Genomic DNA, 72,089 nt, shown 5'->3' with positions numbered 1-72,089 from the left:
TATCAAACTCCAGTTGGGTAGCTCGGTATCTTGCTTGTGCAGTTATATGAGCAAATTTCTGGAGTGATTAGAGGATTATTTATAAAGTGTGACTCAAAGAAGTGGGGTATCACCTAATGATAGTTTTATTATGGTTCATCTTGACACACACTTAATTAATAGGTTTAGTTTCCTCCAAATATACATTTTCTGGCTCAGCTTCAGAGCAAATTGAATGATTGTAAGTTAATATTTGGATCATATTGTAATTTTTGTTGCTTCATCTGGTATACAATTTTTTTTATAATGATCCAAATCATAGTATAATTTTTTGCTTCATTTGGCATAGAGTTTTTTTTATCATGATGAGACTATTTTCAATCATGATCACATTAAAATATATCATTTGATTATTGGAAAACATAAAAAATACAGTTTTTTCATATCAGGATCCAACATGAAAAAAGTTGGTAACAGAACAGCCCTGTATATGCAGATATTGATATCGATATGGCTACAATAGAACAGATTATTAATAATTGGTTGGCGTAAAGTGAGATAATAGAGACTTGTTTACCAAAATTGTAGCTTATTAATAAATTCTATCACGTCTTTATCTTAACTTCACCACTTTTACTTAGTTTTGGCAGTAATTCTGGATCTGCTATAGATTGTCAGGCCTAATTGTTGATATATTTGGAGATTTAGCTGTGGTTGCATCATCTGCAGCTTGGGTGGAGAAATACAAGCCAGAGATAAAAAATTGCATTAATAGACTGGAAGGCATTAATTACATAAGCTGGAGACCATCTGCTGAGATCTTAAAGGAAGAAGGTCTAGATCTTTCAGACTCGAGGGAAATGCATCCTCCTATTCCTTCAGGAATGGTAAAGGTTGTATTCCACTTGGCACCTTTTTTTATGAAAATGTTATCTTTTTAATTATTGTTTCTCTATAAATATGATACTTGTGCAGTATATGTTCCATCTATTTAATAATGTTGGTAAATGTTAATGGTTCTTAGAAAGATAAGTTTGGAGAAAGGAAAGGTAACTCAAGTGTTTTCATTCCCTCTGAATCTACGAATCTTTGGTTCTTGATGTGGCAAAAAGCCCAAACATGACTGAATCATAACACCTACTATTGAATCTCCAAGTTCAAGAGGATTTGAGTTCGCAAGGGAACCTGTATCCCTCTTGATGCAAGAACAACAACAAACAATAGCGGAAATGAAAGAAAGCAATAAAAGAACACAAACACATGATTTATAGTGGTTCGGCCAAAACATACATACATCCATTTTCAAAACACAAGAGACTCTTAATGTTACTATCAAGATTGTTATAGGAGACAATGATTCTCTCACAATTAAAGCTCACACACAATTCACAAGGATGCGATGCTCTAAAGACAATGACTTAGCTTTCTAAGGTGTCTAGTTGGACCTTTAAATAACCCTAACTTGGTCAACACCAATATTTTATTTAATATACTATTTTCTTGTACCGAGATTGTGTACCATGAACATACCATAATTGCAATATTGTAAATCCATTCTCAACAGATTTGAGATTCCGATAGCAGTTAGGCTAGAGAAGTTTAAGTTTTTTTGAGGTTTTATTTTTATGATTTCACTTTCTTGTGACTTGTGATGATTAATTATTAATGACAAATTATGTCATAACTTTTTACTATAGGTTCTCTGTGGCTTGAAAAATGAGGATTGCTTCGATAGCATACTAGAATATAAAAATATATTTTGTTAATAGAGAAAGTTATTATCATGATAACCTTATCAAAAAATTTCAACAGTTCTCACTCTTGAAGAATTAGTTCACCTTCATATTCACAGGTTATGGAGAACCAAATTTCATATTCTATCTCACTGGAGGGACAGAAGACTGGATTTTATGCTGATCAACGAGAGAACCGTCAATTCATATCCACAGTTTCAGACGGCCAAAGAGTCCTTGATATGTACTGCTACACTGGTGGCTTTGCTCTAAATGCAGTAGTTGGTGGAGCTACAGATGTCATAGGTAACAAATCATTACGCATTTCTTAGATTTTTCTAGCTTCTTTTGTTGCCAAAAAATGGTGCCAAGTAACAAAACTCTCATTCATGCAAATGTTGCAATTATCTGATGATGTTTACAAGATATTTTTAGCCTAATTTTTGTAACTTAATTTGAGTTGAATCTAAACAAATTGAGTGAATTTTAACAACCATTATCAAATAAACATAATTCAAATAAGCACTTAGTTAATTAGACTAAGTGATGAGCACTCACTTTTTCCTTCATTTTGCAGGTGTTGATTCCTCATCACCTGCTTTAGAGCTTGCCAATCAAAATATTGTCCTTAACAACTTGGATCCAAATAGAGTATCATTTAGGAGAAACGACGCAGCTGATTTTCTTAAGGATGCGGCTTCTAGAAATGAACTATGGGACATTGTTATCATGGATCCACCAAAGCTTGCTCCTCGAAGAAAAGTAATCCATTGATAATTTAACTATACAATTGAATAATTGACCTGCCTCTTTGAGTCTTGCTTTGTGAAACTTGCTGCTCCTTTTAATAGCATAAATTGAGCATATCTGAAAACACTAGTATTTTATCACGATCACATTCGTAAATCTCGCCAAAACTAATACTGAAACTGTTTTTGTTTTTTTGGTACAAGAAACATTTTGGATCATGATTAGACTTTTTTTTTTATTGATGATCCATTCTGTAGTGATCCAAATAATATTGTATTTTTTTAGCTTCATTTGGTGATTTTTTTTTTCTCGATCATTATCAAATTATTTTTTAGAAATTTTCAAATCACAATCAACATGAAAGATAGTTAAGGTAATGAAACAACCCATTATGTCCAATCTCGTGCAGGTGCTACAAAATGCTTCTGGCATGTATAGGAGCTTGAACTCATTGGCTATGCGAGTCGTAAAGAAAGGCGGTCTTCTTATGACCTGTTCTTGTTCTGGAGCCATGACTCAAAGTGGAACCTTCCTAACCACTCTACAGGTAACTAGTTTATTCTCATGTTCCTCTTTTCTGGTTTCCTAAAACGACAGACAGATAGCAGCATTTATGTAGTAATTAACCCCACTTGTCTTGTTTACTTGTGTATGTTTTGTTTGATCAGGCTGCTGCAACAATGGCGGGGAGGAAAATCACAGTTGTACGTCAAACAGGAGCAGCTTGCGACCATCCTATTGATCCGTCCTATCCTGAGGGGGCTTACCTTTCCAATGTTCTGCTTAGAGTGTTATGATCAGTGAAATTTTGACTGTCTTTTCTGTTGTGAAACCTGCTCTGTGGCGGTAACCGATGTGTCAAAGTTTAGAGTAGATGAGTTCATTTAGAAATACCCTTTTTGTCAGGTTTAGAGACGAGGTTTTTCTGTAACTTATGTGTTGTGACATAGATTCAAAAGACTATTTATAATAAATTGATCCAAATCCAAAACTCAAATATTCTTAAATGGGACCATTGACAAGGTTTTCCTAGATGTTCTCCAGTCATAATACTCACTTAAGTCTCATATTATGTGAATGATTACTCAATGTGGATAACCATTTAAACGGATTTCTAGTTCAGTTTAGATTCATATAACCCTATAAAAGGCACCCGCAATAGATTCTCTTTAAATTAAAGGCAGTATCTGATTAGGCTTGGTGTAGATTCTCTTTAATGTAAGATTTAGTAATTTAGATAAAGTAATTTTTTCATTAAATTTTTTATCAAAATTAATTTAGAAAAAACAATCTTTAATTTTTTTTCTCATTAAATGAGGATTCTCACTTCATTGAACAGTTCGGTTTAGTCAGTTCAAACTTTCACCCCATCTAATCCTTATACCAACCTATCTTAATCCAAAACTTCATTTATAGTTTCACAACTAGATCCAAATCAAGAACGAAAAGAAAGTGTTCCAAAATCAAGCCAATGTACCAGTAATAAGTAAGCATTCATTCTTTTACTCCACCTATTAAGGCAGTTGGCAAATGATATCCCTCCCTTTAATGGGGGATTTATAGCAATCCCATAACTGTTGGGTACAAATAAATGAAGGAATATACAGGTACCTTCCACATACTTTTACATAGGTTTTTCCTTTACACAGATTTTACCAGACCATTATATTTTTTTTTCTTTTTCTAAAAAAGGGAATTGAAAATCGTCCACACGCCAAATTAGAACAAGAACATAGTACTATTAGATATTCTTGTTCTTTAAGCTAGACTTCAATCTTTCAGAACCTTCTGCCAAAACAGATCCCACCAATTGCCTTAACGAGAATTGAAGTCGCAACATTTGGCTAGCGTAGTAAATATAAACTCGAGCAATGTTTTCACTTATCATGGGGAGGAGTATCCAATTCTTTCAATCTCTTGGCTTGAGGCTCTCCTAATTGCAAGGAAACATACATCTCTTCTTCGTCAGTTCCATTTCGCAAGGCTGCAAGTGTATTGGACTTTCCGTGGCTACTATTTTGTCGGACTGAAGATGTACTAGCAAAACTTGGAATGAACTGATGCTCAATATTGGCGGTTGCTTCTAAACCTGCGTCAGTTTGAAAACTAGCACCATGCACAAGTTCTGAGTTTTGCCCCTTTTGACATTCAATTTCAATAGGAACTTGCTCGAGGTTCAGTTCAATGGGCTCGAGGGTTTCTCTTGTTCTATCTCTAAGTTGCATTCGAACAGGTGGAGATGACTCTCCGACGGTTGAATCCATACCTATCGCGGATGCATTAATTTGTTCCTGCAGTGCAGCTGCAGAAGGAAAAAAATGGGATGATAGTAAGACACAGCTAGCAGATTTAACATTTGTTGTTTCGGGCTCTCAATGGCCTCAAATGGAGAATCTTGAAGGTGTGATTGAATGGGATCTTAGTATTTCATTTGTCAAACGAAAAATGAAATTCTGGCTGGATTATGATCCCAATTTTTTAGTCACAGGTACATTCTCGTTTGCTAAATCAAAGTGTTTTTAATGAGAATTGAACTTGAGACATCAAGGTTGTGAGACTAAGAAATTGAACTTAGACATCAGGATGGTAAGCCTCTTAGTCCAAGCCTTTAGTCATTTGAGCAGACTGAGCTACATGGGGTGGATAAGTTTAGGCATTGTTTGATGAAGGGTTATTTGAATTTAATCCAAATAACCCTTTATCCCATTATCATGAATCAAGTCATTAAATAAAATACCCTTACTTTATTTTTCTAACATTTTGAAATATTAAATACAAAGTAAATTTTAGTTATCTAACCCAAATAATCCATTTTTTCATCGAATACCACATTTTTCTTAAAAAAACGGATTATTTGAAAGTGGAAAAACTACATCCAAAACAAACTTAGTTGAATTATTAGGCTGGATGAGCAACGAAATACCAAAATAGGCTAATAATGGATCAAATCAATATTGATATTGTTCTAGAAGGTAAAATCAGCTGGAGACGAACCTTGGAACCCTTCATTACTTGTAACAAGATCAAGCTCGAGGAGATCAAGAAGGCGTCCTAGATCAACTCCACTAGTCCAATTCTCTGGAGGCTGGCCAACTTTTAATTTTAAACGACCCCTATTAGCTGTCCCACCCCAAATGATTCCAACAGGTCGTGGTTTCTCTCCATTCTGATTCGTGAGGATAATGAGGCTTCCACTATCACCTTCTAGGTCAAAGGTCTGTTGATTCTCACCAACTACCAGAAAATCAGTGAAGAAACAGATCCCTTTCTCATCGTTATACTCTAAGGCGTAAGCCATTATAGTTCCTGTAGTCAAGCCTGAGCTTCTTCCAACCTTCACCACTTGTCTCCCAATAAGACTACTGATTGGAGACTGCAAATCTATGACATGCACTTTACCAATCTCACCTATGCCTTTGACCATTGTGGTAACATTTGAAATGTTAAAATCTTCAGAAAAGGGAATAAACGCCCCGTCAGCTCGAACAAAAGTTTCTGTAGAACAAATCACCCTTCAGTATATTTGTGTGTATGTGTTTAAAATAAGGTAAATATTGAATCTAATGGTAAAACTAAATCAACCAATCCAGACTCATAGTAAAGAATTTCATATATAACTTTTACAAGGTAGTAGCCAACTTCAATCTAGAATGAAACCATTTATTAAGAACAAAAATAAAAGATAATATGATAATGTTATAAAGGATTAATTTGTCATCCTGGATATCTGACACCAAATGAGAAATACCGAGACAATTGATTGTAGTCCAGATTTTTCATACTAAGAGATAAGGACAAAAGAAATAAAAGAAGAGACAATAAGGCGAGATGATGAAGTATGTAAAGAAATCTACTCTTATGTGTTGATTCAGAGTAGAGTGTGAAAGGATTGTTCGAACAACTTCACCAATTGGACGATGTGCAAAAATTCCTGATATAATGTTAGTCATGACACATATAGTAAGCTAGCTGATTAGTCTATATTTGAACAGAACATGCTGAGCATCTCATTAAAATTCTGTAAATCTTTTTCATTATTACTACAATGATTTTCTTTTTCGCAAAAGAAAAAAAAAGGACACTAAGGCATTGAATTTTTGTAAGATAATCATGTTTGGTGAAGAAATGGATTAGCCTTATATTTTTTTTTTCTGTTTCATTGTTTGGAAGGTTTTTAAATAAAGAAGGGTATTTTGGTAATTTGATTTAACTTGGATTTAATTCAAATAATCGTCTATCAAACAAGGACTCAGAAATCTATGTTTGCCACTCTTTAACATCCTAATGCTTCCCAAAGAAAATGAGGGAAAGAAAGCCATTGGTGTTCCTTTGTACAAAATAATACTAAGATAAGTAAAATACCTGGATTTGTTCCAGCAAAGATGTCATACCAAAGGTCATCTCTTATGAATGATGTTGCTCTCTCAACAGCACCCAAGTAAACCCCTGGTCCGAGGCTTGGAGGCAAAGGATGGAACATTTTCTGGCTCGGGTAGTCCAGATCAACAGCCACATGCCGATTTGTGAGAAAACCGACCTGCTGGATTCCTGACCGACTCTTTACAATTGCACCCAATGTTCCATATGTCTCTTGACTGGCAACCTACATAATCAAGGACCAATATTTTGCTAAAAAAAAATGTGACAAGTACCAATATGTGGCATAAATGTATAATATACATTTTGTAAGGCCAGTGTTAAGGTACATTTGCAAGTATAGCAAATGAAATAGATGAAATTGGTCCCATTTCTCTCTCTCAAAAGAAAAAGAAATTGGCTCCATTTGGAAACACATAATATTTGTTTTTGTATGTAGAGGAGAAACAACCAATAAATTTCTCTGATTAGGTTTAGTTTCTACACATAATCTCACCCCGTACGTTTCTTGATCCAAGACTTTGGTATGCAGATGTTTTCAAATGGAGCCATTGTGTTAAGAATATGCAAGACTCGAGTATGATTAAGATAAACATCTCTTATTTTTTGCTTAGAAAATGCGGGTAATTAGAAATTGAAAGTGTATTACTAAGGAGAGGGGAAAGGGAGTAACTCATAGTCACATCAATCAAGTACCAAATTATAAGCTATAGAGGGAAAAATATTGAAGAACAAAAGAAAAAGATGACAACACTAACAAAAAAGTAAAAGACGACTTACTACTTTTGCACCCCAAGCATTTTAGTGATAAGAAATTCATTATATCTACAGATGACAAATCTGTTATATTAAGTAAACCGCATGTGGAGTAAAATAAACATGTACCCATAACTACATAAGATACAGAAACCACAAACCTGGGAGCCAGAGCCAATATATGGATCACTTCCACGCAACCCATCAACAAGCTCATTATATATTTCTTCCTTTGGAGTAGCTGCTGGTGCACCAAAGTAGGAAAACTCCACTACATCAACATCACACCATACACCACCAGGTCCCTGTTCACGAGAATGTGAGAAGTTATTTCGCTTTCTAACAAGAAAGGGAGTTAAAAAGTGCTAAGGAAAAGTTCAATAGACGTCTCTATATGTTGCAAATCATATGGAAACTTCATCACCTTTTCTAAATCCACTAACCCTGAATTACATAATTTTATAAAGGTGTTCCTGATCAATATACTTGGAAGAAATGAGGATGGTGCCCATTTGGAAACACTTTCTGAAGTTGCGAGTATCTCATCTGAATGTTGATTTAGATGAGATAATGTTCTGGAAGATAGCTAAAATAGACATATATACATAAACGTGTTGATGTTTCTCGTCCAAACTCAGTTGCATCTCTAGAAAGTGTTGCAAATGGGCCCAATGTTTCTAGTTTTACAACATAAGAGATTGTTTTGCTTCATATTGATGTATGCTTGCTTTTAACCGATACAAATAGACTTCACTTAAGTAAGAACAAGGGATTTATTTTTTATTTTTATGGTGTACATGGATCAGATATCATTTCATTCAACACAATAAAGATCCAACCTCCAGAGCAGCTGGTAGACACTGCACGTGGTTTAACCACTGTTTGTGAACCTTCCGGGCAACAAAGACTAGAATAGCTGGAATATCCGTCAACAAACCTCGACGAATCCGAAAACCAACAGCAGTTCCTAAACTGAAACGTCGCAAAATCTTGCTGTGGAACGCCCTAATGGTCATCAGTTCAAGTAATGTAGTTGCTTGTTGCCCAGAAGGTAATCTTCCTAGGGTTTCAGGTAAAACTCCCTTCTGAAGATTACCAAAATAGTTTGCCCTATCTTCAGCAGCATCTGTAAATCGATTACAAGTTGGCCAAGAGAAATAGGCTGCATTGCTCTCTGAGTGTTGCCCACTTGATGTAAAAGTTTGTGGTGCTGGACTACTAGAAGGCAGGTTATTGGGATGATTTTGGTAGGCCTTTTCTAAATCTAAAGCTGATTCTTCAGACGGTGTAGTACCCGAGTGAAGAAATCTTAAGCCCAATCCACTTCTCTCCATTGTTTCTTCCTGTATAAATGGATTAATAAGCCAGAAAGTGAAGAAATAATGTTTGATTGCAAATGGATTGACCAAACAAATGAAGTATTAATTAAAAGTGAAAAACAAACTACAGGGAAATCATCCTAAAATTGATTAGAATTTAGAACAAACAAAACCCATAAATGCAACAACAGTCATTGTTTAATTTCCCTAATAAATACAAGATGAAGATGAAGATGAACTGAGCGGAAAACAAGGAGTGAAGGGCATGCATTACTGTAGACGATTTGAAGATCAATCATGAAATTAAAGCTAAAGATTCAGTGAAAACAAGAAAGTGGGCAATGAGAGATGTATATAAAAGTGAAATTTCTTGTGTGAAATCAAAGTTCAGATGTGGGTGAGGAAGAGAAACAGCGATTAGCGAGAAAATAGTCGAGAAAAAGCAAAAACCTATTCGTTAGGAGTTGGAGGAGCGGCGGAATTGAGATTCAAACAAAATCCTCTTGAAGATTATCATACCCTAACGCCAAAATCCTTGAGACAGGGCCACAACCATCTCCCAAAATGGATAGAAAATGTCACTTCAAATGAGAGACTCGTTCGTTTAGCACAAAGACTCAAACTTTGATGGTCAGTCAATGCTTGAGAGAGAAAGAAAGAATTCAGTAATTTACTAATCAAGTTTATATGTTTATAAAAGACAACATTAAAATAATTTAACAAATGTAAAAAAATTTGGTAATCAACAAATTTGTGATTTAAATTTGCAAAATGTTAGTAGAGACTAAGATAACAACTTTTATAAAACCTTGTATAATTTTAATAATAAAAAACTTTAATAAGAAGATGTCTGTAATCTAAATTATTTTTGTAATTAAATAAATAAATGCAACTTGATAATATATTATGAGTATTAGGATTTTTTTACAATATATTTTTCTTGATATCTAAATCTAGTCCTCTCTATATCACTAAGCTTATAAAAAAATAGTTATATAATTAGATTAAGATAATTGATTTAAATATTATTAATTCAAGCTATAAAAATAAAATAGTAACAATTTTAATAATAACATTAAAAAATATTAGTTAATATTGTTTAATATTTTAATGGATAATAATTAATTAATAATTAAAATATTACTATTTTATACTACTAATTATAAGTATCATTTTTATAATAATAATAAAACTATGTTATATTTTAAATAAATATATTAAGTATATATGAAATTACTACACTAAAACTGGAAGAGAAAATGAAAAAAAAAAATAGTTGTGTTGGACTTGGACAACCCTTTTTAATTTATCAAATTTGGGTTTCTAAATATTTAAAATAAATAAGTTTAAATGAAGTTATATATTGTATTTAAAATTAGTAGTTTTATAACTTTTATAATATATATATATATAATAATAATAATAATTAATAAAAGTATTCGGATTGCGGGTCGAGAGCTCGGGTTAATTTAATATATATGTTAGAGTAAATTGATATTTTGGTCGGATTATGGGTTGACCCACCCATAAACTTAAAACAATTAAAATTAAAATTAAAAATTATATATGTATGTTTTGAATTTGCCACATAACAAAAACAAGTATACCAATTTAACCAACTATGTAAAATAAGATTTTATATTTTAAATTAAACACCAAATTTTATGAATATGAGACATTTTTAATATATATATATATATATATATATATATATATATAATGCTTAATTTTAAAGTGTATTTTAAATTTATTTATATAATTTATTATATATATATTATAATTATATGTATATATAATATAATTATAAATATATATAATTATATATATATAATATTATATATAATGGTTAGTCATATCTATATAATATATTAAATTATAAAAATAAATTCACAATTTTAAGTGGTGTAATAGTTAAGTGTTCATTATTAATAATAAAGATTGAGGTTCGAATCTAATCGTATGCAAATTTGTAATTAATTTGAAAGATTAAATAAAGAATATGTTGGTTGACGGAAGTGAGTGGTTTCATTTAAATTTTGAAGTGTGGATATAAAACTCACTATTATAATTATAATTTTTAACTTTTTTTTTCAAACTCAAAGTCTTTCCATTTTAACTTAATATTTTTTATTTTTAAAATTAGTTTACCATATTTATACAAAAAAAAAATATATTAATTCTAATTTTTTAAATTTTTTTCCTCTATTCACAAATTATGTTTTTTTTATTATGCTCAAATCGCATTATATATAATAATGTTTAATCTAAATTTTAGAGGTTTACTAATGCTTCATTCACAATCGACAATGGTCCATTCTCTCTCTTTCTTAATATAATAACTATTTTATCTTGAATTAATAATTCATTTTTTTCTCATAATTAACTTTTTATTGTTTTTTATTTTCTCTATCCTACAATATTTTTTATTGTTTTTTATTTTTTATTATTTTTTCCTCTATTTGATTGTACCTTAACCCTTACAGATGCATTATAATTCGCTAAAAAAATAACAAATTTTTTCTCTTTTCTCTCTCACCTCAACTTTTATCCTTTTTCCTTCCTTCATTATATTTTCCAAATTCCCTCTCATCTAATAATAATATATATATATATATATAATAATAATACTTAATATAAAATTGATATCTCCCATGCTTCATCCACAATCATCCCTTCTTAGTATAATATTATGTATCCTCAAACTATTAGTCTTTATGCTTTTCTAATCCTAAATTTTCTTTTACTCATTTTTGTCATGTCAATATTTTCTTTTTATTAGAATAAACGAAAACAAACACACAAACAACAATGCAAGTAAAATAAGATGAATACTCACCCTAAGGTCCTGAGTTTGAGTTTGTCATACGACAAATTCTTCGTCTGATTAAATGGTTAAGTATGTTTGTAGGATACATACTTAATTTATTGTCTCATTTTGTCTGTTGTCCCATTTAAAGTAAGGTAAGGTAATTACTGGCACTCTAAACAAATATACCATTATATATGTATGTAATCTAAATATTTAATGTATACTTTATCTAAAGAACAAAGGAAATCTAGCAATTTCAATCATAATAATACAATATTTAAAATTAGACATCAAAACTGAAATGTAATACAAAAAAAAATTATCACTTTTAATTAGAAACTAGCAAAATTGGATTTGTCAAATCCATTGATAGGGAGAACCTTAATACATATTTTTTTCCTGTAAAAGTAGCTAGATTAAAAAAAAAAACAATGTATATCATTGTGTTTCTTTAAAAGTAAATAAAACACTTCCAAAATATAATCCAAATATTAAAAATGATGGAAGTTGATTAGTTTGACTCTTAAATATTCATTCATAAGAAATATGCGGATGTCTTAAGTGACGCGATGTTGTCACTTTTCTTTTACCTATTTCTATTTCTCTTTCAGTACTTAGTTGCGAGTTTTCAGTTCCTTGGTTATTGCTGATATTTCCTTCTAGTATTGGTTGGGTCGCCGTCACGACTAGTCATAATATTCTCGTGGCGTGTTCTCTTCCCTCTATTACTTTCTCCTTCGTTATTTTCCCCTTCTTGGAGGTTGTCATTCTCCTCTGCGGGTTCATCTTTTGGAATTATTATGTTGGACTCCGGAATAATTTGAGCATAGTATAAATATTCGTCGTCATCACTATCATCCTCTTTATCTCTCTCGCATCGTATCTTCCCATAAGTAGTACGATTTTCCATAGGGACAACCATGTTTACATCAAAATTCTCCCTTTCATCGAGACATCCTACATAAGATGAATGAACCATTACAAAATAATAAATTATGCAGTTTAAAACCTTTTCCATTAATAATTTCATGTTTTTTTATGTAACATTAATCATCATAACTACAATAAACTCCAAAGTCACGTTAATTTTAGAAATAGTTATACCTTGTATAGTATAATTTAAACAATAAAATATATAAAATAAACAATTATGATCCCATGAATAAATAAAATAAAGTAAAATGTGAATCACAATATAAATAAAATAGAGAATTCTATAAAAGAATTTGCTAAATTTGCAAGAATAGGCTGATAGCTTATAAACATACCGAAGTGTAAATAAAAAGATATGTACTGTATTGTATTAATTAAGACTAAAAAAAGAATCTAAATAATTTTGAATCTCATCCATACCCTATCCAAATAATCTAAAATAAAATAATTTATCAAGTAACATATAAATAGCAGTTAATTGACAATATTTAAGAACTACATCTCCAAAAATAATATCAAATGCCTATATATATTGCCTGATTATTTTTTCCATCTTACTACACATATTAACAATTAATTTATACATTGAAAATTTAAAATAGTGGTCTCCTTACATGTTGATACTCGTTGCCGACAACAGTTGGATCAGAGTCTTATCCTAAAAACATGAACATATAAAACAATAATAAAAATCAAAATTTTGAACCATAATATTTAATATTTTCTTAATTCATTGATTAAACATTAATTAAAAAAAATAAATAACAATGGTATACCTTTTATCCTTTGATTTAGTCTTGAATGAATATCCCATGTCCTAGATTGAGCACTAAAACCATGATGTCCTAGATTGAGCACTAAAACCATGATACATATTATAGTATCCATGTGAAACCTCATGTCTCAAATATATATTGATATTTGAGAATCTAGCTAACACCACACGCATAGATTGTGTTTTAGACTTCTTCACTAATAATAATAAGTACTCTTAGAGAGAAATATGAAGCAACACTTAGAGGAATACAATCAAAGATGTGGGCGGTTGTGCTTAGCAAGAACGAAGCACCTATTTATACACAAAATTAGGGTTTTCTTTATCGACCCAGGCGCATGAGCCTAATTTGGTCCAACCTCAGGCGCATGGGCCATTTCGGCCCAACATTTGGGTGCCTGGTTCCCTTAAGTGTTTTACAATTACATTTTGTTAAATCATATATTAAGTGTTTTACGTACATAAACTCAATTAATTCAAATCAGAAGAAATTGCTTATCAATACTCTAAAAAATGTAGTAGCAATAAGAGATACATGTTTAAAATGTGAAAACTATGATTTATGCGTACATTTAAATTGAGTCTATTAATTAATAAAGTTATTCTCTAAATTCTTTAAATACAAAACAAGAATATAGGAATAAAGTATGAAATTCCTTAATACATTCCTTAGATGAACACCTTCACTCATATCAAAATAATTTAAGATATCTATCTAAAGATTTTAAGACTAAATTTCCAAAAATTATTTATAATTATATCTTTAATAATTTATGATATCTGGGTTTATAAAATTTTCAAGCAGAACCTATAAGCAATGTTAAATTCTTACTTAAATACGCAAAATTATTAATTATGTTATGCATATAAAATTAGTATTTTGTAGTAAAAAAGATTCATATAATTTTTTTTTTATTTTTACTTTTTTCACGGTCACATATTTAATGTTTGACCTTAATTTTTTTTTATTAGTGAGTTATTAGTTGTAAGATTTATAATATTATGTTTAAAATTTGATTATAAACTATAATAGAACCTTGATAAATGAATACTTTTGGGATAAAAAAATATTAATTTGGCGAGATTATTTTTTTTTATAATTAATGAATATAATATTTTTTTATCGATTAATGAATAATAATTCATTTAAATAATATTTTTAGATTATTTTTTTTAATTATATCATTTTGTATATATTAAGTTTAAATGTAGCAAATTTTAATTGCATTCATAAACTGCATAGTACTATGTATTGAGACTATAGTATTGGAGGAAAGAAACAAGATCATATGCATTTTGGGGAGGAAAGAAACAATCAATTTTGGAGGCATTTTTCAAAAAATATGACTTATTAATTTGTTTAAAAATTTGTCAATGGATTTAATGTATTCATGATATACTATGGGAAATGATATAGGGAATGAATTAGAGGAGCGTATTAGAGAACGAATCCACATAACATACCACGGAGGAAAGAAAAAAAAATTACATCTTCTCTCTCTAGCAAACCCTCATCTCATTTTCCGCTTATTATCAAACAAAACCCTCCTTCTTCTTCTTCTTCCATTTTCTTCACCCTCGGCGTGCCGTTTAACTTCTTCTCCTTCCGTTCTTTATATTCATCTTCATCCTTGTCGTTTAGCTTCTTACTGTTCTTTTGTTCGTTTGAAGAGATCACTACTTCTGGAGATCTGCGTTTTGTTTAGATTCGTTTTCGTCACTGTCCGTTTAGCTTCTTCTTCTAATGGTATATCTTCTCTACCATCCTACTTTTCTTTGTTTTTTCTTTGTTTATTTCATTTTTCTTCTGTTTGTTTCAAGAGATTCACGTTTTTCTGTTGTTTTGTGATTGTTATGTGTAGGAACCAACAATCGGGGACATAAATATGTATATCTTTTTGTTGTTTATTTAGCTAGACCTTTAATATTCTTTTGTTTTCAAGAACCTGTGTAAAATTGTTAATATTTTGTTAGCTTGTGTTGTCCTCTATTTTGTTCTATGTCGTCCCGTGTCTTAAACTATGATATCTCGTATCTTAAACTATATTGTCCTGTATTTTTATATATTGTTGTCATGTGCTGTAAATATTTAAGTTGCTCGAAATGTTAATATCCTGTTGTCATTTATACAATTGTAATATTTTGTTCCGTGTTTTAAACTATATTTTCATGCGTTTTCATGCATTTTATCCAATATGTTTTCATGCGTTTTATTCAATATGTTGTCTTGTATTACTGTAATATGTTGTTCATATGTTGTCATGTATTCTTTGTGCTGATTTCTATTTTTTGTATTCTTATGTAGCCATATGGATGAACCATCATCACCATGTACCGAAGACAAAATTCCCAAGGTTGGGATGGCGTTTGTTTCTGAAAATGACATTCGGGAATTTTATAGATTGTATGCCCAATCAATGAGTTTTGGAGTGAGAAAGTTGGGAACGAAGAATGAACCTTTGATCTTGACAAGGACTCGCGGATGATGAATGTTTTCTAGGCTGATGCAAGATGCAGGGCTTCCTGCGATTACTTTTATGATGTAATGACCTTCGACACAATGTACCTGACGAACCACTATGACATGCCTTTTGCTCTGTTTGTTGGTGTTAACCATCATGGATAATCCATTTTACTAGGATGCGGTTTATTATCTAGTGAGGATATGGCGTCATTCACTTGGCTTTTTAAGGCATGGTTGACATGTATGCATGGACGTACTTCAAAAACAATAATCATTGATCAATGTCGATCGATGGCTGCTGCCATTAAAACGGTTTTTCCAAACACCCAACATCGTTATTGTCTTTGGCATACAATGAAGAAGCTCCCTACTGAATTTGGTGCTCACGCTGAATATAAAAGCATTAAGAAGGCGTTGAATAACATTGTCTATAACTCGATAACAATTAAAGAGTGTGAAGAGAATTGGAAGAAAATGATACATGAGTTTCATTTGGAAAACAATGATTGGTTAAACTCTCTACACATCGAAAGACATAAGTGGATTCCAGTGTACGTGAAATTCCATTTCTGGGCAGGCATGTCAACATCCCAGAGAAGTGAAAGCATCAATGCGTTTTTCGATGATTATGCATGGGCTCATGAAATGAATATTTGCGTCAAACACACCACAAATCCAGGAGCACCTCGAAGCCGAGTGTTTTTCTCAACCACTCATAGTGTGAGTACTACACATGAAACATCAAGTCTTTATATAATAGTTTTTTTCTCGTCTAACACAAAAGTTCTTCAATAGGGTGCAACAAACTTGTCACAAAAGGACTATAATACTGTATAATTAAAGGAAATGACGGAGTTTGAATTAATGCTTGGAGACCTTGAAAGGGCTGAACTTGTAAGTCTATTGTCTTGTGTTTAATACGTTATTGTACTGTGTCTTGTACTGTGTTGTCCAATGTCTTACACAGTGTTGTCCTTTGTCTTACACTAAACTATGTTGTCCTATGTTGTTAACTCTGTTATTATACTACGTGTTGTCACTATACTATGTTAACTCTATTGTGCTGTGATATTTGGATGCAGATTTTTCTACCCATAGGTTATGATTCTCATTTTTATTTAATCGTTTACAATACGAAGTCAAAGACAATGAATATCATTGACAATAGGCCACTCCTGAAGGGTATAGATATATGTTCAAAGTACGTAGTATTAAAGACTATTGGATGCAAGTTTTTGAACTTTATTGCAGATATAAAGTTGAGCATTTTTTACGAACTCTTTAAATGCATTGCGAGTCTATTGAAAATGACCTGGCAAGACGTATGGAACTATAAGGATTGTGGAGTATTCTGTATGGTGAACATGGAGACATACAAGGGAGATCCGAAGTGGACTTGTGGCATAACCTGAGCAGATGCGAGCAAGAATATTCATTGTCTACGAATACAATACCTATCGAGGATTCTACAATCCGATTCTAACATTTATCGGATGAACTGAAAATACAAGACCAGAATATTGTACGAAACCAAATCATCCGTTAATGTAATAGTTTTATGTTAGTAGAATTAAAACATTTACTTGTTGTGAAGCAGTAACTTGTACTTAACGCTTTAATGTGAAGCAACAAGTTGTACCTAACATTTACTTATTGTAGAAATATAACATTTATGTACTTTGGACAACATAATAATAAACACAGGACAACATAGTACAAAATACATGACAACATGGTTTAAGAGTACACTGGACATCACCGTTATAAATACAGGACAACATAGTATTGGACACAGGCCGACATAATTTTCGACACTAACACTAGAATCTAGTTTCTTCTTTGCTTTCTAAATGTAAAGTAATGATTTATTAAATTTTATTCATAAAGTAATGAATATAACATTTATGTAATCGCTTTATTTTTTAATTAAATTGAAGTTAAAAAACAATTAAAACGAGAAATATATTATCCAAAACAAAGTTATCTTTGGGAAACATATTATTAAGCAAAGTTATCTTCTAATGTTATCCCCACATGAGTTATCTTTGGGAAACATATTATCAGATACATGTAATTGACTCGACAACAAAGATGTAATTGATAGTTGAGTCGAGACTAGATGAGTGATGAAGTGTTGATTCCATTGCTCTTGCGTTGATATTGGAGAAGGATTACTTGTTGCGGTAGTATCCTAAAACAAAATGACAACGGAGTCTTAAAACATAGTGTAATTTACATGACAACATGGTGTAATACATATGACAACGTAGTGTAATACATGGGACAACATGGTGTAATACATGTGACAACATGGTGTAATACACGGGACAACATGGTATTGGACATATGACGACATAATTTTTGACACTAACCTTATTTCTAGGACCTGGTTTCTTCATTGTTTTCTCAATGACAGTCTGTTTCCGTTTTATGGGTGGTCGCCCTCGAGCTCTTACCTTGATGGGCGAGTGGATAACTTTTTTGGTTGGTTTGAAATCCGTCGTACAATAACCAGATTCTATTTACAACCACAAAAAATGGTTAATATTTCATTTTTTTTGGAAAAAAATAGGACAACAGATTAAGCATATAGCCCGCAAACACACTTAACCATTTAACTATGAGCAAAATTTGTTGTCTGACGGGCTCAAACCCAGGATTTTAGGGTTAATATCCACCTAAATGGGACAACGGATTAAGTATATAACCCGTAAACACACTTAACCATTTAACTAGGCGTAGAACTTGCCGCTTGACGGGCTCGAACCAAAGAACTTAGGGTTAATATCCACCTCTTATTACCGTGAGGTTAAAAAAGGGAATGAAAATGAGACAACGGATTAAATATGTAGTCCGCAAACACACTTAACCATGTAACAATGTGTCAAACTTATCGTCTGACGGACTCAAACTCAGGAACATAGGGTTAATATCCACCTCTTAATGCGCTAGGCTAAAAAAAGAGATAATGTTTGAGCAATACTTAGGAAGACTCTACCAACCAACGGATGTCAAGCGTTTTTGAACGGTTGTATTACTCAATACTAACCATTTTTTTATTTAATATAATAAGAAAAATTGTTGATATTGACATTTTTTACTAGTGTTAACATGTTTAATACAATTTAAAATATTTTAACATATTTTAAAACTTATTAGCAAATTACCCTAAACTTTTATTACATGTGAAAAACAAATTATTTAAATAAATTAACAAGTTAAAAGTATAATATCTAAAATAAATAAATAAATATTTTTAATTATAATGACATTAATAGTATTACTAAGTTTATTTTCTTTTTAAATTTATTATAATTTAAAGTGGTTAATATTATTTTATAAATTATGAATGTACAAATATTATTTAAAATAAATTATAATTTTTTTTATAGTAATAAATTACAAGTATAAAATGTAAATTTTAAAATATTTTTATCTTTTAAAAAAAATATACATGTGCATTCTAAAGGATTTTCAAATTTATTCTTATCACAAATGACTCGAGTGGATTAAAAAAAATTGAGATTCTTGTGATGATAATAAGTATTCAATTAGGAAGTTTTGACAATAAAAAAAATTATTCGTTAATTATTTTAATTTTATTTTACAAAATAGTGAATTAAGTTTGAAAGAATATATAAAAATTAATCGATTTAGAAAAATAAATTACATCCAAACGTATACTAAGTAATGTTTCAAAATCTTTAAAATATAAATATAATTATTTTTTCAAATTTTTTTAAACCTGACATAATTTTTAGCCATCTAAGCCACAATTATAAATATAATAAAAACATAATTATAAAACAGTAAATTATATAAATTAGACTGAAATTTTAATTTTAGTAAAATTAATTTTAATAAATATAATCTTAATTGTTTTTCTAAGAAAGTTAATACAAAAAATATAATATCTTAATATTAATTAATAATATATTAATATATTATTAGAGATATAAATTTTAAAAAAACATTTTATTTATTTATATTTTTAAAGAAAATAATTATAATTTATTTAAAATTACAATAAATATTTTATTTATTTTCATATGAAAAATGTAATAAGTGTCACAAACACCGCCGTTAGAAGAGATCTACTACACGTTCTGAATTTGCGAAAGTCTTCTTACAATTCACATATTCTACCAAAAATAAAACCCTAATTAAGCTTTTCCTATCTCCTTGCCGCAAAATAAGTGATAGTTCAAGCCATGGAAGAAAGCAGGGAAATTGCGGCTGATCAGACTCCTTCTCCTCCTACGGAAACAATGGCATCAGTCTCAATAACCGAACCCACATCTTCAAATCCATCCGATTCTTCTTCTGGGTATGTTCTCTGCCAATAAATGCTTCATTTTTTCTTTTATCGTTTGGAGCTTAAATGGGTTTAGAGTTTTTATGTGATAGGATGAGTGTAGAGGAGAAATTCAGGATTGTGAGGAGTGTTGGGGAGGAATGTATTCAAGAGGATGAGCTGATGAATCTTCTTTCCAAGAAGCCTGAACCCATTTGCTATGATGGGTTTGAGCCTTCGGGTCGTATGCATATTGCCCAGGTCCTTTTTTTTATTTGTTCAATTACTCTCTTGTCAGAAATGGAACTTAAAGATTCGTTTTTTATTGTTTGAATGATGAATATAGGGTGTAATGAAGATAATCAGTGTGAATAAGTTGACATCTGCTGGATGCAAAGTGAAGATATGGATTGCAGATTGGTTTGCACAGTTGAATAACAAAATGGGAGGTGATTTGAAGAAAATTAGGACGATTGGGGAGTACATGATTGAAATATGGAAAGCTGTTGGCTTAGATATGCAAGGAGATAAAGTTGAGTTTTTGTGGTCTTCGGATGAAATTAACGGGAGGGCACATGAGTACTGGCCTCTCGTGATGGATATTGCTAGGAGGAACAAGCTTCCTAGGATATTGAGGTATCGAGTGTAAAATCGGATTTGCTTCTATGTTATTACTAGTCCAATACTTGAAAAACTAAAACGGGCTTCTATTCCCAGGTGTGTTCAAATTATGGGTCGCAGCGAGCAGGACGAGTTGACAGCAGCTCAGATATTTTATCCTTGCATGCAGTGTGCTGATATATTCTTCCTCAAGGTGCCTGCCATCGTTTTCTTATCAGAATGGATTCTCATTTTCTTCTTATCACTCAATTATATTACACTTTGCTAGAATTTCTGGAAGTATTATCTGTTGATTGACTCTGGAAATTTAACTAATTTAGATTCTTGATCTGGCTTATTCTAGCATGTTGATTTAACTAATTTAGATCCTGAATCTCAACAGGCTGATATCTGTCAGTTGGGTATGGATCAGCGGAAAGTGAATGTTCTTGCAAGAGAGTACTGTGATGACATCAAGAGGAAGAACAAGCCCATTATACTCTCCCATCGTCCGTTCCTTGTTTGATCACTCCCTACTTGCTCGTATTTTTTCTGGTTTTGATTTGTGATGTTCAATTGTGTATGGATTCTGCAGACATGCTTCCGGGTTTGCAGCAAGGGCAGGAAAAGATGTCAAAAAGTGATCCATCATCTTCAATCTTCATGGAAGATGAGGAGGTATTGCAATATTAGGTTATATCTTTGCTCAAGTGATAATAGGAAAATGGTTGATGGAATATGAAGAATAACCTTTGAATAATTTGTTGCAGGCTGAAGTAAACTTAAAGATTAAGAAGGCATACTGTCCTCCTACTGAAGTTGCAGGAAATCCCTGTTTGGAATACCTCAAGTACATAGTTTTCCCCTGGTTTCATGAGTTCAAGGTTGAACGTAGTGCCAATAACGGTGGTGAAAAGTGAGCCATTTCTCTATCGAGTGAGTAGTATATACATGTTTCATGAGTTTTTCTTTTAAATCGAGATTTTTTTTTTCTGGCAGGATCTACAAGAGCTTTGAAGAATTAGTAGCAGAGTATGAAAGTGGGAGTTTGCATCCAGCTGATTTGAAACCTGCATTATCAAAAGCAATTAATACTATACTGCAGGTAAATTAATCGTTCTTCATTATCAAGCTTTGGTTTGGTTTTGGTTTTGGTTTTGTTAATTGAGACTTCATTTCGTTTTGTTAGCCTGTCCGAAATCACTTCAAGAATGATCCCCATGCAAAGGAGCTATTGAAAAGAGTCAAGGTATTATAATGTTTCAAACCCGAAACTGTTTCATCCTCTTATGGAATTAAAAGATCATTTGTTCAACAAATTACATTAAATTGTTATATGCAGGGCTACAAAGTATCAAGATGAGACCAGAAGAAGAGAAAGAGCAAATTGAATTTTTACTATTGTTTGACTATTTATTATTATTGTACAATCAACTAGGGACATGTTTTTTGTTTCGATATTCTACCTTAAATTTTTGATGTTTTGAATTGTAGAACTTCGTTGCTCTTGCTTATCACTTTACGCTACAATTTGATGTTTTGAATTGTGGAACTTCGTTGCTCTTGCTTAGCACTTTACGCACTTCACGGTAAAGATGAAACAATTGAGACAAAGTTTCTCAATATTATCGAGGTCAATGTTGACTAATACCATTAATCATGAACCATTTTTTCTTGGTTATTTTGCAATTTGCTTTGATTTGATTAATTCAATTATGCTTTGTTCTATTGATGATGAGTTTTAGCTTTGACAAGCTTTGAAAGAGCATAATGATTTGCCTAAATAAAATTATAGAAATATTCAATATATTTTTACTAAATAAAATTAATTTATATTTTTTTAATCTGCATTTTTACATTTTTTTTATCAAACAAAATTAAAAAGTCCCTCTTAACCAATTAAAGAAAGTTACTTTCAAATACTTTTTAAAAGGGAAATTTGAGGAAATGACCCCAATATAGAGCCAAATAGCCGATGGTGCGGCTCCCTGTTTTTTATAGCGCTGGTGACCCCCAAATATTTTAATGACCATTATACTCATGCGTCACGCACCCTTCAGATGCGTGACGCACCCTGAACCCTATAAAGACTTAATTTTTTTTCATTTTCGTTTCATTTTCTCTCTCATCCGGCCCCTTTCTTCCCCGTCTTCTCCGCTCCGCCGTGAAACCCTAATGGTGGCGGAGAAGATTTTCTCTTCTTTTTCAGCGATGAAGAACGAATCGAAGAGGCACCGTCGACCATGACACCATATTCAACGGCCTATAGCTTCGAAGAACATCCAATGGAGACGAGTTTGCACAGCGCTGAGAATTTCGAACAAATTGACATTTCATTCGACCATTCCACTATATTTTGTGTTTATTTCGTTATTGTTTGTTTCGATTTCCTATTCAGTTCGTGTATATTTCCTTTACAGAACGTTCCTCATTGATTCGCTGATTCGTTGAATGCAAGTTGTTTGTTTGGTAGGATGCGTCACGTAAGATGCGTCAAGATGGATGCGTCAAGATGGATGCGTCAACATGGATGCGTCAAGATGGATGCGTCAACATGGATGCGTCAACTCGGATGCGTCAACTCCGATGCGTCAACTCGGATGCGTCAACTCCGATGCGTCAACTCGGATGCGTCAAGTCCGATGCGTCAACTCGGATGCGTCAACTCCGATGCGTCAACTCGGATGCGTCAAGTCCGATGCGTCAACTCGGATGCGTCGAGTAGGATACGATGCGTCACATTTATTTTTATTTTATATAAAAACCCAAATAAGCCTCGACCACTATTCATGCTCTCTCTCTCTCTCTCTCGCACCCGACGACGCACCTGCCTCGACGACGCACCTGCCTCGACGTCTCTTCCTGCTCGTCTTCGTCTTCTCGTTCATTCATTGACTTCATGAGGTTAGTTTTAGTTATGTTGGTTTATGTTCATGTTAGGTTTTAGGGTTGGTTGCTTCTTGTTTGCAAATGGTTCATTCATGGTTTATGTTAGGGTTTAGGGTTGCTTCATGCTTGCAAATGGTTCATGCATGTTTTATGTTAGGTTTTTAGGGTTGCTTCTTGCTTTTAAATAGTTCATGCATGTTTTATGTTAGGGTTTTAGGGTAGGTTGCTTCCTGCTTTCAAACGGTTCATGCATGTTTTATGTTAGGGATTAGGGTAGGATGCTTCTTGATTTCAAATGGTTCATGCATGGTTTATGGGTTGGGTTGCGTCTTGCGGTTGCGTCAAGCAGCTGCGTCACGCATCTGACAGTTGTTTCTAGCTATTTTGACGGTTGCTTTTCTTCTCGTTTGTTTATATTTGTTGTGAAATGTTTTCACAAACATTGTTGTTTTTGTTTTCCCTTTTGTAGATGGCAGACTTCAAGGTTTATGATTTTCCTGGTAGGATTTCATTGAATCTGTCCTAGCCTTGAAAAAAGTATCTGATAGGTTTGAAGCGCTGGGTCTTATGGAGAGGGCTCTAAATTCCCAATTTCAATATTTATTGAGAGAAGTCCCAGACTTGTTGTTCTCAGGGACCATTTTACATCAGTTGCTGGTTCGGAAGGTGAAGGCCAATTTGAATAGGATGATTTTCAACTTTAATGGGGAGGAATATACTTTTGGTCTGAAAGAGTACGCATTGATTACAGGCCTCAACTTCGACAGATTGCCTATATATAAAGATGAATGCCGAGGTTGTCCACCCTTGTTGATAAAATATTTCAAAAGGAATACGTCAATTCGAATGATGGATTTGGAATCTATTTTCATGAAATGCACCGATAAGGAAGACGCATGGAAGATCGGGCTGATCTGCTTGATTAACCAGTACCTCTTCTCATATGACCCAAAACGGCTTTTAAATCTCAAAATCATCCATATGGTTGAAGATGTTGAAGATTTCCTCCGATTTCCATGGGGGAAAGTGTCCTTTAGATTCACCATGAGGGGTCTTGACCAGGACATGAAACACCACAGGTCCGTATATATGTCCAGGAAAGGGAGTGGAGTTACTAATTCTTTTGTTTATAACGTGTATGGGTTTGTACTAACACTACAAGTGTGGAGCTATGAGATCATTCAAAACTTGGTCCCTAAATTCGCCACAAGGAAAGACGTTGATGACCCTTTTCTCCCAAGGATACTGTTGTATCAATCCAAAAGGAAGAATACATTTCAGGAGGTACAATATGCCTTTAATAGTGCTGTATTTTCTAAGATGGAAGAGTCCTCCGAGGAGACGAGTTTGTACAGTGGGGAGGATTTTGAACACATTAACAATTCATTCGATGATTTGTTTGAGGGAGTTACTGATGGGGGAAAAAAGAGAAAAGCTGATGAAGATGTTGATGAAGATGATGATGATGAAGATGTTGATGAAGAACCTACTACTGTCCAACCTTCCAAGAGGAAGAGGAATGTTGAATATGATGATATATCCCCCCCTAGCAAAGCAGCCATCAAGCGTCGTAGCCTGCGTAACATGAGTCCCCCATCAGCAACTTCAACACCTCCATCATCACCTGCACGTGAACCGGCACCAGCATCTCATGTTCAGATAAAGGATGCCGAAGTGATAAAGAAGGATGTCGAAGAGATAAAGAAAGATGTCGAAGAGATCAAGAGAGATATAAGAGACATCAAATTGAATCAACAAAACTACTTTATGAGGTTTGAAAAGTTGATTCTCAGTCTAAGCAACTAGTTCGCCAGCCATGTCACCAACCAGGTAATTCTGTTAGAGCTTTCTGTTTTTTACTACTTTATGTCTTGACGCCGCTGCTTGACGCAGCCTGAATTTAAATTCTTTTCACTTTATAGCAGGAGTAGAAGGAGAATGACATCGGTCTGAATGACATTCGTGACGAAGAAGAGGAAGAAAAGCAGAATGACATTCGTGACGAAGAAGAGGAAGAAAAGCAGAATGACATTCGTGACGAAGAAGAGGAGAATGCCATTGGTCTGAATGACATTCTCGATGAAGAAGAGGAGCAAAAGGAGAATGAGAAGGTTAATAATGGAGCCATTTTACAAGACAATGTTGAATTGGAGCAGAAGAAGATTGAGAATGAGAATGTTGAGGATCCGCCGATAGAGAACGTTATTCATGAGGCTGTTGTCGAGAATGAGAATGTTGTCGAGAAAGAGGCAGTTATTGAGAATGAGAAAGAAGAAGTGGAGATTGAAGAAGGGGAGAAGAAAGAAGAAGTGGAGATTGAAGAAGGGGAGATTGAAGAAGAATGGGAGAAGAAAGAAGAAGTGGAGATTGGAGAAGAAGGGGAGAAGAAAGAAGAAGTGAAGAGAAAGTCTATACAAAAGACTTTTCAGAAGAAGGTGGGGAAGAAGAAAGACGAAAATGACGAAGATGAACTGAAAATAGTGAATACTCCTCCTCTTGAAGATAAACAATTTGTGCTACCGATGTGCGAAATGATTCAAGTTATATTTGACAAGGCATTGCCTCTTGAAGATAAATAAAGATTTCCTCTGCTCAACCCTGATTCCGTTTTGCCATACACAAGACTTCAGGAGTCAGAAGTTCCCAAAGCAACTAAGAGTGGAGATTGTGGTGTATTTGTACTAATGTATATTGAGTACTTGACTGCAAACCTGAATCTAGCAGAAGTGACCTCAAATGAGATGAAAACTTGGAGAGAAAAGTGGGCAGTGAGGTTATTTCATGGACTTGTAGATCCATAGGTTATTTATGAAACTTTTGTACTGATATCAAATTTTTGTAATGTTAATCTCAAACCTTTGTAATATGGTTGATTTAATGATATGAAACGATGTTAATGATATATATGTTATTGTAATTAATTTAATGCCTTAAGTACACAGTTATATAAACCATGTCCAATGTAATAGGTTCTGCACTAATGTAAACCATGTTTCGTCAAGCAGCTGCGTCACGTAGTTTCGTCAAACAGCTGGGTCTACAAAAACACTTGGTACAAAAACCCTGTCCCTGTATTACATTCACCAGAAAACACTAGAAAACACCAGAAAACAACATTCAATGAATCCTTGTTACAATACACTTTACTGAATCCTTGATACAAAAACAACATTAACACCTCCACACAAGACACTTGGTAATAAGTCTACAAAAACAACATTAACACCACAACACAACACTAACAAGTTCATTCTAAGCTAATGGCTCGTAAGATTGAGATGATGGCTCGTAGAGCTGAGATAAGGGCTCGTACAGTTGAGATGATGATGGCTCATTCTGCTGAGATGATGAGGGCACATGCTGCTGAGATGATGAGGGCTCATGCTGCTGAGATGATGCTCTTGCTCTTGCGGTAGACGGTGCAGGCATCACTGCTTTGCATGTTGCTCTATTATGTCCTAGACCTGCACATGAACTGCATCGTCTCGGGACCTTAGAGCATCCGCAACGCACAAGACCTCTGCCCTCTTATTTTGTCAAATTTATATTCCACCTCAACAGAAAGCGGGCACATATTGTACTTGGGCAAAACACTCCAATGCTTTTGCCCGCTCTCTTATCTAAATAATTTAAAAGTGTTTTAAATAAATAACTAATTTATACTATTATAACTAATATTCCTATATTATAGGAAAAATTAAGAATTTAAACTTTAAAATGTGTTAATATAATTAATAGAAAAATATACTAATTTATTTGAAATATATATTTATTAATTAAATATATATATATATAATTAATATTAAATAAATTGAAATATAAAATATTTTTATAATTTAAAATATATTATAATATTAAAAACATTATAAGAATAAATTTGAGAATATTATAACTAATATTCCTATATTATAGGAAAATTTAAGAATATATAACTAATATTTCTATATTATAATAAAATATAAAATATTTTTATAATTTAAAATATATTATAATATTATTATAATTTAATATATAATTTTTATAGTAAAACTTTAGAATATATATTTATTTAATGTTATTATAATATTACTTAAAAATAGTAGAAAAAAATATTATAATTAAATATATAACTAATATTCCTATATTATATAATATATTATATTATATAATCATGAAAAAGTCAGAAGAGGGCATGACCGGCATAGAGGGCACTGCCCTCTTTTTCCTTTTATCTACAATGCAAAAAATGAAAAAAGACAATGACCTGCCCTTTTCCACACTGTCCGATGCGGGCACAGGTCATGCGTTGGAGATGCTCTTACGGACCTCACCTTGGGATGTCCTACGTTTAGTTTGTGGCCGACCTTTCTTAACCTTCACAGGTGGTTTTAGACACACGCGTTGTTTGATAATATCGGGAAGATCCCAATTCTCTTCATCACCAACCGGATAACATGTCTCCGCATATGCATTCAACCAAGATACAGTTGTATAATACCTATGAGAAGGAAAATAAAACGATTAAAAATAGGTTAAATAAATAAGTTCAAAACGATTAAATACCTTGAGCATAAGTCGTAAGGAAACCACATTCCTGTGACGGGCAGCACCCAGTGCATGTGTACAAGGAAGACCGGAGACTTCAAATACCCTACAAGTGCAGTCATTGTCCTTCAAATTGACTTTATAATGTGCCTCATTATCATGCACATACAACTCAAATCGGTTAAGGGATGATACGGTATAGAATCTTGCTTTCTCAAAACCATCACATAATAACTTTTCATACATTGGAGATAAAAATTCTTGGTGGTTGGACGTTTTTTCTCTTCTATCATTAAACCACCCTTGTAATGTTGTTCTTAAAGACTCAAACATTGCTGAAATTGGATACTTTCTGGCTTCCCTGCACTGACTATTCAAACTCTCTGCATAATTTCTTGTGAGTTGATTGTATCGCTTACCGGGGAAATATGCTCTACTCCATCTTTGAAACCCAATCTCTTTCAAATAGGCAGCAATCCTATGATCTTTAACCCTGATCTTGTCAAAAAACCGATTAAATTGGGGGATAGTGTACGCACGAGAAGCCAAATCAAACTCGACATGACAATTATCAGTTTTGAATTTGGCATTAATATTCATCTTTACGTGATATGTGCACGCACCGTGGTCTGCTTCTGGAAAAACAGCACACAAGGCATTGGCTATGCTTGGGTGTCTATCGGATACGAAGACGAGATCATCAACTAATCCAATTGCTTCTATAAGTTTTTGCATAAAATAAGTCCACGAGTTATTATTCTCTGAATCAACAACGTCGAATGCAACAGGATACAGTTGCTCATTGGCATCCAATGCAACAGCCACCAATAGTTGACCTCCCACCTTGTGCTTGAGAAAACTTGCATCAACACACAATACGGGACGACAGAAGGCTTTGAAACCCCTAATTGAGAGGCCTAGAGACATGAACATATACTTGAAGTGGCCGTGCTCGTCTGTCTGAATATCTGTTATGGTACCCGGATTATTCTTCTCCAACATGTATAGGTATGAAGGCAATTTTCCATAGGAATCCTCTACCGTTCCTCGCACCGCCGTTAAAGCCGTTTCCCTTGCCCTCCAAGCCTTATTATAAGTCAAAAACATCTCATAAGCTGACTGCATGTCTTCAATTATTTTTTTAGGCAAGTGGTTATGGTGATGGTCCATGTACTTACCCTTCATGCACTGCCCAATAACCCATGCCGGTGCTTGCATTTTTTTTTCCGGCCTCGACAAAACTGAGCATGAGTGTTGTCGACTGAATTTCCGAATCTCAAACATCTCGGAAAACTTACCTTTCACAGCACGTAAGCTCCACTTGCATGTCTCATCCATACATTTCACATACCAAAGATGTTTTCGAGACTTTTTCACTTTGAATTCAAAATGATAAGTCATCGCATATTTATATAGCGTCAGTTGAAGTTCTTTTTTAGTATCAAATAACGTACCGACTTCCAATACGGTTTCACTAGTTAACGCCAATGCAAATGAAGGGTCTGTCGGTGATACGTCTGTCGGTGATACGTCTGTAGGGTCTGTCGATGGTGTACCCATTGATGGTCTTGCACTATATGGTGTACCCATTGACGCTCTTGCACTAGATGGTGTACCCATTGACGCTCTTGCACTAGATGGTGTACCCATTGACGCTCTTGCACTAGATGGTGTACCCATTGACGCTCTTGCACTAGATGGTGTACCCATTGGTGTAGGTATTGACCGGTGCAGCGTGCGTGCAACTGCTGATGCAGGACTAGTAGTAGCTTGGAAATCACTAACCCGTTCATAATTAAAGTCAATAACGCGTTCATGATTAATCAGTTCATGATGAGCCCGTTCATCTTCTTCTCCTCCTCCTTCATTTTCACTTTCAAATAAAATCTGTTGAGAAACAACTCGAGAAACAACGCCGGGTATAGGTTTTTGAGTAATGATTGGTAGTGTAGTATCTTGACTTGGGTACTTCTCTACTAATGAGACACAAAGTGGTGACGAAGATGACGAACTTCGACCCGATATCAACCGTGATAAATACATGCCCACATCTTTATCTCCCTCAATAACAACAGGGGGAAGTTTTGCAGAAGGATCATACATGACTTTAATCACTAAATCATATGCAGACTTTTGCACGTTAATCGTCTCATAGATTGTATCAACTAATTCAGCAAATGTAGTACATTGGGGTATATCCATGGTTTTGCATGATTGTGCAGAGAAAGACCTGGTACCATTGGCTGCAATTTGCCACTCTCCATTGTACACAACAAATACGTCAGCAAATACTTCAGCTGCAATTGAAAAAATGATGGTATCAATCGAGAGACACCGTAACAATGAAATGCAAGTAAAGTGTCTGGGGTGCGTTACGCATCTGCGTAACGCAACTGCGTTACGCAACTACGTGACGCAACTGCGTTCCGTACCCGGTTTTCTGCCGCGACGGTGGCATTCCACCTACTCATTCCCTAATCACTATACCCTAACAAACAAAGCGTGGAAAGAGAAATAAAGAAGGAGAAGAATACCTATAGCAGCAGAAAGAGACATTGTGAAGGAAGAGAAATGGATTACGCCGTCGTCTTCGTCGGTCGGTGGTTGTCTTTTTTAGAGAGAAGGAGGAGAAGGGAAATGAAGAAAGAGAAGAAGAAAGAAAGAATGAAGAGAACTAATATTTTTTTTATTATATAATAAGGGCATTGTGGACTTTTCACAATGCCCTCAGGTGCGTCACGCAACCGGGGGTATTTTCGGCAGAAAATTGTTTGGGGGTCACCAGCGCTATAAAAATTAGTGGCCCGCACCAAACATAATTAGCCCCCTTTTTGGGGTCATTTCCTCAAATTTCCCTTTTAAAAAGATATTACAAAATCTTTTAAGTTCAATTATTTATAATTTGTATTGATTTTTTTTAAAATTATTTAATTTGAATAAAAAATCAGTTATTTGAATTTTTAATTAGTTAAAATTTTATAATATCTCTGTATTTAAAATTTATACAAATTAAATAAAAATATTTTAATTAGTGAATTAAGTTATTAATTGAATATAAATAAATTGTGATACGTAAAATTCTTTTTATGAAAGTTAAAGTCAACATCAAACTAGCTAAAGAAAATTAGAATAAAGAAAAGAGAAAAAAAATCATTTATTTATAATAATATGGATTTATTACTTCTAAAAATTTATAAGTAAAATAATAAAGTAAAAATGTGTTATTAAGTGTTAACTTCTTTTATTTTTATATATTTTTAGATTTTGGTATAAAAAATAAAAAATCTCGTACCAAAACAAAACAAAACTCATTATGAATATAATAGGATAAAGAGTCAAGACGCCAAAACACGATATCGACACGTCTTTGATGATGACCGTTCAATCAGCTGTGGATCCAACGGAAGAAGGTGAGCCACGTTGCTTGGATCAATAATGCCCACTTTCATAGTTGCCGGTCCGGCGGCCACATCCATGGTGTTCGACACTTCGACTAGCCGCCACTCCGGCGATCTTCATCCATTCCCCATTTCACTTCAGAAGGTCATCTATTATGTTTATCAGTTCATCAGAATTACCAACGCACCAATCTCCATGAAAAGCCTGATAGAATCTTGGCATCTTCTAGCTGGGTTTGATTGATCATTGAGCTGACCCCACCGTCAGAATAATAATGGGAGTAGATAGGTGGCAATATTTTATGGGTTCGAAATTCCTTATTATTTTAAGTTGTAAACCGTGATGCTGACTGTTGTATTCATTTCAATCATGTCTTGGGGCTTTGTTGGGTAAGTCAACCATTACCCTTTTATCCAAAGTTCTTACTCTCTGGCTTCATAGAACTTAGTATATCTGTAATCGGATGCTTTTATAGGAGAATTAAACTCTAATCAACAAATTGGCATGGCTTCTCGAGTGGAAATTGATGATGAAGTTGAAAACAAAGGTACCATGTGGGACTTGGAACATAATCTTGATCAACCCATGGATGATGAAGCTGGAAAACTCAGGAATATGCACGGTGAAAAGGTATGGTGATTGAATGAGGGACTTATAATAATACAAACAGTGTATATATCTATGAAATAAGACTGTCTTTTGATATATGAAAGGTTGCTAATTGATTTGAGATTTGTTACTTGTAGAAATTCTCTGCACTATTGCTTGTTCAACTTGCGGTTCAGAGTCTTGGAGTGGTGTATGGAGACTTAGGAACTTCTCCTCTGTATGTATTTTACAATACTTTCCCTCATGGAATAAAGGATGATGAAGATGTTATTGGTGCTCTTTCATTGATTATATATTCCCTCACTCTCATTCCCCTGTTGAAGTATGTGTTCATAGTTTGCAAGGCAAATGATAATGGACAAGGTAAGCCTAATCCACAATCTGTGATCTTGTTTTGTTAGAATGTTTAGCCATAGGCCTAGAGTTGGTGCCAACCCACTAGGTAGCTTAGTGGAAAGAGTCTTCCTTAAGAGACCAAAAGTCTGAGATTCGATCCCACTAAGAACACCCTAAGTTGAAGTGGAGGCCATTATTGGGGGTTCGTGAATCGTGATAGCTTCCTAAATTCAAAAAAAGAAAAAAGCCTAGAGTTGATGCGTTAATATATGTGTTTATTTGGGTAAGTCAGACAATTTCTTTATTTCTTTTCACGAAAAGGAAAAAACCTTGTATTAGCAATGAAAAGGATATACAGGAATTTAACGAGATTCTAGACATATTCGTTCTCATTTTCAAAAGCAAAAAATGTACATCAAGTTTTAAAAAAAAAATCATCCGTCAAACTAGCCTAAACAACTAAATTGCTACCAAACATGCGTTGTGGATAACATCTGATCATGATCCAAGCCCCATTCTTTGCACAACGCCCAAGTTGTGAGATTGTCTGGGACTCTGCTTCCACACTCTACTCTGAATCAACATATTTGAGTAGATTTCTCTCAATATTTCATAATTTCTCATCCTTGTCTACAACTTGTATTTCTCTCCTCTAGACATATTCAAAATGGTATCAAAGCAATTTTTATATTCTTTCAGCATCCCCACAACTTTGTTATGCTGCCTCATTGAAAAGTTTAATGTTTGCTCACATGCAAATACATTTTCTCTTGCTACATTTGAACAAGTTTAGTGGCTTATTGGTATTTTGTTTTATATATTTCTTCTCATTTGCTCTACACTTTGATCATAAAGTATGTAGAGAAAATGGTGATTGCTTATTAGCTACTCATAAGTCATAACCGAATGCATAACTTGTTGTATTTCCAGCTTATTCCTTTACTGACTCAACATGAAGCCTTGTTAATTTATTCTAGGGTTAGGTATTCTAACCCTAATTATTCCTCATTTCAGAAACGATGTCTTATTTGGTCACCCATTTAGTAAAGAGTTTTGGGATTTGTTGTGAATTCTTCTAAACCTTAGTTGGGTTATGCCTTACTTCATTGACAGATTTTGGGAGTTTGGATTGATTGAGGGATTCATCTTGATTTCCTATTATCATTTGGTTAACCTTATGGAATAAAAGGACCAAGAGATTAGTGTCATGTTTGAAAGGCAATTTCCTTATTGTCCTCACTTTCATTGACAAGGTGTATGCAACCTTCATGGCATGCAATATTACGGAGTTGCTTTTTATTTAGTTTTCGGGATTATTTGGTTTCTCTTTGTCGCCTTCTCGCCACATTGTTAATCAAATTGACCTTATTTGAAAATTAAATTAAATTATTGTGTGTGTATACTATGGAAACATATGATTGCTGCTTCTTAATATTATTACATAGAACTAATCATAAATTATTCGAGAAATGAATTGCTTAATATTTCAATGGGCAGGTGGAACGTTAGCACTTTACTCCCTGCTATGTCGACATGCTAAGATCAGGATAATTCCTAATCAGCACAAAACTGATGAGGAGTTGACAACATATAGTCGCAGCACAATTCACGAGCATTCCTGTGCTGCAAAAACCAAGAGATGGCTAGAAAGGTATACTTTCACAAAGAATGTGCTTCTTGTTCTTGTCCTTGTTGGTACTTGCATGGTGATCGGCGATGGAATCCTTACTCCAGCTATATCAGGTCCGCAATAACATACATACCTATTTCAAGGACACCCTGGTGCATTTTCATTTGTTAACATTTCCTATTTTGATGTGTTCTGCAGTTCTTTCAGCTGTTGGTGGTATAAAAGTAAACCAACCCAAGTTGAATAATGGTAATTTCTGTTCCAACCAAAACTTGTAGTTGAATAAATGTAAACTTAATGCTGACAAATGGTTTTATTTTATTCGCAACAGATGTAGTCATCACTGTTGCAGTTGTCATTTTGGTTGCTTTGTTTAGTATGCAACACTATGGAACTGATAAAGTTGGGTGGCTCTTTGCTCCAATCGTACTGGTTTGGTTTATTTCAATTGGAGGTATTGGAATATACAATATTTGGAAGTATGGTAGCAGTGTTTTACGAGCTTTTTCACCTGTGTATATATACCGATATTTCAAAAGGGGAGGAAGAGAAAGCTGGACCTCTCTTGGAGGAATCATGCTTAGCATCACTGGTAATATATTATTATTATTGTTTGTCTACAAGCTTGTTTGATGTAGGACTATTTGAAAAAAAAAAATCTAGGTTATGAAATTTAAACCTTGTTCATTGAAAAAGTGGTTATTTGAGTTAAATTACTAAAATATCCTTTTGTAAGGGTAATTTTCTATTTTTATTGATGATTTGATTGATGATGGGATGAAGATTTTTCCATAAAAAAAATAAAAAATAACCCAATATAAAAAAAAGCTCTTACAATCAGTTATTTGGAAGAACTGTTGATGACATACTGTTTTGTTTCTAAATGGGTACTTCACTCACAACAGGAACAGAAGCACTCTTTGCTGATCTAGCTCATTTTCCAGTTGCGGCTATACAGCTTGCTTTCACTGTGTTGGTTTTTCCTTGCCTTCTATTGGCTTATTCAGGACAAGCTGCATACATCATGAAAAACCAGGACCATGTTAAGGATGCGTTCTATAAATCCATCCCGGGTATATTTTCCTACCCTTCATTTTGTTTTTTCCTTCTCTTTACTGCTTCAATAGTTCAATTCAACCATCAATGATAATATTGATTCTGCAGAGAGTGTATATTGGCCAATGTTCATCGTGGCGACTTTAGCTGCAATTGTTGCCAGCCAAGCAACTATATCTGCTACTTTTTCAATAATAAAACAGGCCCACGCTCTTGGATGTTTTCCCAGAGTAAAAGTTGTGCATACTTCGAAGAAGTTCTTGGGGCAGATTTATATACCAGACATTAATTGGATCCTGTTGATTCTTTGCATTGCTGTTACAGCTGGATTCAAAAATCAAAACCAAATTGGCAATGCCTATGGTAAATGCTATTTGTTATTGTTTACCTTATTTTTTTCCCTGTGGTAAAAGTGAATGAGACAAGTATCTAGAAACCTTCTTTCTGAAACTTGTTTAAGCTTATTTGATATAGTTTTTCCTTTTAAAAATAATCCGATTTTTTTTTGGGAAAAAGCTTGTTAATTGAAAAAGTGGATTATATGGGCTAAATGGCTAAAATATTTTTTTTATTTGATACTTAAGACCTTTTTTAAGAGGTAGGCATTTGTTCTTTTTGGGTTAACGATTTGAATGATGATGAGATAAGAGGTTATTTGGATTACCCTTTTGTCAAACAAGGTATTTGAGACTAGATGGACATATACTTCTCAATCCTAACCTTATTTGAATACTATAAACATTAAAACAGATCTATACCTTTTCAAGTTAGTGGTAATATTGCTAAGGGCTTGTTTCATGTGGAATATTTTTTGAAATAATCAGATTCTTTGACCAAAATGTTATTACTTAAGGCTTGATTAATTGATGGAGTTTAGGATTAATTCAAATAATCTATTGTAGTGGAAAGTGAATGGAGATGTAATGCTTCAATTTCAATTACCTTCAAATTTTTTTATTTATTTTTTCATTTCTTACCTATGTTACATAAGATTGATTAAATCGTTTGTAACAGGGACTGCGGTTGTGATTGTCATGCTAGTGACCACACTTCTAATGATTCTAATCATGGTTCTCGTGTGGCGATGGCATTGGATTTTAGTCATCCTCATAACCGCCTTTTCTCTCGTTGTCGAATGCACCTACTTCAGTGCCGTACTAATCAAAGTGGGTCAAGGCGGGTGGGCCCCACTCGTGATCGCGACAGCCTTCCTCATCATCATGTACTCGTGGCATTACGGCACGCTCAAACGCTACGAGTTCGAGATGCACAGCAAGGTCTCAATGGCATGGGTTCTCGGGCTCGGCCCGAGTCTGGGCCTGGTCCGAGTCCCGGGAATCGGGCTCGTGTACACCGAACTCGCGAGCGGTGTTCCCCGCATGTTCTCCCACTTGATAACCAACCTACCCGCAACTCATTCCGTGGTTGTATTCGTTTGCGTGAAATACCTCCCCGTGTACACGGTCCCTGAGGACGAAAGATTCCTCGTGAAACGGATCGGGCCCAAGAATTTCCACATGTTCCGATGTGTCGCGAGGTACGGGTACAAGGACCTTCACAAGAAAGACGACGCGTTCGAGAAGAAACTTTTTGAGAATCTATTCACGTTCGTGAGGTTGGACTTGATGATGGAGATGGAAGCGTGCTCAGACTCGGACTACTCAGTGTACAACGAGCACGAGTGTACGAGAGAAGCAAACGAAATCGTGGATCTCATGGTCTCGTCAGCGGCTGAGGACACGATCGTGACTTTGTCATCTACGGGGGAGCAGGAAAACAGTCATGGGGGAGAGCTCGACGAGATGGAGTTGTTGTCGAGGTGTAGAGATGCCGGAGTTGTGCATATTCTTGGGAATACGGTGGTGAGAGCGAGCCGCGGTTCGAGTTTTGTGAAGAAAATTGTTGTGAATCACGTGTATGCGCTCCTTAGAAAGATATGTCGCGAAAATAGTGTCATTTTCAATATTCCACATGAAAGCCTTTTAAACGTTGGCCAGGTGTGTTATGTATGAAGATTTTACTGTCAATTTAATGTAAGTATCTTGTTTTGAAAAAAATGAAATCGGAAATTCCAAATGTTACCACAAGTTAGAAAGTTTGTGGCTTTAATGATATACCAATACATAGTTATGTTATGCCTATAAAGTTTGTTCAATTAGCTCAAATTTGCTTATTATCTTTAAGCATGCTTATTATGGTCAAAAGTAAAAAAAAGTGATCAATGCAAGTGCATATGATAACACCAAATGATTTTGGTTTGCATTTACAAAAATCCAAATTTGAAATTGTTTGGCTAAAAAATGGGATAAAAAAATTTACTCTCAACAATTTTTAATCTAAAATTTTACAATATTTTAGTCAGTTAATAATAAAAAATTTCACACTTTTAATATAAAATGTAAACAAAGTTATGTTGACTGTTCTCCATAAAAGGACTTTTAATGATTCATTGATGAATTGCTTAAATAAATAAAAAGGAAACGATTGCATTCTATTAAGGGGTATCTATTTGAAGCAAAAAAAAAATAAAAATCACATTTTGCAAGATCTACAACAAATATTCTTAACAAAAATAATAATATATATTTCTTTTTTCTTTTAATGTAAAATTTTGCATAACTATGGTACAACCTAATTATAATTTCTATTTTCATTTAAAATATTTTAAGTGTGAATTAACAAATAATTATAATAAAATTTTATAATAACAACTATATATTATAAACACTAGAACTTGATTTATCCAATTTAAAAAAAAAAAAATCAGAATAGTTTTTTAAAATTACAAACTCATTAGTGAATTTAAATAAAATTAAATAAATATTTTGAATAAATGTTATATTCATTAAATATAAAATAAATTAAAATTTTATTTGGAAAAATGTTAAATCCATCTATCCAAATTAATAAAAAAAAATATTTAAAAAAATATTATATTCATTTATTTTAAAATTAATTAAAATATGGCTTAAACAAAATAAACAATTATTTGAAAAAATGTTGTAACCATTGCAATTTCAAAATAATTATTTAAAATTCTAAAATACACAATAAATAAATAAAATAGACAAAATAATTTTTTATGTCTATTAATTATTATTTTTTTTTTATTTTACAGGTAATAAAAATCTACATATAAAAAATAAAGAGAAGAAAGTAAAAAAAAATAATCAAACGAGGTATAAGCCCGCGAAGGCAAGGGACGCAAACGGTAGGGTAACACCAGGAAAGCGGATTATTTCTCAAACAATCCTAAATTGTCGTACTCGTCGAGAAGGTTAAATTCAATCGAGCAAGTGATCGGTCGTTAATGACTTTTATTCGAAATCGAATCGACCTAGGTCACTTGCTGGCTCAAACTAGCTAAAAAATAGTTTTAAAAAGGGACCTTCGGGCCAAGAAGGTCAACAGGAACCAAGTCTCAATCAATCAAACTCAATTCGTCCTTAAAAAATTTCAAATGTTTTTACTTCTTAAAAATTCTTATATATTCTAGTTCATCTAAAACTTCAACAAGAGTTCAAGAGTGTTTTTCAACTCACTATAAACCATCGTTATGTCGTTATTAATATCATATATAACAAAACTTGAGATTTTATATTTCAGTCCATTTGTTCTTTGATATCGCATGATTACTAAATTTCTTGATTTGAATTTGATTATAAAATTATTTATAAACTTTCTATCAAAATTAATTTAAATCAGTCAACTCCAATTGAAATAACCAATTTCAATTTTAAAAGTAAAAAAATTAAACATATGGTCTTGAGTTTTAGATAAGAATAGAGATCAAATAAGTTGTCCAATCATTTGTAAATAATGTTAGGAGTATTTCTAAACAGATTCGGCATCATCTGAAACATGTTTGACTAAATATAAAATTCTCTAGAAAAAAGTTTTGAATTTGAGTTTTAAGATTCGTTTAAACTCACAACTAGTTGGTTTTGTCCAACTAGTTTTAATTTCAATGACCTTAAGGAAACTATTCCAAAGCTCATCACTCAAATTAAAACCTTGAATCGAAAAATAAATTTTTCTATAAAAATGGTTATATCTGCCCGTTGATGTCCTTCACATTTGAATGACGTCTTCGGAGTGTGACCAATAAATTCAATGACATGCATTTGGTTAATCAACTAGAGCCTCCTAGCCAAAGACCTAAACTTGCAGCTTTTGTATGGCTGGAGGTTGAAAAGGGGTCAAACTCGGCCTCCAACGTCCGAGTCACCCGTGCGCTCCCCTGGTTCACCCGTGCACGCCTCGTTCCGCGTTGACCAACAGCTAAACCATTTGATCCCAGTTCAGACTTCAGACTGTGTCTAAGTCAGCCCAAAGCGTCCTAAACCGCGCCCCTTTGATTGGCGGTCCACTTTGTTTGTTTTAGTTCTTTTAATTTTAATGGTTTTTTAACATTTAAAGATTCTAAAATAATTTTAAAAATATTAAAATATATATAAAACCATTAAAAATATTTTATTAAAGACTTCGTTTGAATTTATTTTTGTAAATCTAACTTTATTAATTTATATTTTTTAGGTACCTTTCTCTATAATTTTCGACATCAATCACAAATATTGACATTTATTTAACATTTTAAAATTTAAAATGTCAAACTTAAACGAATGTCTAGAATTTAGAAATAGAATTGGATAAATAAAACGTAAGAATTCAACTTTTTACCCCACCAAAGTGACTAGTAGAAAGAATCAACTTAAAAAATAACATGTCACGAATTTGATTCAAACTGAAGTTTTTTTGAATGAAAGTGGAGAGCCATGACTATGATATGTCATACTAGTTTTTCTTAATTCAAAAAAAAAAATCACGCAAATTTTTTCATGAATGTCACCAAACATCGAACTCAAAAGAACCTATAAAATTACATTTATATACGTAAAATATTTTTTTATTAAAAAAATCAAGTGACTACTCTAAAAATTAATATGTCATTTTAAATTTATTTAAAAATTTGTTTAATAAAATCTATACGTCAGAATAATTTTTTTTACGAAATTCGAGAAGAGAGTAAATTATGAAATTTTTGATTATTAAATAAAAGAATTACCTAAAAATTTGTAATGCTAGTTTTCCTTATTTCAAAAAAGAATCAATTTTTTTTTATATAGCCAGTTTTTTTTGTGAAGAAATATCGTTTTTTTATAGACATAGAGGACATAATGCGTAAGCCCTTGCCTGAGTGTTATTAAACATCGAACTTAAAAAAATCTCTATAATTACATTTGTATAAAATATTTTCTTGATTAAAAAAAAATTAAGTGAGGACTCAAAAAATTAATATGTAGTTTTAAATTAATTTAATATATATTTTAAAATTTGTTTAATAAGATCTATAAATTCGATTAATTTATTTTATAAAGAAAAGAGTAAATTAGAGATCTTTTTTATTATTAAATAAAAGATTACCTAAAAAATTGTCATGCTAGTTTTCTATATTTTTTTTCAAAAAAAGGATAATTTTTTTTATTATAGTCAATTTTTTTTGAAATACTATTTTTTAACAGGCATAAAGGACATAACACGTAAACCCTTTACTGAGTGTCACCAAATATCGAACTCAAAATAACGTATGAAATTATGTTTCTAAAAATCATTATCTCCTTTTAAATTAATTTAAATTATATACATTAATTTAAAATTTCTTTAATGTGATCTATCCTTTCGATTCCTCCTCTCTTTTACAAAATACTAGAAGAGAATAAATTACGAGATTTTTTATCATTAAATAAAATGGTTATCTAAAAATTGATTTAAATTAATTTTAAAAATTAATTACTTTTAAAATAAAATTTCTTCACCACCCTATCAGCCTATCCCTATGCACCTACATCTCTAGGCGTTACCACTTACCACAAATCTCCTAACAACAACAATTGGAATTTTAAATCTAAAATGATGAATTCTAATAAAAATAAATGAATTTACAAAAAAAAAATTAAAAACATTATTAATACTTTAAAAATTACCAATATCATTTAAAAAATACTTATTAATAATAAGTACTGTATTTGAGTTTAGATATATTTATGATTAAATTTAGTTTTGAAACTTTAGGTTTATGTGTCATTTAGTTAGAATAAGAACTCCTATGATTTATTTTTCTTTTAAGATAAAGACACTTGATTATCTTGTGTCTGTATTTAAAAAATATCAAAAATATACATATATTTATTTCCGGATAAATTTCTGATGAACAAGACTCATATGGTAATATGAAATTCATACTTGTTCTCATTGTTACTTTGTTCTTGATAATTATCATATTTCTCTTCGTCTTATTTTTCTTCTTTGTTTTCGTTTTGGTAGTGGAAGTTACAACTCCCCGAACACCTGTAAGAGGGTACAAACCGTATATTTCCGCAAGCTTCAAAGACTCACTGCTGTCACTACCGTTTTCGTCCTCCATTCGCTCGCAGCTCTCAACCTCCTTCTCCAACTGCCCTTTCTCGTGCATTTTCCGGATTTCTGCTGCCCATATGATGTGCTTACCAATAAAAACATACATTTGAATTCTTGATCTCCAATTATCAATAAAAAAAAAATTCCACATGCATTGATACAATTCTATAAACTCAATTTTAAAGACTTTGTGGATTTATCTAATATTGTTACCTCATATCACCACGTTAGCAAGATAAATAAATTTCTTTTTAAATACTTTTAAAAATAGAATAAAACATATATTTCCTAAAACACATTATCCTCAAATATCTTCTTATTTATTTAAAAAAAAAATCACCAACTTAATTTATAAACTAAAATTTCACGATACATTTATTTTACTTTTATAAAATTTAAATATAAAAAATATTATAATAATTTAATAAAATAAAAACCCACTTAAAAAAAAACTTCAAAAATTAATTTTTTAAAATGGGTTGACTTATTTTCACTAGAAGAAGAAAAATAAAATCTAAAAAGGGTAATTCTGGCAAACAATAATAGCTGTCGAGATTTACTCCTAAACAGGGGAACAAACATCATCACAAGTAACCAAAAACATATCATAAATTTCCTATAACAGATTGTTAAAGACTAAAGCTTTATTTCAATTGATGATGAAAATAAGCTACATTTCAATGAAATCTAACCTTAAAATTTCAATCAAACTGAAAAAAAAAATATGGGATCTTGAATTTATGGTATAAGAATCAAGAACACCTAATTTGATGGCGGCGATTGGAAAGAGAAAGGAAGAAGAGAAGAATGCGGAGAAGGAATGAAAAAAAAAAAAATCTTGGTGGGCATGCGTTCTTGTGATTCCACGTGGCAAAGTGGGACTGGATGAATGCTTTTCTTCCGGCTCCCACGACAACACAACTCCTGCTGCCGTGTCAGTGAAAACCCCGTCTTCCTATGACCCCGGCGAATCCGTATATACTTCTCTCTCTTACTTTCTCTTTCTCTCTCTATTTATATTTCTTTTTCGCGACTCGTATCGGTCGCCTAAGTTCATCGATGCCCTAATCGGTGCTTTCTACATCTATTTCACTTCAACCATTCATCTCAAGCTATCAAAAGTTATCAATTGATTGATTATCTCCTTCCATTCATCGTCCTATTTGCGATTCCTCATAGAGATTGGTATGTTTTTCTTAAGGGTACTGTTGTTTTTACTAGTCTGCATGCAAATTGAACTGATTCATGAGATGGGTGTAGCTTGTTATGAAGTCATTGTTGGTTAATTGATAGATTGATATGATATGATTGTTGTCCTGTTTGTTCAATCTTGTATCAAGGTTTTTGATGGTGGTTTATTAGTAGTGAATGTAGGTTTTAATGTCAATGTAGTTGGATGGTTAGACAATTTGGGGATTGTTTCTTGTTTGATTATAGCTGAAGATAGAAAGTAATTGATTTAGGTTTTTCTAAGTTTGAAACAGTCATTGATCTTGATGTTAAATAATGGTGTACAAGTTTGAAGGGTTAAAGCTTTTATGGAAAAATAAAAAAGGATTTAATGCGCAGGAAAGATTTGCGGTCAATTACTGAAGTTGTTATGGGATAAATGATAAATGCATTTTCAACATGAAGGAGAATAGTTCCATATCTAGCAAAATTCTTAATAAGAATACGGTTTCAAAACATAAAAGAAGAAAGCTTGCATCTGGTGATGCAGATATATTGAATTCCAAGGAAGAAGCTAATCCTTCTGTTTCTGCTTCGGAGTCCACCCCAAGTAGCAGTTCATCTTCCAAGCGCAAGAAGAAGGGGAATGATGGGGTTAGTCTTGTTCACATTTTTTTTCTCGCTTCATTCAATATGTTGAAAATGGAGCTTGTGATGCTTTTGTTTGTTTTGTTTTCAGTACTACTTTGAATGTGTAATCTGTGATCTTGGTGGAAATTTGCTTTGCTGCGATCGCTGTCCTAGAACATACCATATTCAGTGTCTTAATCCTCCATTAAAGGTAAAACTTCTTCAATAAAAGATTTATTTTTAAATGATTTTTCCTCTTATGTACTTTTGTTGTCTCTTTAATTCATTAATGTCAGCGCATTCCGAGTGGGAAGTGGAAGTGTCCTACTTGCAGTCAGAATAGTGATTCCCATGAACCCATGGACCATCAGGATATCAAATCTAAACCAGCACGGACAAAGGTAACCTCGGGTAAATCGAAATCTGCTGCGAAATCACACAACAATGGGAAGGAATCTCAATTACTTGAGGGTACTATTCTTGGAAAGAAGAGATCATCTAGTAAGAAAAAGCGTTTGCGCACTCACCAAGTCCAGGCTGTTGAAAAGGCATGCGTGGATAATGATATTGAGGGTAAGCCTGAAGTTGAGTTAGCATCTGAGATGATGGACTTAAGATCAGATCCGGATCCTATGCCAGATTTACCTGATCGTAATGGAATCTCAGATATACAACCTGCTAACGAAACTGTCACTGCCAATGTCAAAGAGAGAAAAAGAAAACGCAAGGTCCATATAGGCGATGGTAAGAAGAAATGTAGAAGTGATGAAGGTAATGGAAAAAGTGGTTCCCAAAGACATGGAAAGAAAGACAATAAAAAATGTCCAAAACGTAAAAGTATTCATCATAGGCCTTCTGCATCTAGCTTAAAGGATGACAATGTGAAAAAGAAATCGAATAAACACCTAAAAGATGAGGTACTGTCTTTTTTTCCTTTCTAGCGCTTGTTGGAGTTGGTCTAATTGTGCATTTGTTTGTATCTAAAATATTGACAAACCTTTTTTCTTTCTCAAATTACACATATTTCCTACTGTAATAATGTTATATTTCTTGTAATTTCCAACTACATAGAAAAATTGGTTATTGATTGTAAGCTACTATCTCACACATGGTATTTTCTAGGATTATACTTAGATATAAGCTACTGATTAGAAACATGTTTCTTCTGGTCTGTTTTATGATCATGCTATCCATACATTACTAATTTGTTTTACGAATCAAACAAATAGGGTTATTATTGTGCTTGAATCTTTTATGTTTTTGATGAGTGTTTTTATATGATATAGTAAATCCAGCTCATGGTGATCCGGAATCACCACATGTTGGTATCTAATGCCTCTATACTAGGTTTGGAGCGGAAGCCAAGACAGTTAGCTCCACTAACTCATTTTTTGGAATCTAAATTGAGGCTTTATAGGCAATAGACTTTTCAAGTCTTGAATTGCATCCTAATCTAGACCATAGACTACATACTTCTAAAAACAAAAGAATAGCTCAATAGTCGAAGTTTAAGAAAGGAGTCTTCATATTTCAATGCTCGGTAAACAACATCGTTGCATCTTTTAAATGCACTAGTGAACAACACAACACATGATAGTTGTTTTTAGTTATTAGTTCAAATATTTATTTGAAATCACTATAATAAACAAATTATTTGATAATAAGGTAATTATTATTTTATGAATGTACTTTTGATATATCTATATGTTGTTATAATGTATCCAGAACTATTTTGATAAAATTATAAATTAATAAAGAATATGTTTGTATGTTATTTTAATTCAAAATATCAATTCATTTATGACTATTTGATTACTTATACATACCTAAGTGTGCTAATACTATTAAAATCTTCTTCTGAATCATTATAAAGCTGTATGCATATATAACGTAATAAATTTATAACCACTCTCTAATCAGACATATTTGCGTATAAATAAGGAAAACGTGTTTATTTCGTTGAGGTGTTAGGTTCAAAATTAGAGTTTATATCTAATATTAAATAATATTTAAAGAGTTTTTGCAAACAAACATATTAAAGCTAAATATTTTACTTATTTGTAGTGATACATTCAAAGATATGTCTAACAAGTGTACTTCAAAATATCAGTGAAAAAGTATATACATCTATATGCGAGATGGTAGTTTTAACTAGATAGTCTAGTTAATAATCGATATGGTAGGTTTAAATTAAAAGTCTTGACTAAAAATATCTAATATTTTAGTAACACCGAATAACTTGGGAGAATATCGTAAAGGGTACTTTTAGGGAATTTAAAAAGTTCCCGGTCCGTAAGGAATTTAAAAAGTTCCCGGTCCGTAAGGAATTTAAAGAGAAGCAAAGATTACACAGTGGTGTTATTTATGTATGTCGAAAAAAAGGCAAAAGGGGCTGAACCTAAAAGTTATCGTGTTAACGCCAACACTGTTAGGAAATCCGTCTTAATGTGGACCCTGAAAACTTACGACAACATTGAACATTTTGAGAAAGTCTTAGCCTACTAGAAAAGGCGACAATTGCTTCGAGGAGTTCTTTGAAACATTTGAATTCTCCTTTGGGAGGACTTAAGTTTCTCGTGATGGTTACGTGAAGCGACCGACATGTGTTTTTGGTACTCCGTACCTTTCTGTATTTAGAGAAGTTTGAGAACCTATAAGAGGAATTACCTATTCACATGAATGGAACAACTGACATATTTAATTGAAAAGTATGATTTTAGCTCGAGATTCACCATAACAATAAGGCTGGAGGCAGCATAAAGACCAATCCATAGGGGTCAAGCCATCTGTGGCTATACGTGCTGAGGACTTGTTTCCCTTTTTGCTGCCCATTAGGAAATATCCTCTTTAATGCTGTTACATGACAATGAATTTATATCATATATGCATGATTCTCTCTAGATATTGGTCACAGATAATATACACTTGCTTTCATTCCAACCAACCATGAATATATATTTTCCTTTGATGTTTACCATTTAAGCTAGTGCATACGCAGGTTAAGTTTTCTGATGTATATGCTTGGTCTTGAAAAAGGCTTTTTGCATGCCCTATTTTTATTGGATTTCTTGTCATCATTAAATTAAACTTGATGTTGCAAATATTAATGAACTTGTTTGACAGCTAGGTTGCATGTTTTTTCTAGCGCCAGCAATACATTGAATTTGCATTTTTGATATTTCTTTTCAAATCTATTGACGTTTCCTTGTCTTATATTGCTTTGTTTAAATTATTGTTTTGCTCATGCTACAGGCTGGTAAGGTAGATGTAGCCATAGAGAATGAGTTGCATGAAGCGGACAAAATTGGTAATGGAACACTTACTGAAACATTAATTCCTGGTGAAATTCAGCAGGTGTACATCCGACTATTGTTAATAGTGTATAGATCTTGTAAATATCATTATTTTTATGATCTTACACCTATTGCATATCATCATTACACAGGTTGATCGTATATTGGGATGTCGACTGGCGAATAATAATAAGATCTCCACGCTGAATGCAACCGATCTGGCCTTTGAGGACGTTCCTCTTTTGCATAACCAGGATATGTCAGCAAATGTCAATCCCGTCTCTGATACTACCCTGGATGAGGAAATCACTGCTCAGAGTGGACAGATAGTCATCAATAACTCTGTGGTTGAAAAAAGCACAAAAGATTCTGGGGTGGATAAGATTCTTGTATACACACGATCTGTGGCTAAAGAAAATAGTTTCCCAGATTCGATGAAAGGGTGCACTAGTATCTCTAGTTCTATAGCTATAAATGGAAAGGATCAAGATGGCCCCGTAGAAAATGGAGAGTTCTTGAAGAACTCGTTGGAGGTTACTTCCACGGGCAACGAAAATGATTCATGTTCAATGAGACTTGAGATAACTGAGGATTCAAAAGATAGTCAGCACATAGTTCCTCAATCAATTGCTGAAGTGAAGGAGGCAGCTGTTGAAATGGGAAAGGATAAAGGTACTAGTTATAAAACTGATAAAATTGTCCAGGCTGAATCAGGATCTTCTGGCTTTGATGCTGTAAACCCCTCGTATGAATTTTTAGTCAAGTGGGTTGGGAAGTCCAACATTCACAACAGTTGGGTTTCTGAGTCTCAGTTGAAAGCTCTTGCAAAGAGGAAACTAGAAAATTACAAGGCCAAGTATGGGACAGCACTATTAATCATTTGTGAAGAACAATGGAAGCTCCCCCAGAAAGTGATTGCCATGCGTTCCTCTGAAGCTTTGGTGAAATGGACTGGTCTACCTTATGATGAATGCACTTGGGAAAATCTAGATGAGCCTGTTATAGCCAATGCCTCTCATCTGATTGATTTATATAAAAGTTTTGAGCTAAGAGTTTCAGAGAAAAATGATTCAAAGGAATGTGCACCAAAGGTTAAGTCTGATGATCAGCAAAAAGAGATTGTTATGCTCACTGAACAACCAAAAGAGCTTGAAGGAGGCACATTGTTTCCTCACCAACTTGAAGCATTGAATTGGTTACGTAAATGTTGGTACAGATCCAAAAATGTGATACTTGCCGATGAAATGGGGCTAGGGAAGACAGTTTCGGCTGGTGCTTTCATGTCATCGCTATACTTTGAGTTTAAGGTCAAGCTGCCTTGCTTAGTTTTGGTTCCTCTTTCCACTATGCCTAATTGGATGGCTGAATTTGCATTATGGGCACCTCATCTAAATGTAGTTGAGTATCATGGATGTGCAAAAGCAAGAGCTATGATCCGGCAGTATGAGTGGCACAGTAATGATCCGACATACAAAAGCAAAAAATCTTTCAAGTTCAATGTTCTTTTAACTACATATGAGATGATTCTTGCCGATTCTTCTCATCTACGTACAGTTCCATGGGAAGTTCTTGTTGTCGATGAGGGTCACCGTTTGAAAAATTCAAGCAGTAAGCTCTTCAATCTGCTTAACACGTTTTCTTTTCAGCATCGTGTGTTGCTAACTGGCACTCCTCTTCAGAACAATATTGGTGAAATGTTCAACCTGCTAAATTTCTTGCAACCTTCTTCATTTCCTTCACTTTCGTCATTTGAAGAGAGGTTTAGTGCCCTAACAACTGCTGAAAAAGTAGAGGAGCTGAAAAATTTGGTTGCTCCACATATGCTCAGGAGGCTTAAAAAGGATGCCATGCAGAATATCCCACCCAAAACTGAGAGAATGGTTCCTGTGGATCTAACATCCATCCAAGCAGAATATTACCGTGCAATGTTAACAAAAAACTATCAGATTCTACGTAATGTAGGAAAAGGTGTTCCTCAGCAGTCAATGCTCAACATTGTGATGCAGTTGAGAAAGGTTTGCAACCATCCGTATCTCATACCAGGTACTGAACCTGATTTGGGGTCTGCAGATTTCCTTCATGAGATGCGTATAAAAGCTTCTGCGAAGCTGACCCTGCTGCATTCAATGCTTAAGCTATTACTCAAGGATGGTCATAGAGTCCTTATATTTTCCCAGATGACAAAACTTCTTGATATCCTCGAGGACTATTTAACATTTGAATTTGGGCCCAAAACATTTGAAAGAGTAGATGGCTCTGTTTCTGTTGCTGATCGTCAAACTGCAATTGCACGATTCAACCGAGACAAGAGTAAATTTGTTTTCCTGTTGTCAACACGCTCATGTGGCCTAGGAATCAATTTGGCAACAGCTGACACTGTCATTATTTATGATTCAGACTTCAATCCTCATGCAGATATTCAAGCAATGAATCGGGCACACCGTATTGGTCAATCAAATAGACTCTTGGTTTACAGGCTAGTTGTTCGGGCTAGTGTTGAGGAGCGAATATTGCAACTTGCAAAGAAAAAATTAATGCTTGACCAGCTTTTTGTGAACAAGTCAGGATCACAAAAGGAGGTGGAGGATATCATACGATGGGGAACTGAAGAACTCTTTAACAATTCGCCTGCCACTGATGGGAAAGATATTGGTGAGAATAATGGCATTAAGTGTGAAGTGGTCGCAGATGTGGAACACAAGAAGCGGAGGACTGGTGGCTTGGGGGATGTCTATGAAGATAAGTGTACTGATGGTAGTGGCAAAATATTATGGGATGAAACTGCAATCCTTAAATTGCTCGACCGTTCAAGCATGAAGTGGAATTCAGCCGAAAATGGTGAAGAGGACCTGGATAATGATATGCTTGGCTCTGTAAAAGTGAGGACATACTTTCCACACTATCCTAATACAAAATTATATAAATATTTTTTCAAATAGTTGACATACTATTGTCTAGCATGTCCATTTAAAATATAGGTTTCATAATTTTCATGCTCTCTGCATCCCAACTGCATAGAAAAAGATAAATGTTTCTCTTCACCGTGCAAAGAATGAATAAACATGGAAATCTAGATTTCGTCCTTTATGTGTGAAGTAATGTTATATTCATTCAAGTATATGTTGACGTTGCAATCTTTTTGTGACTGAATTATCAGATGTTTTGCTGACTTCCCTGTGTTTTTCTATATTCCTCTTTATTTAATCCCCGAGTAGCCTCTGGAATGGAACGGTGAACCAACAGAAGAGCAACGTGAAGCGGAATCACCTTGCATTCTGGCTGAAGAGCTTGCCGCTCAAGGTTCAGAGAAGAAAGAGGACATTTCTGTTGCTTCTACTGAAGAAAATGAATGGGATAGGCTTCTGCAAGTGAGGTAATTAGTGAGTTCTTATGGGGCTTTGTAGTTTTCATATTATACTTATCCCCACTATACTACTGGGTTAGTACCCCTTTGATATTTGATGTTAACCTGTAATACTTCATGCTGTAAAACAAGTGGTATCGTTTCTTGGTTGCTAGATCTGGATAATATTTTTAATATTATGAAATGAAGATGGGAGGTAAAAAAGATTATATTTCTTAAATAAAACTGTATCCTTGGAGAGCCTCCCTGAACTAACTTCTTCAAGCTGATTTTTGTGTATACTGTACAGCTATGTACATACTTGATTTTGTCTGTTATCAGATCTTCCTACACACTACTACTGGTTGACATCATACGCTGACACCCTCAGCCAGTTTTTTTTTTCTGAAAAAAGGTGAACTTTTATTTCAGAAAGGGGTGAACCCATATTGTGTTCACACTTCACATTTACAGACAGATAGGAAAAAAACATTGAAATGGCAACATAATAAATCCCTATCATATCCCATTGTACAGTTATCCTCACTCCTAAACCGTTTTCCTTGGAACTTTCATGCATCTCAAAAAACTACTTATCTCGTCTTAGTTCTAATAATCCTAACATAAATGATGTTTACCTGTACATTTTGATTTTGCTGGTTTTTCAATTAAATTTGGTTTCATCCAGAACCTGAATGATTGGTCAAACATGTTTATACCTCACTCTTTTGTTTGTGTTTTACTCTGTAGATGGAAAAAATATCAAAATGAGGAGGAAGCTACACTTGGGAGAGGGAAGCGACAAAGAAAAGCAGTTTCATACAGGGAGGCTTATGCTCCACAATCTGGTGAAGCATTAAGTGAGGTAAGATATTGTCCTCTATAGCATAACCTATTAGTAGATTGCCAAAACATATGCTAGTTACTTGCAGTCATTTTTTTGGTCTCGGAGTTATTTATTGGCTTAGAACATCAAGGTGTCCAAACTGGTTACTATTGTTTACCCTACATATGTTCATGTTCTCAACCATTTGCCACTTAGATAAGCTTGGATCTTCATAATTTCATAGAAGGTTTTTGTGGGAATTAGTGGTTAACTCTATATGGTATAACTTATAACGATGCAATTAGAATATGATAAGGAATTTTTATCTTGGCACTCATTCGTAGAACTGTACTAATGTCCAAAATCCCATTGGAGTTTGTGGCATTAATGTTTTGTCCTAAAAAAGTTGGACAGAAGAGATAAAAGAACCTGTGACAAATCCGCAACCCAAGTTTATCAAATAGAAACTCTATAAGTTGAGTGAAAAAGGATAAATAGAAGAAAATAAGACTGAGAGGGGAAGGTTCTAATTGAGGGGCAATGTGTAGAAATATCAATGACTGGTTTTCCACATGCCGTGGTGTTGAACGCCACTGATAATTTTGAATCTTTAGGTTTCGTTGTCAAATTGAGTCCGTGTCGATTCATCTTATGCAAAGTTGAAATTATGAACAAGGTTTACCAAAATTAAATTCCATTGACAGAATGTTGCTTACAGCTTAAAAGTTTTAAGATTTATTTTGAACTTTTCAGATCAGGTTTAAGTTTTTATAAGCAGTAAATGCAACTTAAGGTAACCAAATCAAATATGTATTATTTCGATGTTTTTTTTATTTTCTAATTGTCTAAACAATTAAGAGATTAATTTTCTTGAAAAGGTACATGAGATTATTTTCTTTTGTCTTTTCGCACTAAGGAATTTTTAGACTGCTCTTTCTACTCTTATGTCCAACCATCGCATAGTGCATTATCTCTCTAAAAGCAAGTCTTTAATGCAACTGTGTGAATTTGGTCACGGTTAGGGTAAAGTCGAAATGATACCCTAGAAATAAAGGGCTGAGATTGAAGCTAAATGGACAAGATCAAATGTAGGAAGCTGTTCTTGATGTTTTAGGAAAAAATAGATTAAACTAGTCCCTGAAGTACTAATTGATGTACAAATAGTGAATACAAGTTGTTAGGAGTATCTTGAGTATTCTGGATTAATGACTTGTATAAATAGAGCATAGATGATCTTGTACAGGTATGATTGAAATGATAGTATTGGCCTATGTTTTACACTTTTACCTTTGATTCTTCTTCTCTTCTCAGACAATACGTTTAGAAAACGTAACTAATTCTTTGAAAATTATTAACAAGCAACACCTTTGGTAAGTCAGAAGTATTAGATAAGGACTTAAAATCAGTTTTAATCGATTGGTAGAGGTTTTATGGTGATGTTCTATTTTTTTTCAGAATTCTGTAAGTGGACATTGCATTTTTTGGTAATTTTGTTTATGTTTAAGAAAAAACAGATTTAAAACTGCCCTACAAAGATTAGATTCATGGTAGTCTATAAATTTGGTTTTAGGATACAGAAAAGACAGTCATTGTAATCACCTGGCTTAACATGAACATTCTCTCTTTCCCCTGTTTTCTTGTTGTAACAGAATGGTCTTGATGAAGCGCCAGAGCCAGAGGCCGAGCAAGAGCCAGAACGAGAATACTCAACAGCTGGAAGAGCACTAAAAGCTAAATTGTGAGTTTATCATGCTTTCTATTCCTTGATAGATTTGCTTGAGGCTTACTGTATATACACTCACTAAGAGATAAATAACAATTTATAATGGATTCCGTTTCTAATTTGAACAGTACCAAGCTACGAGCTCGGCAAAAGGAACGCATTGCTCGGAGAAATGAAAATCACGCCGCTAACCAGCATGCTCAGATAGTCTCAGATTCCAAGTCGTCTCAAGTCCCTCCATCTAACCATAAAAATGAAGATAAAGTGCTTCAGCCTGCTGAAGAGAAGAACAACTTGAGAGAAGTTCATCAACCTCTCCCAGACGTCTCACTTCCAAATGATAACCAGATGGGCAACATCAACAATTTATCGCCTGTCCTGGGTTTATTCGCTCCCAATGCTAATCAATATAATTCGTCACATCGCAATTATTCAAGATCGTATAAGAGACAAGGAAAGAAAATATCCTTGCCAACAGAGTTTCCTTTTAAGGCAACTCCTGCTGCTGGTGCTGCTATTTTAAACGATGTCAATCTTAAAAGTCATGATTTGGCCTCGGAGAGAATTGCGCTCCCACACCCGGAGACATTATTACATTTGTTTCAACAGCAACAAATGCAGGCTAGTCTCCGCCCACCTAATAATCAGGTACACTCCCTATTCATGTTAGGAAACACTTTCGATTCTGTGTATCTGGATCCAGATGAGAAACCACAAATAACTGTTTGAATCGGACTAAGTTTAGTTTCCAAATATGATCTTATCCACATGAGAATGAAAAGAGGGTTTCCAGATAAATCCATTTTGGAAACAGTCAAATATATACAAATAGGTAACACACTTATCTTAACTGGTGATCTGATTTGGACAATGATCCAGATGAGGACCATAAAGAATAACCCCCATCCCACACACGAGAGTAGTTTAAGTGATAAAGTCTTGAATTTAGGGTCCTACTGAAATCACCTTGATTAAAGTGGAGATTGGCGGTGAGAGGTTGTGTTAGTCTCCTCTAGGAAAAGGAAAACCCTCGTCTCAAAATGATTTTTTTTTAGCTTTCCTTTGGTTTATGATTTGGAAACAGTCAAACCTATACAAATAGGTCACACAATTATCTTAAACAGTGATCTGATTTGGAAGATAACCCCATATGAGGAACATAAAAATATCCCCCGCCCAACCAAACCACACACACCCAAAATAGTTTAAGTGATAAGAGTTACCTTAATTAAAGTGGAATCATGGCGGTGGGATGTTGTGCTAACCTAATCTATGAAAAATATTATTGCAAATTTTTCCTTTGAATTTATGAGTTCATACTACTGTGCAGCATTCTTCCATTTCACGAGGGAAAGGTCCTGAGCATTTCGACAATCTGGGTTCTTCTTCTTCTTACTCTCAAGGAAAGATGTTTCTTCCAAGATTACCAGCATTTGATGAAAAGTTTTTTCCAAGATTTCCTTTCCCTACCTCAAGTGTGCCGCCTCATTCAGCTCCAGATATGGCAGCACCAAACTTGTCACTGGGGACTAGAACCGTCGATGCAACAAGCGATCAGCAAGACTTTCCAACAATGCCTTTGTTTCCTAATTTGAAATTTCCAACAGACAGGAATCTGGCTCAGAAGCTGATGCAGCAACCCTCATTTTCTTCATTTCCAGAGAATCACCGAAAGGTTCTCGAAAGCATCATGATGAGAACTGGATCAGGGTCCATTGGCAGTAGCCTGCATAAGAAGAAGTCAAATATAGATATTTGGTCTCAAGACGAACTTGATTTTCTATGGATCGGTGTTAGAAGATACGGGCGCGGAAATTGGGACGATATGCTACGAGATCATAGGCTGAGATTCTCGAGATTGAAAACCGCCGAAGATTTATCGATAAGATGGGATGAGGAGCAACTCAAGCTGTTGGATGGTGGTACTATTGTTAAACCTGCTGGGCCTTCAAAACAAACCTCCAAAGCTCCACCCTCGTTTTTTCCTACACCGGACGGAATTATGGTAAATAGATTTTCCGGGCCCTCTCGGTTCCAAAGTCACCTCTCGGACATCAAATTAGGGCTTGGTCGTGACGATTTAGTACAGTTACAAAAGGAGCATCTTCCTTCTGTTTTGCCCATGTGGAATCCAACAGTTTTGAATTCATCAAACATACCCGATATGCGAAAAGAGGACGAAGTGCGTGTGGGACTTGTCAATAAAGGGAAGAATGTTGTTTCCTGTGACGATGAAAATCAAGGGGCAGGCAGTTCTTCGAAGAGTAAGCTTCCTCATTGGCTTCGGGAAGTTGTTAAGGTTCAGCCAAAATCTCCAGAACCGCAACTGCCACCAACTGTATCGGCAATATCCGAATCAATTCGTCTATTGTATGGACCGGAGAATCACATGACTACTATTCCACCGTTCTTAGTACCAGGCCCACCTCCTGTTGAGCCAAAGGATCCTAGAGCGGCAATCGTGAAGAAGAAAAGGAAGCACAATTCGAACATTGACATCGCCTCTCAAAGTCTAAATGCTGTAGAAGAAGAGCAAGGAGAAAGAAGAAGAAGCCCGTCTGAGGCTAAAGATGAATCTGGGGAACAGGCGGCGGTTGAAGAGGAGAGGAGGCAGTCCCCGGTGGAACTGAACCGCGCAGAGAGGCAGTCGTCGGAGATATCGTCGGAAGGGACTGTGTCCGATGATCGTGATTGCGATAGTTAGTTTGAAGTAGTTCATAATTTTCTTTTATTTTTTTTTTTTGTAGAAGATGGTTTAAACTCTTACTAATTTCTTGGTTATACTGTGCAGCAACAATATGGTTGTAAACAAAATGTAGTTTAGTATAATAGATGTGTACAGATAACATAAAGATAAAACCATTTTTGTTTCTTAATCTGCTTCTTAATCTCCTTATATTTTATTTCTGTATGTCACTGATCTGAATCTGAATTATATTTACATGCTTAATGATTGATATATCTGATGAAAAACTCTTATTTGAAAAGTTCACTTTATATATATGGGAAGTGCCTCCAAGGATTACAAAAGTGAGAAGCAAATACAAAAAGACTTGAAAGGATAAGATTATATTCCAATCGGATCCAAAAAGTCCCTCTCTATGCAGACCCTTTTTGTTGCTTTCTTTTAAAATTGGGCACCACATGATTGGAAGAATCAGCTTTCGATAGGTTATTCCCAAAAGTTACCGTTACATGACATAACCTAATCCTAAGTAATTCACACTTAGAGAGGTATTCCAATTAACGTAGGCTTGAAAACAACGAATTAAGTATATAACCCGCAAATACACTTAACCATTTAAACAGACGCAGAACTTGCTGTCTGACGGGCTCGAACTCAGGAATTTAGGGTTGGTATTCACCTCTTGTTACCGCTAAGATAAAAAAAGGAATGATCAAAACTATAGTTTGTCTAGCCTATTTCAGACTCTTTTCTCCTATTTTTTAGTTTTTTAATGAGATAGTACTGAACCGTTTTCTAAAAAAAGCATAATCGAAGTTGTTGATCGCAATGAAAATGTCGTGTTTGATTGTTTCCTTGTTCTTCCGGTTTGAGCAACGTCATGTTAGAACCTTCCGTTATCAGTTCTATAGATAATGCGAATGTCTTCATCTTCATGAGTAACTTCTCAATAAATTAGGCATTTTTATATATTTTGTCGCATAATCTCATTTATCATTTATTGCTTCATTTAATTCATTTAATAAAAAAATTATTTTTAAATTTTTAAATAATAATTAAATATTAATTAAAATAAATCGATGTAGACTAATCCGATAAAAGAGAACCCGTAATGCACTTCTAGTAGCATCGCATCGAATCCAATAGTTGTCCCGACGTTTAAGAGCCTAAAGCGAAAATTTATAATAATTTTGTATCATAAAATCACACTTATTTGTATTATATTTTTTTTCTTCTCAAAATATAATAAAGTGTTTACTTTTATTGTAATATTTATTTTAAATTATTTATGTTATTTTTTAAAATATATATAGGTTAATTTTACTATAACAAAAATTTATATTGAAAATAGTTTAAATGTCATTTTTTTATAAATGATTTAAAAAAGTTATCAAAATCCCAATAGTTCATATCCACACCACATCTCAACTTAATGTATTTTTTTTTTAATAAAGATTCTCATACAAAATATTTAATTAGTTATATAAAATAGTTTTTACATTCAACTTTATAGAATTAAAATAAGAATAAATGCCATCTATTCTAAATAACATTGGATTCCCCCAATTAGCATATAAGAAAAACAAAACTCCAATTAAAATAACCAGATATGAAGAATAACTAATTTATTACTAAAAATAAATTAAAAATATCTAACTTATATTTAAAAGATGAAATATTTCCAAAAAATAAACTCTATTCCGAGCAAAAACCTAGATCATAAATCTATCGTGAAAACGCAGCCGACGGCGGCGGTGAGACGGCGGTTATAGGAACTGCGCAGGCGAATCTAGACGAGAAAGTGCAGAATCGATAGTAATAATCATCATCAAAGGAGAGATTGTTATTACCGGAGGAATCAAAATTAAGAGAATAACTTGACGGATCGTAACGACACTTGAACGACGATTGCCGACTCCGATTCTTCATCCTGATCTCGCTGCTTCGTTTCTTCATCGAATTAAGGAGATTCGTCACCAGATTCGACAGTCCGCAACAATCGCCTCTGTTTCGCGAAGAAGATCCGTCAGTTTCGCCGCCGGAAATACCGCCGGCGGCGGTTGAAGGTATAGTGGCGTTGGAGACTTTTGATTTACTTGGAATTAGAAAACCTACCATTTTAGAATATGAGAAAGGATTTCTTCATTTTCACTATATAAAGACGGTTAAGGACTTGATGATGTCATTCTTCACTGGTGGGGTATAGTGAAAATCTTAAGGACGTGTTTGGTATAACATTTTATTTGATAGAATTTGTATTAAGCTTGGTTATATTTGAGAAAATGAGAATTATTTTTTGTTTAACATTACCTAATGTTAGATAATATATTCAATTTAGATTAATGTAAATATTTGTTTAATAAATGTAATGAAAACAAATTTAGAAGTTAGAGATAGGTGAGTTTGAAAATAATAAATTGTTATGACTTGAAAAAAAGGTATATAAATATTATAATTTTTAAAAAGTTGGGAACAGATAAATATGTGCTATTTGATATTAATTATTTTTTTAAAAATTAGTTATTTATTGTAAACGATTATTTAAAAATAAAAAAATAAACACAATTTAAAAAAAACAATCAAATAACTATATTAAACTAATCCTAAAAAATAACTATTATCAGACCAATAACAATAATTAAATAAAACCAAATATGGCTCTGTGTGGTTATGGTTTAATAATATATATATTTTTGAATTCTAAATACACATTATTTTAGAATGTAAATCTTATTATTTAATTTATTAAATAAAATATTTTATTTTTTAAATTAAATTTATTATTATTATATAGAGAGCTCAATTATATATTACTACTTTTTAATTTTTTTTTATCAAGATTTATATCAAACATGATTATTGAAATAATTTACAAATTACTCTTATATTAACTCATCAAATATGTCCTTGGAGTTAAAACTCAAACCTAAGCTAGTTAAACATGGGGAACTACCTCAAGACTAAAATGAATTATTTCAAAGAATTAATTACATTTATTGATTATTTAAATATCTATTTTCGAGACTTTCATGCATGATTCATAACATCCAACCCACTTATTCATTTTGTTGTATACGAGTATACTGAAATTTCGTAAAACTGTTTAACGAGTTATTAACATTTTAAAGAATTTCACTTACAAGTTTGATTTGTGTATCAAATTATACAATCCCAATAACAACACAATATCGTGCGACTAGTTCCAACTTTTTTTCTTATAATTAAACAATAAAATAAAATTTATTTGTTTAATTCTTAAACTCTAAAAACAAAAATTAATTTATTGTAAAACATATTAAATTATTAAAATTTATAAGATAAATTTTAAAATAATTGAAGACAGTTTAATCAATTAGTTTAAGGCGTCAAATTTAGGAACGAAGTATTGATTATTTTTTAATATAAATGTTTATTTAAAAAACACGTTTGTTTAAATATTAAAAATGTTATATCATTATTAATAAATAAAATAATATATAAACATTAAATTCAAAATTATAAAAGTATTATTAATCAAATAAAATATTAGTGTCTGTGTAATATTTGTTATGTCGTCTCTCAATTGTCCCTTCTTGTGTTTGTCATAATTAATTGTTATATATTAAATATAAAGTGGATTATATATAAATAGTTGGTATTTTTTTTTATATAAGTAGTTTGTTTTGCATTTGTTGAATTTATTAATAAATGTTTAGAAAAATGAAAATTTTGAAAATAAATCTTGAATTATTCATATAAAAGGTCATATAATTACTATGAGCTATTAATTTAATTACATATGCCATCTCTTTTTAAAAAAAATCCAGAATATATTAATTTAAGCTTTTATCTGTTATTTCTATAACATTTGGTTGGTTTATAGCAAGGAGAGAATATTTGTTAAGAAAATAATATATCTTATAAAAAGTCACCATTTTTACAAATAACTTATATAAATGACAATTTTTAATAATTTATTAGGGTGTGAGAGTTCATTAAAATTTTACAAATAAGATAAAAGGCTTCCCCAATTAGGAAGAGTTGAATAGAAGTAATTAACTTTTATGTCCTAAACAAACATGATTTCACTTCATTCTTATTAATCTTTTTTTTTTATTTATTTAACAAAATATTAAAATATTTTTTATTTTATTTTTAAAATTTATTTTATTATTATATATTACTATCTTTGAAGTATTTTTTTTATCAAAATAATTAAATTTTCAAAATTTACATCAAACATGATTATTAAAATAATTTACAAATTACTCTATAACCCTAATATCAAACACTCTTAGAACTCAAACCTAGGCTGGGTAAACATGGGGAACTACATAAATAGAATTATTTAAAAAATAATTAATTACATTTATTGGATATGCAAAGTTTCATCTGGCATCCAAGCCTTTATACTATAGATTATTAAGAATTTGTACACTAGTATATCAAAATTTCGTAAAACTCAGTTTGACAATCGGATTATTGGTCGTATATAGAATTTCACTTATTTGTATTATCCGTGTATATAATTATACGGTCTCAACTATATTATGTTTTACCGTGTCTATTTAACAAAAGTATAAAAACGACACAATATCGTGCTTAGTACAATTATTTATTTATTAATTTATTTTTAAAAAAAACTAATATAAACAGCTACTCCCAACCTTTTTTTTCTTAATTAAACAATAAAATAACTTTTATTTTTTTAATTCTTAAACTTTAAAATAAAAACAATTAATTTATTGCAAAACATATTAAATTGTTAAAAAATTATAATTAAAATTTTGAGATAATTGAAAACAATTTGGCCAATTGATTTAAGGCGCTAAGTTTAGGTTTTGGTATTAGTAGGTTTATTCATGATTCATATTTTAATATACATGTTCATCTAAAAAACAGTTTTTTTAATATTAAAAATGTTTATCTTTATTAATAAAGAAATCAATATATATACATTAAATTCAAAATTATAAAAATAATAATAAAAAATAAAATATTAGTGTCTGTAATACTTTGTTGTGTCCTTTCTCAATTGTCCCCTCTTGTGTTCAATGCTTCATAATTAATTGTTATATCTTTATATAAAGTTTAGATTATATATAAACAGCTGGTAAATTGTTTGATAAAATAAGTAGTTGTAGTTTGTTTTGTGTTGAATTTATTAATAAGTATTTAGAAACAATATAAAGTTTGAAAATAAATCTTAAATTATTTATATAAAATGCAATATAATTCAGGGCTATTATTTTATTATTAAATATGCCAATTATTCTTAAAAAATTATCAAAAAATAACTTTAAGCTTTTATCTGTTATTTCTATAGCGTTGGGTTGGTTGTTAAGATGATAATGTTATAAGAAGTCACTGTTTTTTAAAAAAAAATAATAATAAATGATAATTTTTAATAATTTATTATGGTCTGAATTAAAGATCATGTTAGATGAAAATGAATTTAAAATTTTACAAATAAGATAAAAAGATTCCCCAATTAGGAAAAGTCGAACAAAAGTAATTAATTAACTAATGAGATGATTTATAAATATTAAAAATGCATTCTCTTCTGAATTTATTTTTCTTACAAATCTGAAGTATTAGTAAATAAATAATTAATATAAGAATTAAATTCAAAATAATAATAATAATAATAAAAAGTAATTGTGCTTAGCATAATCATGTCTTACCACTGCTCATGTATTGTTGTTTGATTGTGTCCGAGGTTTAAAAAAACAGGTCTAATGGTTCATGGTTTTATTGTGCCTGCCTGTGCTTGAGCACGTGATGTGTTAATCCAAATCCTTCCGCGACACAACGGTTTGCCAACTATATCAAACTCCAGAAGGTATGAATTCATTAATAAATTGTTTTCTTTTAAATAAAATCAATTAAAATAAACATTTATAAGCCTTCAAATGTGAAATGATGCAGTAGTAGACCCATAAGGTATATATATGTTCTCACCTCCTTTAATTATTTTCTAAATAATTAATTAATAAAAAAAAAATTCTTGTATAAAACAAATCTCAACTTTGTTTATATATTATATATTATATATTATATATTTAATTTAAGAATTATAAGATAATCAAATATATATATATATATATATATATATATATATATATATATATATTCTTATTTGTTAAAATTTGGAGTATTACTATTTACTTAAATTTTGTTAGTTTGGTTTGAATTATTTGTAAGAATTTATAAGTTTGTTCAAATTTATAGATCTTAGTTAGATATTGACATTTATTATAATAAATAAAAATAGTTTCTTTTTACATTGGAAATTTCACTTGACCTAACAGTAGATGAATTATTTATTTTATTTTTGTTTTTAGTATTATATTTAGAATATATACTGAAATATAAATAATAAATAGTAAAACAAAATAAATTATTTAATAAAATTTAAAATTAACTAAATTTATAAACTTTTTAATAAAAAATAAAAATCAACAAAATAATTAAGTATCTTCACAACTTATATTAATTATTATTTTATTTTTTATAAAAATTAAAGTATTTATGCCAATTACATGCTTCATAGTTAATTCTATAAAAGGGTTGAAAAAAGCTTATCACCATAACTTTTTAATTTAGTAAAAAATGAGATATCACTGAAGTATAATTTAAAAAAAGAACTATTTATTTGATATTTAAAATTATTTTGATATTTAAAATATTATAAACCATACAAAAGAATCATTCCCGATTTGTTTATCTGCGGGCACCGGTCATAGCTGAAAGTATATTAATTTATTTCTTAAGGATTTATTTCAATAAACACAACTTATTTTGTAAGGATATGTCTGATGATTTAAAGAAAAGTGAACATATATATAAGAGTATTAATATGTAATATTAAAATAATTTTGTTTTAAAATAAATATATTGTTTTTTAATAAATTAAATGATATTGTAAAATAATATTTAAATAATTGTATTTAAAAAAATAAAAATAAGGAGCTATTTAAGAAATTTCTCCATTTTCACTGTATAAAGACCCTTAAAGGCTTGTCCATGTCATTGTTGACTGGTGGAGAAACTCTTAAGACATGTTTGGTACACTTTATTTGGTAAAATTTATATTATGTTTTGTTTTTGTTTTGTTTTATTTTAGAATTTTATTTTCTCTAACATTACCTAATATTAGATAATATATTAAATTCAGATCCAACCTAAATATTTGTTTAATAAATGTAATTGGGACTAGGACCATTGTGACTATGGATTAATAATATATACTTTTAAGTGTATTGTTATTTTGATTTTTTCAAAAAAAAAGAAGAAAAGAATAGTGTGGTGTTGTTTTGAAGAAGTATTTTAAAATAATTCAAACTTGGTAAAACATGATTTTATTTCTTCTCATCAATCATATAATTTAATTTATTAATTAAATTTTAAAAAATATCTTCTTTTTTTTTTCCAATTATTTGTACTAAATATATACATGGAAATTTATAATAAGTAAGATTATTGAAATAATTTACAAATTATTCAAATAATTTTATACACAACAAGTCCTTAGAGTTAAATTCAAACTTAGGCGGCATTACCTGTTAAGTTATATATATAATTTTTTTTATTACATTTATTCTATATAAAATGTTCTTGTCTATAAACCCTTTACGTTATAAACTGTTGTGGTGGTCCAATGTTACTTGTTTTTCTTGTTAAAACTTGTATATTCCATGATTTTCACTTTGTTTGACAGACAGGTATTTGGAATTTTAGAAAATTTGGTTAACTTGTTAGTATGTGTATCGAATTATACGTCTTTAACGGTATTATTTCTTATCGTGTTTATTATTCAAAAAAATAAATTTGAAAATGCACGTTATCGTGCATTGTACTATCTTTTTAATTAAATGTAAATAATAATTGAGGCCTACTTACAACCCCTTTTTCCTAAACATTAACATAATTTCTCTTATTTTTTAAAAAAATTCTTAAACATTGAAATTAGAAAAGTTAATTTATTATAAAACGTATTAAATTATTCAAATATTATCATTAAGAATTTAAAACATTTTGTTAAATATTAATAATGTTGTATCAATATTATTAATAAAAAAAAAGTTAATATATATATATTAAATTCAAAATTATAAAATTATTAATAAAATAAAATATTAGTGTATGTATAATACTTTCTCCGTGTACTCTATTAATTATTGTCTTGTGTTTATGATAATTAAATATTATACCTTAATATGAAGTTTGAATGATATATTGTAAATTGTTTGATAAAATGAGTCAATTGTTTTACAGAGTGAATTTATTAATACATTTTAAAAATGTTAAAAAAAATAGAAAAAATTAATAAGGTCATACAATTCATCAGCCAATATTATCAAATGGTGTTAGACTGTTACTTACATATGCTGATTATTTTATATAACTTCAAAATGTTTTTTTAATTTTTTTTATCAGATAATTCTATAACGTTTAAATCGCTCACAGCTTGTCAAAAAAATATAAGTTTAATTTTATAAAAAGTTAGTTGTTTATACTGAATTAGATAAATAACATTTTTAGAATTTTTAGTGATTTTTTTTTTCAGTTGTAGGAGATAACATTGTAGAAAAGAAATTATACAAACAGGATAATGACTTTTCAGTTTTCCCAATTAGGAGAACTTGAACAGAATGTTGAAGTAATTAAATGATAAAATTATCTTTAAAATGTTAAAATTGTTATAAGTAGACAGATAATTAATATAAGCAATAAATTCAAAATCATAATATTAATAATAAAATAAATAATTGTGTATAGTCAAATGTAAGATCGTGTCTAAAGTTTAAACAAACACGGTTAATAGTCGTTCTGTTCTGTTCTGTTCTGTGTGTCTTTAGTCGAAACTAATGTCTAAAAAAATCTATCAAATCCAATAAGGTATTAATTCATTAATAAAGTGTCTGTTTTTAAATAATAAAGTTAAGTTGGATTTTGTTTTAAACAATAAAGTTAAATTGAAATATAAATTAAAATGAACATTTATGAAATTTGATTAAAAAAGGTGGTCTTCACTCTTCATATGTGAAGTGATGCAGCCCTAGACCCACAATGTATTTTCCTACCTCCTTAACTAGTTTTTATATAATTAATAAACAAAAATAATTTTTATCATTCTAATATAAAACAAACCTCAATTATATATATATATATATATATATATATATATATATATATATATATATATATATATATATATATATATATATATATATATATTTATATATTTATATATTTTGTTGTATGTTTTCTTATTTTGTTGAGAATTGTAACAACTTAATATTTACTTAATTTTTAATTTGTTTTGAACTATCTTTATGAATTTATCAAAAAATATTCAAATTTATAGGCTTTTAACTATACAGATATTTGACATCTATTCTTAAATCTACCCATCTGTAATAATAATAATAATAATAATAATAATAATAAATAAAAATGGGATACTTCATTTTTATATTGGAAATTGCACTTGACAAATGTAAATATTAAATCATAAAACAACATTAATTAATTAATATTTTTTTATTATAATAGCATTAGGAAGTTTGCTGAATTTATAATTTTTTGTAATTATTTATTATCTTGACAATTTATATTAATTATTATTTTATTTATCTTATAATTAAAATATTTAGACGAATTACATTAATTCCTTGATTCTTTAAGAGAGCGGCAACAAAAACTTTATGGTCACACCCTATTATTTTATAAAATTTGAGATATCATTATAGTAAATTTCTTAAGTTAAAAGAAATAAATGTTTATTATTTGATCTTTTTAATTATTAAATTATTTTAATATTCAAAATATTATAAATCACATCAAACAAGTCTTAAGCCTATTGAAATATAGAGTATTTAAATTTAACAAGAATACAAAATAATGATATTTAAAATCTCATGAAATTTGTTAATATAAAACAAAATAATGGTAGTCAAATTAAATAAAAAAAAAGTATCTATGCTTAAATAAGCTATATATAGTTGCTAAATAGAATACTATATGCATGAGTCAAAATGATCAGACCTAATTTAATCTATTCATAATGAATAATTATTAACTAATTATACCATCAAACCTTCCATAAATAATATTATCTTATAATATATATAAATACATGTGACTTTTTTTCTTCAAAAAATATATAAATACATGTGACCCACAAAACATCAAATCTATATTTTAGGGGAATCTTTCAGGCCTCACTAGTCACCATCATCTTACTTTTATCTCTCTCACACACACCCCTTGGGCCTTGTTTGTTTAAAGGCATTTTTATAATTTCAAGGGCTTGTTCAGATACAAATTTTTTGAACAATTGAGTTATTTAAAAAATATTGAGGATGTGGTTTTTTTATATATATAAAAAGACTTAAAAATATATTAATATATAATAATAAAATAAAAAATAGTAATTTTAAATAAAAAATATTTTAATATTTTAATTAATAATTTAAATAATATAAGAGATAAAATGAAATAATATTTAATTAGATTAATTTGTGTAAATAATCTCATCAACCGAATTTATAATTTTTTTTAATTATTTAAACATAATCATATATCATTTAACTATCCTCCAAATTATTATTATATTTATTAATTAAAATATCTTTAATTTTATTTTTTATAAATATATTTTATCATTATATATTATTACTATTTAAAATTTTTAATTGAATTAGTAAAAACTTAGTTATGTTCTATTTGAATTATTTAAATAACTTAAACCACATTTAAATTATTTCATTTATATTCATTCATTTAATTCATTAATCAAAATATTATATATTTTAAATTATTAATTTTTATTTTATTTATATTTATATCAATACTTTTACTTTTAAATTTTTTTATAAAAAAAATTATTATCTTCTCATCATTATATTGAATAATTTAAAAAATTTATTGGTTTTTTTTTATTTAATGAAAATGATGATATTTTAATTATTTATTAAAATTTTAAATTGATATATTATATAAATATATGTCAAAACTCATGTGCATGCCAATAGAACTTAAGATAATAACCATATGACAATAGTGGTCTCTTTGATGGGTCAAGATTTGTCAGATGTGAAATCACATGTTTCAAATAATTTTTTGGATTTCCTAATTCAAAAATGTTGACTATGCGCATTATTATCTCGTTATTATCAATATTGGGAATCTAAAATTGGCCTTGTTTGTTTTGAAAAAAATAAAAAAGTTTAACTATTTAATAATTTAAATGGTCATACAACTTTTTCATTTAAAAATATAAAATTTGACCAACCCTTGACATCTGCCCTAGGTAGAACACAAACAAAACTATATAAGCAATATGCCAACTTTTCTGTTAAATAAGCTTGCCTACTTTTGAAAAAATAAATATCAACAAAGTTATAAAAAAATGAATACTTGAGAGATTAAATGGTCGGGTAATCACATTATTTACTAATTTTAAGTCTGGCCAAGCTCAAATTCCAGAGATCTTTAAAAATATATAAATACACTGGACGAAATGAATAAAAACTAAATGAAAACCCGAAACCTTATAAATCACAACACGATACATAAACACGACAAACCTCAATCCACATGCATAATTCTAATGAAAAATAGTACAACCAGCCAAAGTGTGTTTTTTAGAATGTAATCTCACAAGGAGCATGAAACGTTCTTCCTCGACAAATAGCTTCTAGATTCTCTCCCGTGTATGAACAAAGTGGCGATACTTCAACACCTGGGTAAAATGGAAAAAATAAATAAATGGTGGGTTAGTTTGATTTATTTGTTAATCGCTTTGGTATGTATTCGGTAATCGTTAAGTTGGTTGTATTCGAGGGAGAAAAATTGCTAGGCATGTTTGATTCACAGCTTATACATTATTTTCTCAAGCTACGTGTAACGTAAGTTTGTCAGTTTATTTCCATATATTATGTGAAATGCAAGAATTGAAAAAGGGTAAATACCTGTTGAATATAATGGTACTGAATGAGTTAAAAAGCCGCCTGCAGCAACAACCCAACGAGCATGGAGACGCAACATCAGCAGTTTAGCACTGTCGGGTGTGTCGTAGTTTGATCCATTGGCGTTCTTCACTGGGGCGAATTCTTCATCTCGCAATACCTAAATAATAATGCATAAGATATTTTATAAATTTTTCATATTCTATATTGGTACGAGAGTTTTGTCACATTGACAAAAATAAAATAAAAAATCCATTTGGCTGAAAATGTGTGATGTAAAAAAATTATGTAGCACTATCTTAAAAGAAGTTAAAAATATGTAAACAAAATCATTTTCACTTTGTCAATTTTCAAGAGTGATTGTGATAAAATTTCGTTTTCATTTTTTAATAGATAAAATATAGGGTTGAAGACGAAATTGGAAAGAGATGGGATCAACTGATCAAGTGAGATGCTAGGAAATGAGCATCATTTTAAGATTGATTTCCCGCATCAGTTATGTTGTTTGAGAGACCATTATCATCGACTCTAGGTGATTTGAGTTCCTTTTTAGGACATTATGAATGAAGTCATGTTCCTTCGATTCTTTAGATTTGGGTTTTCTTAAACTCGTGACTACTTCTATGTTGACTACAATTTCAATGAAATTCTCATTTATTGAAAATAATGCATGGTTCAAAATTGGTTTTTATTTCAATTAGGTGAAACGAGGGATAATGAGTAAAAAATACCTCAAAAAGTGCAGTGGAAGATGCATATGGGAAGGCATCAAAAACAAACTGCTCTAGTTTGTATCCATCTGTGTGTCCATGAACTGAAGGAATTTTCTTCTCAGCCAGATGATAACTGCACTCACATTGCATAAGCTTTTGAATTCATCATCCAAAACTTTAATATTTTTAAGATATTTCTGTAAACAGATGAAACACACTTCCATATGGAAAAAAACTTATCATTTTTTTTTATCAGTAAGTATCCATATGAGAAACAACAATTCATATTTTTAATTTGTCTGGCCTAAGTTTAGTTTTCATATATGTAATTGAAAATAAAACAATGTTTCCAAATGGGACCTGTCTATTATCATCCTAACAAGTCTAACTAGGAAGAACCAAAGAACTCCATCAATCAACCTAACAGATTTTATCATTCCCAGAACTATCCATAGAAAAGGTTTAGATAATTAGTTGTGACTGGGAATTTATAATATGCTAACCAATTAAAATATTCTACATTTTTTTCACCAAGTGGCCAGATTTGGATAACAGTTGAGAAAACATAACTTCTACACTCAGTTTACGGATAGGCATTCTGAAACCTCTAACAAGCTATAGGAAATTTTTGTTTCCATGTAAGAGGCTAGCATTCTACTTCAATTAAGGTCCTTTCTGTGGGAGTCGAAACTGAGACCTCTTAGTTCAAGACTCTTAGAACTTGATACCATCCATGAGTATTTATACTACATCGATCATTCGTGCACAATGTGGCAAGACCCACAAAATATTAAATGAATTGGATTAAAATGAAGTTGGCTTACATGCTATCTTTCTCAAGGCCATTTGCTACTTGGTTGAGAAAATCCAGGGTAAACATGTGCAAGCATACCTGCAAAAACAAAACAAAATTTTAAGGCCAATTTTTATATTATAAAAAATCTGGAACTCTAAATGCATTCAGAAATTACAAAACTATAGAAAGAGAGAAGTTAGGGCATCATAGTGTTGCATAATTAGGTTAGTAGTTAAGGCATAAATACTAAATAAGCACACAAAGTTTAATATTATTTATGAAATGGCTCGCAGTTTGGTTAGCTCAACAATCTGTAATAACAGATTTCTTGTTATGCTATCAATTATTTTTTCATGTTGATTATGATTCGGAAAAATCTACATTTTATTATAATTGCCAAAAATAACAATGATTTAGAAAATAATATGGATCATGATCCAAAAAACAATTCATAATACTGGAAAAAGATCTCTCATAAAATGAAGCAAAAAATAGCACTATAATTTGGACCATGGTTTAGAAAATAATTGTATAAATGAAGCAACACAAATCAAACTATAACAAAAAAGGTCTTATTATACCAAAGGGGAAAAGAAAAAAAAAGTTTCAATTTTAACTTTAGAGATTTTCAAATGAATCTTGGTTGTGACAGATATAGCCACAAAACACTAGTTTCAAATAGGCTATATATATACATTGTACAGTTGTCAAGGATGGGTATCAGTAGTTTTATATAAAAAAAGGAAAAAGCACTTCTTACTAAATGAAAGACTAGAGTTATATAGAGGCATAAAAGCACTCTTACAAATAACCCCCCAAACTATCCCAAAACTAACATTCCAACAGTATCAAATATGAATGAATGAAAAATATATTGGCCTCTCATCTTGTGAATATTTGAGTTTCTCATCTCTATCTTCTAATTCTAGAGCATTTCCATTACAAATCTTACACTAAACCCTATAAAGTTTAACAATCTTCGAAGTTAGGTGGAACATCTTCTTTCTAGTGGCAATGTTTGTGAGTTTTTTAACTCACTAAAATGAATGCAGAAACTAATACTATGCTTAACGCTAACATGAACAAATCTTAAATGTTCAAGCAACAAGCTGCAGTTCACAACTAATCTGTATACATGCAAACTTTAACTTATACAGAAATAAATCAAATCAAGAATGTAACATTGACATATTATATCAATGTCGAAGCACATCAATATTTTATTGGTAGAGAACTTGATTATAATGAAAAGTCAATGCCTGTTTCTAGGGCTATAATATAAAGATAAGATTTAGTAACCTAAATGGAATAAAATCCTCACAATATAATAAAATCTCACATTTTCGTAGCAATGGTTCATATATAGCATTGTAGTACTCAGGTCCTCAAATTATAGTTGCTACTAAAGACTCTAAACAACTTAAGGTTTGCAATATAGAATTAATGTGTAGAGCAGCACATTTTCCCATGGCAATAAATAACATAATACGAAGCTAGGCAAAAAGAACATACATTACTCCAGCAAAAGCGAAGACGACCAGTTCCCTGATTTATTGCACTTGCAAGTGACTGATCCAATTCACTATATTCAACCACAGATAAAGGACCACCCTTTCCTCTCCGAACAAACACACCAACCTTTTCTTGTGGATAAGCCTGTATAATTGATAAAATAAAATAAAATAAAATTATAGTTCAATGTAACAAAAACAAATCTATGACATGAGGATGCAAGGTTCTCAGAAGGGAAACACATCTAGTCATGAAATATTCATTGATAAGATCTACATCCAAATTCTTTATGCAAGTGGAAATAGTGTCCTCTGACAGTAGTCTTTGATTCTAATTTATGTTCACCCCTATGAAAGATTGTGCCTTATCATTAAACTTTATGGTTTTAAATACTTGATTAGCACCAATAACTATTTTGCCAATGAACATGAATGGTTGAAGTGGATCTAATCAATTATTCTTACTCATCTTTTATTCATATCAAGTGTAAAACAGAGTAGACCCAATATGAGAAATTGTCATATTTACCTAACTGTGATCCTGTTATTTACCTCACAACATGTTGAGCCTTTATATTATGTGGTCAATTATTTATATATTTAATAAATAAATAATCTGATAAGTTGATTCAATCAGCTTTCTTTTGACAATTATCATTATGTACACAATTGATGGAAAAACCTGATTTTAGGTTATCAAAAAGTAGCCTACATATCACACATAGCTGTGTATTAACCAAGTTAAAGTCCTCAAAAAAGAGATATAAAGTAAGGTTGAACCCTCATATAGGTTTCTAACCTTCCGAACTACTTTTGCTGCAGATGCTACACCTTTGTCAATAAAATAACCTAGGAATGTAGGATCAGCAACACGAACCTGCATCCAAGATAATACTCACTATAATTAAGAAACAAAAATAAATAGTTGGCAAAAATGTAACACTCATAAGAAATAGAGTAATTCAATGACATGAGGACTCACCAATGCATTATCAACCCCATAGCAATCCACATACTTAACCCCTCTGGAAGCCATATCCTCAAGGAATCTTGAATACTTCAAGGCTGATCAACAGATTGATAAAGAATGAAAGAATAGATGCGAAAATGAGAATGCAACCAAAGAAATTCAGCAATTTATAACCACACAACTCTAAATCCATAAGTACCAGTGTAAACTGCACCATTTCCATCTGGAGATTTTGCAACCTGATTTAGAGAAAAATAAATTCAATGTCTTATTGACCCAAAACAAAAGAACCTGTTTTTTTTTCATGGATGAACAAGCATCAATGAACCCCATATACTCATTGTTAGTTGAACAAATAGTCTAGTCCAGTGTCACCAGATAAGAATCCAAAATAACAAGGATCGATTTATGTTTTTTTTTTCTTTTGGTTAATCACGAGGGATAATAACACATACAAAATCTACATGGATTTGGCTTCAACAGGAGACATGTCATAAAATCACACTATCAACACAGATTAACAGAAAAAAATGATCTTTCCAGTCACAAATTGTGATGAAGCTAGACCAAGTCCAGGGATGGTGAGGAATAATTTATTCTTATGGCAAGAATGCCTCCGCAATACATATTTAAATATTCTATTTCATGATATCGTGTAAACTAAGAGTAATTCCCCAGATTTTCTAGTTGTTTCAGTAGTTAAGGCAAGTAAGGCAGAACAATAGTGAGAAAATTCATTAATATCCCAACTACCAATATGCAACACTAGATCTTCTTAAGCATACAACTACTTGGATCACAAAGATTTACTTGTTCAAGAAAACT

At 31.7% G+C, this 72,089-nt stretch overlaps 7 protein-coding genes across 8 annotated transcripts in view; 4 read left to right on the top strand and 3 right to left on the bottom strand.

Moving 5' to 3' along the window:
* Positions 1 to 3,494, top strand: part of LOC124934183 (ribosomal RNA large subunit methyltransferase I) — a 4,486-nt gene extending 992 nt beyond the window's left edge. Inside the window, exons 4-8 of the mRNA XM_047474675.1 lie at positions 650 to 872; positions 1,832 to 2,018; positions 2,290 to 2,474; positions 2,872 to 3,009; positions 3,131 to 3,494. Of these exons, the coding sequence (XP_047330631.1) occupies positions 650 to 872; positions 1,832 to 2,018; positions 2,290 to 2,474; positions 2,872 to 3,009; positions 3,131 to 3,259 (862 nt within the window). The 3' untranslated portion in view covers positions 3,260 to 3,494. The remainder of the gene's footprint in view (positions 1 to 649; positions 873 to 1,831; positions 2,019 to 2,289; positions 2,475 to 2,871; positions 3,010 to 3,130) is intronic.
* A 421-nt stretch (positions 3,495 to 3,915) lies between these two features.
* On the bottom strand, positions 3,916 to 9,557 carry LOC124935678 (protein NARROW LEAF 1-like). The gene is made up of 6 exons (XM_047476095.1): positions 9,365 to 9,557; positions 8,435 to 8,938; positions 7,757 to 7,900; positions 6,825 to 7,065; positions 5,457 to 5,957; positions 3,916 to 4,764 (listed from the first exon to the last, which is right to left on the bottom strand). The coding sequence occupies exons 2-6, from the start codon at positions 8,927 to 8,929 to the stop codon at positions 4,340 to 4,342; spliced, it is 1,806 nt and encodes a 601-aa protein (XP_047332051.1). The 5' UTR covers positions 8,930 to 8,938; positions 9,365 to 9,557; the 3' UTR covers positions 3,916 to 4,339.
* Positions 9,558 to 20,025: 10,468 nt separating this feature from the next.
* Positions 20,026 to 22,265, top strand: LOC124935803 (tyrosine--tRNA ligase 1, cytoplasmic-like). Its single transcript, XM_047476230.1, has 10 exons — positions 20,026 to 20,222; positions 20,303 to 20,450; positions 20,536 to 20,825; positions 20,907 to 21,003; positions 21,193 to 21,298; positions 21,385 to 21,467; positions 21,560 to 21,705; positions 21,789 to 21,894; positions 21,979 to 22,038; positions 22,132 to 22,265. The coding sequence occupies exons 1-10, from the start codon at positions 20,107 to 20,109 to the stop codon at positions 22,150 to 22,152; spliced, it is 1,173 nt and encodes a 390-aa protein (XP_047332186.1). The 5' UTR covers positions 20,026 to 20,106; the 3' UTR covers positions 22,153 to 22,265.
* A 9,765-nt stretch (positions 22,266 to 32,030) lies between these two features.
* LOC124933909 (potassium transporter 10-like) lies at positions 32,031 to 37,257 on the top strand. Its single transcript, XM_047474350.1, has 8 exons — positions 32,031 to 32,231; positions 32,348 to 32,573; positions 34,044 to 34,289; positions 34,375 to 34,425; positions 34,508 to 34,768; positions 35,082 to 35,249; positions 35,341 to 35,595; positions 36,247 to 37,257. The coding sequence occupies exons 1-8, from the start codon at positions 32,106 to 32,108 to the stop codon at positions 37,242 to 37,244; spliced, it is 2,331 nt and encodes a 776-aa protein (XP_047330306.1). The 5' UTR covers positions 32,031 to 32,105; the 3' UTR covers positions 37,245 to 37,257.
* Positions 37,258 to 42,355: 5,098 nt separating this feature from the next.
* Positions 42,356 to 55,518, top strand: LOC124934230 (protein CHROMATIN REMODELING 4). Of its 2 annotated transcripts, none has more exons than XM_047474728.1 (11): positions 42,356 to 42,623; positions 43,219 to 43,473; positions 43,559 to 43,660; positions 43,746 to 44,366; positions 46,702 to 46,803; positions 46,895 to 49,621; positions 49,958 to 50,115; positions 50,836 to 50,950; positions 52,561 to 52,649; positions 52,763 to 53,282; positions 53,965 to 55,518. In XM_047474728.1, the coding sequence occupies exons 2-11, from the start codon at positions 43,279 to 43,281 to the stop codon at positions 55,336 to 55,338; spliced, it is 6,003 nt and encodes a 2,000-aa protein (XP_047330684.1). In that variant the 5' UTR covers positions 42,356 to 42,623; positions 43,219 to 43,278; the 3' UTR covers positions 55,339 to 55,518. The 2 variants fall into 2 exon arrangements, with proteins under 2 accessions (XP_047330684.1, XP_047330683.1); XM_047474727.1 differs by having other exon boundaries at positions 42,356 to 42,834.
* A 1,362-nt stretch (positions 55,519 to 56,880) lies between these two features.
* On the bottom strand, positions 56,881 to 57,438 carry LOC124934535. The gene has a single exon (XM_047475068.1). It carries the CDS (start codon positions 57,436 to 57,438, stop codon positions 57,046 to 57,048), a length of 393 nt encoding a protein of 130 aa, XP_047331024.1. The 3' UTR covers positions 56,881 to 57,045.
* A 9,256-nt stretch (positions 57,439 to 66,694) lies between these two features.
* The window catches only part of LOC124934424 (UDP-N-acetylglucosamine diphosphorylase 1-like), an 8,232-nt gene continuing 2,837 nt past the window's right edge, over positions 66,695 to 72,089 (bottom strand). Inside the window, exons 8-15 of the mRNA XM_047474955.1 lie at positions 71,464 to 71,503; positions 71,277 to 71,359; positions 71,094 to 71,171; positions 70,296 to 70,439; positions 68,812 to 68,879; positions 68,006 to 68,120; positions 67,278 to 67,434; positions 66,695 to 67,048 (exon numbers count right to left, since the gene is read on the bottom strand). Of these exons, the coding sequence (XP_047330911.1) occupies positions 66,951 to 67,048; positions 67,278 to 67,434; positions 68,006 to 68,120; positions 68,812 to 68,879; positions 70,296 to 70,439; positions 71,094 to 71,171; positions 71,277 to 71,359; positions 71,464 to 71,503 (783 nt within the window). The 3' untranslated portion in view covers positions 66,695 to 66,950. The remainder of the gene's footprint in view (positions 67,049 to 67,277; positions 67,435 to 68,005; positions 68,121 to 68,811; positions 68,880 to 70,295; positions 70,440 to 71,093; positions 71,172 to 71,276; positions 71,360 to 71,463; positions 71,504 to 72,089) is intronic.

Source organism: Impatiens glandulifera, chromosome 4 (assembly GCF_907164915.1).
Source record: "Impatiens glandulifera chromosome 4, dImpGla2.1, whole genome shotgun sequence".
NCBI classification, from domain to species: domain Eukaryota; kingdom Viridiplantae; phylum Streptophyta; class Magnoliopsida; order Ericales; family Balsaminaceae; genus Impatiens; species Impatiens glandulifera.
Note: the sequence above shows the minus strand (reverse complement) of the source record. Positions and strands in the feature narration are given on the sequence as shown.

Bases quoted from the DNA above. Each gene is read 5' to 3' on its own strand.
- LOC124933909 (XM_047474350.1), top strand. From the start codon at position 32,106: ATGGCTTCTCGAGTGGAAATTGATGATGAAGTTGAAAACAAAGGTACC. The intron at 32,232-32,347 runs GTATGGTGATTG...TGTTACTTGTAG, and splicing joins GGAATATGCACGGTGAAAAG to AAATTCTCTGCACTATTGCT. The intron at 34,769-35,081 runs GTAATATATTAT...CACTCACAACAG, and splicing joins AATCATGCTTAGCATCACTG to GAACAGAAGCACTCTTTGCT.
- LOC124935803 (XM_047476230.1), top strand. From the start codon at position 20,107: ATGGAAGAAAGCAGGGAAATTGCGGCTGATCAGACTCCTTCTCCTCCT. The intron at 20,223-20,302 runs GTATGTTCTCTG...TTTATGTGATAG, and splicing joins CCATCCGATTCTTCTTCTGG to GATGAGTGTAGAGGAGAAAT. The intron at 21,706-21,788 runs GTGAGCCATTTC...TTTTTCTGGCAG, and splicing joins GCCAATAACGGTGGTGAAAA to GATCTACAAGAGCTTTGAAG.
- LOC124934230 (XM_047474728.1), top strand. From the start codon at position 43,279: ATGAAGGAGAATAGTTCCATATCTAGCAAAATTCTTAATAAGAATACG. The intron at 52,650-52,762 runs GTGAGTTTATCA...TAATTTGAACAG, and splicing joins AGAGCACTAAAAGCTAAATT to TACCAAGCTACGAGCTCGGC. The intron at 53,283-53,964 runs GTACACTCCCTA...ACTACTGTGCAG, and splicing joins TCCGCCCACCTAATAATCAG to CATTCTTCCATTTCACGAGG.
- LOC124934535 (XM_047475068.1), bottom strand. From the start codon at position 57,438: ATGGTAGGTTTTCTAATTCCAAGTAAATCAAAAGTCTCCAACGCCACT.
- LOC124935678 (XM_047476095.1), bottom strand. From the start codon at position 8,929: ATGGAGAGAAGTGGATTGGGCTTAAGATTTCTTCACTCGGGTACTACA. The intron at 5,958-6,824 runs GTATTTTACTTA...TTTGTTCTACAG, and splicing joins CTTTGCTGGAACAAATCCAG to AAACTTTTGTTCGAGCTGAC. The intron at 4,765-5,456 runs GTTCGTCTCCAG...TTCCTTCTGCAG, and splicing joins AAGTAATGAAGGGTTCCAAG to CTGCACTGCAGGAACAAATT.